The following is a 72,089-nucleotide window of genomic DNA, read 5'->3' as shown; positions in this document are numbered from 1 at the left end:
GCTGCCCCAAGCCACTTTTAGGTTTGCTATAGCCACAAATGCAAAGACAGCAAATGAAGACTGCATTGATCTGCTCCTCTGTTTTATGAGAGAAGGCACCTTAATATTCACTGGGGACAAAGCACTGACAAAAAAGAAAAGAAAAAGAAAATAAAAACCTGCCATTTCTATACTTAATGCAATAGGAGAGAATATTTTCAGGAAATGCAGGGTTTTATTTCAAATCATCAGTGGAAACAGCCTGTCTTGCCTAGGAATATGTGTATTTGCATGAATAACAGCTGGCTGCTAGCTTTCATGTGGGGAAAAATTCCTAGGGGTGTTCAGAGAAATTGATGCAAAAGAGCTAAACCAGAAGCCAAGTAAGTTATGTGTAAATTACTTTTTAAATGCTGTAAATGCTTCGTTCTGAAATCAGCAGCAATACAACAGAAGTATTTGCTTTTATCGTGTTAATTTCCATGCATTTGGGATGTTCACCACACCTCACAGTTTAAAAGGCCTTTCAAGGAACTAAGGTAAAAGAACTTTCACAATATTTAAGTCTCACATCGTAAAGCCTTTGCTGTTACACAAACTTCCTTCTATATCCAAGAATCTTATAACCAGTTAAGGAGACACATACACTTCTTTCCTGGAGGGTAGCAACTGTTCAACTGCACGTAACCTCACAATGTTTTACTTCGGTAGCTGGTACCTTCTACAACTGATATAAAACATTGGCCCCATTTAGGACAATGCAGTGTCGAGTGTTGTAGTGCTGTGGCCTTTGGGGACTGGGATTTCATACTCTGAATCACTCCAAGTACACGACACACTTTCCATTTACAGAGCTTCTGTGGGTGCTCCACGGCAAGGCAGTCTGGGATCATGCTTCAGCCACTTCCTAAATTTTTATTAGAAGGGGACTAAGAAATATGCCACTTACTCTCCTCTTTCATTGTGCCCTTGTTTCTATGAAAGGAATTCCAGGGCCAGAGACTGCATAGATAAGCAGGAGACAGACGTCACAGGCTGCAAAGCCTTGCATAGAATGTCCTTGCACACAAGATAATTGCAGCCCTTAGTAATTTTAACATGCCTTGAATCAGATCCTTTCTTTGAGGATACCTTTGGGCATGAATCTTGTGTTTTTTCCTGTAACAGGTGTTTGAACATTTATGAAAATGCTGATAAATAATATTGGTCTTGAAGCCAAGACAAATGACAGATTTTGAAAGGTACCTCTCTTTGCAGTACAAAAGGGGGTTTTATACAAAATATTTTTGATTTTCAAAGATGTCAAGCAAGCAAAAAACTGCATTCAGTAAGAGCCATACGGATTCAGAATTTCAGGAAAGAGGCTTTATGTTATTTGAATGATAAGCCCTGAATTTTGAAGTGCTCTTCATGGATATCTTCAGGGATTTAGTATAATTATACACAGAATAGAATCTGTGGGACAGTATTCTCCATTTGTGACTCTCTTGTAACCTTTAAGCTGTCTTTTTTTGCTTTTGTTACACCCAAATGAATACAGTAATTATTTAATGTTACTTCTGTTTCTGTTGCATATTTTGTTTAACGGTATCTATTTATTTATTTAATCCAGGAAACAGTTTACCAACTTTTGGAAATACAGAGATAGCCATGGGGGTTCTTTCAGCTGTGCACAGCCCCGGCATCAAAAGGATATTATCACGGAATAAAGTTGCCAGGAGGCAAATACTGTTTACGGACCCTCTGGTCCTATAATGCTGTAATGGTAAGAAATGTCACTGTGGCATATTGTGCTGAATAATAAACATTCCTTACGTACCTAATTTAAAAGTGCAAGGAGCTGAGCTGGTTATCATTAGAAAGGAAAAAGATATTTTGCCCTTTCTTCTTGGAAATGTACTGAAAGCCTTCCTGTTAATAATATCTGTGGTGCAGTAAAGAGTGGAAAGTTCTGAGAATACCTACATTATGCACATGAAATATAGTTTGCCTGTTTTAATTAAATAAGTTCTAAATATAACCCACTTTAATTCCAGAAACTAATTGAAAATGTAATTAGTTAACATAGCTGCATGACATCATTAACTAAATTGTTCATGTAAAAATGCAAAAAGCCCTATAGAAAACTTGGTGTGTTTACTGGGATCCTTCTATAATGTTAATGATGAACCCTACAATGGTGTTCTGCATGCAAATAAGTATACTCACTGGAAAATGTTTTGGCATTTTCAGGATGGTATTGCCTGTATAAACAGTTACAACTATATAAGGTAGGGGGTAGTAGAGCCCTTGGGTCATCTTGATAAAACTCTCGCTTCTTCTAGTATGTCTTTTTTTTCCAGTTTAGCATGTGTTACTTTGGGAGCACCCTAAGCTAAACTAAACTAAAGTGCCTACACATAGCTATGAATGACTTACTGATACTACAGTGGAGTCACGATTCTGAGCACATAAAATATGAAATTACACCAAAGTTAATACTTGCTGATATCATCACGCCAGTCACCACATCACACATGTAAGACTTGTAGTTGTAATCGAAGTCTTGTACTATGGTCTCGTAAATCTTTTATGAGTTTGCTAGTTCCTGCCTTTCTTCATTGGTTTGGATTGTAACTGCACATCTCGCCCTTCCCTCTGTTTCTGTCCCAAGCTATCATCTGCCTAACACTTCTACTTTAGCAGTGCTTCTCTCCCTGCATAGAAAACAGCTGGTGGATTTGAAGAGGTAACGGGTTGATGAAGGACCTAATCTGGAGGACAGAGAAGGAGACATTCCAAAGACACCTTGCATTAGGGTTGGATCGAGGTCCCCACATGCAGTTGAGTCCAGCAGATAAAAACCAGACAAGGTATTGTTTAATTTCCTATCTGCAATTCTGCCAGTTTAACATCTCATAAATACAAATCCTGGCTTCAGTTGCTGTCAGTATCCATTTTTTCCTATTGTTTTTTTTTCTCGTTTGCCTTTTTACTTTTGTCCAAAGACAGCACCATAAAACAAGAATTCCTTATTAACATTACTCATACAAATTCATTTTTCTACCAACATCATATGAAAGTAACAAAACACGGACAAACAGGAATTCAATAAGGTGTATATATACACCCATTCACATTAAAACAAAGATATGTTCATTGCTCTTTGTAATATGTTGGCTTTTTCTGCTCAGAGATTATACAAGCATTTGTACAAGCAGTACTCCCACAGTCAATGCAATCTTCTGCTTCTGTACATTGTCATATACACAACTTGGAAATTAACATTACTTCAGTTCAATTACACAAATGTATGTGGAAGTGAGCTCCGAAGGAGAAGGCACATGAATATATGAATCCATTTGAAAATACGAATGAAAATTTGTGGGAAATTTATATGCATTATTGGCTCAGCTCTGTTTCAGCACAGAAGTAATTATTGAATACTTCTAATCACTGGTTTGTGAAGAGAATTAATTTTTTAACTAAAATAATACCCTGCTTGATATCGTGCCCTATTTTATGCTTTTGCATTTATTTAGGTAATAAATATGAGGCAAACTAGAGAGAATTCTAAGAACAATTGTGATTAGGGGGACAGGAAAGGTGATTTTTCTGAAGAAATTTTTTTACAAGAACAAGGCCAAATTCTGAGCCCTAGTGCTGCTTGATTTTAGTCATCCTCATTAAATAGAGAGAATATTATCTGAAGTGGTCAGTTGAAAGTATTTCTAAATGAAGTGGTATGAAGTTCTTCAGCTGGATGTTATGCTGAATGTCTTCCTGGATACATTGGGATGCTGGGAATGACACGTCAAAAGCATCTGAGAGAGGGGAATATAAAGTCAACCTGTTCCCCCCCCGCCAAAATATTGCAATTCATGGGATGAAATTGAGGAATGGGGATAGTATTGAGAAAATCATCATAACTGTGTGAGGAAGTATAAAGAAAAGTCTCCCAGAGGAAGTATAGGTGGTTCATAATTTTGGTCATGAAAATAGATTAAAAAAACATTAGAATTCTCTTAAAGGGATGGGGAATAGAATAAAGCTAAGAATAGAAATAAAAGTAGAGAAAACTAAGAACCTTGCACAGCCAAAAAATAACCAAGAAACAAGTATTTTTAAGGGAAAACATCATTGCTTAGAGAGTTATGCTGTCTGGAAACAAATTTGTTCCCTGAGTATTTGATTCCTGAATGGACATGAGCAGATGATCTCAAGAGGTCCCTTCCAACCTAAATGATTCTGTGATTCTATGACTTTAATCCTTCTCTCTGGATCTGCATTTCACTTCAGAGATTCATTAGGACACACCACTGTATCTGGAGAATAACTTGTATTATGATCATGCAACCACATGGAGAATTAAACATTGACATATATCTCTATCTAACTGCTCATGCATGAAAGAAAACTGTAAATAGCCACCACTGAATTAAAATGGAAACTTAGGCGAATCTTAAGCAATACTTAAATTTATTACAGAAGATAAAGTCACACTAGCTCATTTTATTTTCCCTCATTTCTAGGGATACGGATGAAGCATGGGAAGGTGCTGATTTAGGGTTATTGCCCATCAAACTACGTTTTGGCATGACATTTGAGATGGTCTTTGTCAAAGCCCTGAGTGCATCAACAGGGTTTAATTGTCCTGACCAGGCTGTAGCCACCTTCTTCTTCAGTCTTCCTGTGCAACTTCTCCCCTCTCCCATCACAGGCCTTGAGGTCTGCCCTGCTACAGTGCACCTTGAACCAGGCTTCTGTGAAAAGAGCTCAGCTGTAAGAAAAAAACAGAGAAGCCCCACCCTGAGCCTCCATCTGTACACTCTACACCCTGTGGCTTCAGAACAGCACCTGAGCTCATGCCCTGGACCCCGGTCCTTGCCTGAGCTACACTGTAGTTATGCCGTGACCAGCCATATACCTTGCCAAACCTGGCCTTGCCTTGTTGGGCCTGACTCCCTGGCTTGACTCTGGACCCCCATGGGTCGGTGTCCTTGTCAGAGAGATCCCTGTGCTGCCTTGCTGTCAGCTCACCTTCCCCCGTGGGGCAGCACCCTTCCTGCTCCCCTGGTAGTTTTGTGTTGAGAGAAGAAAAGGCAAAAGAAATCTAAGATCTAGACACCTGTCTGTTAAATAGGGGCGTTGCCGTAACAGTTAAATTTCCTTACAGTTGATGTTGCCCAAAATCAGGTGCTTCAATTCCAAAATTTTTGGCCAACAATTTCAAATGAAGGGAGATTACTTTCTCCATTCCTGTTCTAGACTATAATCTGTGCTTTTACTAGCTAAACAAAAGGTATTTCATGTTTTCACAAGTTCTAGTCAGGGGCTAAAATAACTTGTTCATGGAAACTAAGTACAGACCTTTACTGTCCATAGAACCACAAAGGACTCATGTAAGTGGACTGTGTGTCATCATCACAGCTATTAAAACACTACGTAGAAGGTTCACAGATTCATCTACTTTTACAGGAAACCCAAAGCCATTCCTACTTAATTTGATTGACTATTTTAACTATGTATTACTCTGAGAGGTTTTATTGGTCTTGATGTATTTTAACTGCATGGTTGGGCGTTAATTAGAAGGTTTTGTTGAACAGCACCATAAAAATTAAATGCATTCTTATTAAACTGTTACCTCTAGTGCTATCTACTGAAAGCTTGATGGGATATTTTCATGAATTTCCCTGCAGGTTTCCAATTGACAATGAATCATGGTGCCGTTTCCTCAGTTAAAAGATACCTGCAAACTTCCACTGTTTGGCAGTAGACAGTATTGTATCACATTCATCTGAACAGACCCCGAGCTTTAGAAAAATAACAATACTTTGTTGTATCATATCTTTCATGCCATATATTAAGAATACCACTCATGGCGTTTCTTTCTCACTAGTCAATTCTCAAGTTTCATTATCACCAGGGTTTTTTTTACTGTCACAAACAGCATATAGGCATACTGTAGGCAGAATCAGGAACTGAGTTAAATGATCATTATCCCTATATAGTTCAAAAGAGCTAAGAAAAAAACCAACCACCTTTACAGGTATATGATTTTTGCTGACACTTCTCTAAGTAAAAGTTTAATCTATGAAAGACACAGTTTCAAATATTTCAGTATTTAGAAATACTTCCCAACTATGAGGAACTCCTATTTTATCTTCTGAGATACGGAAGGGGGGCTTTGATTAAGAACAGTAAATAATTTTTCCTCTGAGATAGACTATCTCCCAGGAACAAAATCTTCACATAATTTCTCTGTTGGTGTTTCTTCCCGCCAGCAAGGCAAAGTTTCCTTTCTCCCAAGGAAATAGCTATGAGATCGATCCACCACACATCTTCCAGCTCCTTACAGGTAGATCCTGTCAATATGTGTACAAGTCTCTTGCCTTTCCATGTTGCCTGTTTCCGCAGCTGCTTGTGTTTGCTGCCTTCGAAGCCTTTGTTCAGTTCTCTGTCTTTTTTCACATTGATTCTTCCTACATTGCAAATGACCGCAAGAGCTGAGTGAATTGCAGAACATTTGCTGGTCCGTTTTGTTTCAAATCAGCATATGAAAGAAAAGTTCTTCTGTAATGTCTTGCCTGCATATCATTTTATTGCAGACAACATAGCACTGCTACAGATTCTTGGCACCTGTGGGCTAAATAAATGGTATTCATATGCTGCTCATAAGCAGAGTTACACACTTACTAAAGAGCAAAGTATATTTTGTGTTTTTCATTACCCACAATTAAGATAGCAAATGTGAATGCACAGACTTTTTTGATACTAGGAAAAGACAAATTAAGAAATTGTCTGTTCTGTTTATGGACAGAGTTTTAATCATACTGGTTCCATAGAGAAAGTATATCCTTATATGCGTATGCATACTATCTGCTTTCCTACGGTCACCTGCAGAGGAAGAGTCAGATTTGTCCTCTGAAGCTCTCTTGGAGCAAAGGTAGAAAGCATTTGGACCTCATGTGCCTCCTAAATGGTACGCAATATACCATGTGGATAAATAAATCCCAAACACATTGTAACCCATTTGACTAATAAAAATAAAATCAGCTAATGGCAAGGGAAATAGATCTACTGGAAATGTAGTTGATCCAGGTTTTCTGGGTGTAACACTAACTAGATAACAAGGTCCCTCAGGCCTGGTAAATCATAGCATAGCCTGGAATGCTTATTGCTGGCCACAGGGTAACTGTACGATACATTAAATTGTAATGTTTTCAGATCTAATAATTCCTCCTAATCTGTTGTCCTCTCCCCTCTGCTGTGCGTAAAGATCCTGTTACTATGTCTCTTCTGGAAGAGTGAGTCTCTAGATATTAGCATATGAAAGCACACTCTGATTGATTCTACCTGTTGCAGGGAAATGAAATTGCTTTATTAAGGGGATTTATGGATTTGGCCAAGTTTAGCTTCTTTGCTGCACATATCTGACACAGAGGTGATCACCGTCATCCTCCCCTTCCTTCCTTTGCTTCAGTGCAAGACGGATGGAAATGATATAGAAAAGGATGTGATAATCCCTCAGATGAAAGGAAAAAGATTTCAGGGGACCACTGAAAGATGAAATTTGTACCTACAAAGATTCACTCTGCTACTTATTCCTTGAAATAGTGCTAGGAGTCATTCAATGAGATTTCTTTTTTATAGTAAGAAACCTTGCCATGCAGCAAATAATCAGTTATGCTCACTAGAATATACAGACATTTTCATACCTTTTATAGAAGCTGTATGGCCTCTGAATCCTCTGCACTTTTTCGTTTGAACCTTTCTGATAGACTTTAAGCAAACATTATGCTTAACCTAAGCAGGGGTTTTTGTTTGTTTCTTTCCTTAGAGGACCAAAACACTGAAAATTATCTGTATGAAGGAAATCTGATCCCCATGTTGTCAGACTAAATCTGAACCTGAATTCATCCTCAAATATTCACAAATGTAGTGCAATGGGCTTACTCATGATGTTGTACAAGCAGTATTTAGTTCAGGTCTAGGAAATCAGATTGAAAAAGTTTAAATAAAAGCAGGATTACTATAAATACAGTTTTAGAAATAAAGAAACATAAACAAAGAGAGCTGTGATCACCTGTCCATGTGGTGAAAGTAGAACTCAGGTTTCCTGAGCAGAGATAGTTGGATGGTTGTCTGCCCTGCAAGAAAACTCTACCTTCTAGTGTTAATCACCTGAAATTTATTGTATCATAGATATCCCTAGACATTAACCCAATAGGATTTCTTGACCTTCCATATTTCTGTAGGAACTTATGGAATGTCCTTGGTACATAAACTGGTACACAACTATCAGTCAAAGTTTGGTTCTGTTTACTTCAGTAACACTTGAGGATTGATAAGAGTCAGCTTTTATACTTTACAAAAAAAAAAAAAGGTGCAATTTTTTACTTTTGTGTCAGCAATCAACTCTAACTCCTTATTACCAGAAGGCTCTCAGTGAGGTAATATCTGTGGCACCAAGAGCTACACTTCAGTGCGAGATGAAAAGAATTATCAAAAACTATTCTGATTTTGAGTACTGAGATAATGACTACATAGATCTTGCCCTCCATCTTTACCAAGGAGTTGTGCTGTTTTCAGACATATTTGACATAGACAGACTAAAGTTTGAGAAAACATGTTGCAAAATTGCATTCAAACTACATGAAGTGAGGATGGTATCAGCTAAAGAGAAGGAGTCACATGATTTATAACTGGAGTTAAGCCTGCCCCCAAAATAAGTGAGAGAGTGGAGGATGGAAGTAAATACGATCAGGTCCTTTGTGATCTTGGACATTCTAATGGCATATTTGCCATTTGATACTTAATCAACTTGCCAGTTGATACTTAACTCAGCATTTTGTATAGCATCTTGCTATCATTTTTTTGTCCTGCTTTGATTGTAATTTCATTTTAGGAGGATTTTTTGCTTTTGTTCATTAGTTTTCTATGTATTCTGAAAGAGAACTGTGCTCATGCCCAGCCCCAAACACACAAAACTCAAGGGAAGTTCAAATCCACAGCTAAACTCTGAGACTTCTCTCTCTCTCCCCTCACGTACCTCCTTTTCTTCCTTCACCTAACACTGTTTTGGGATCTTATTAAGTGTGGCAGAAAAATGGTCTGGGGTAGAGGACAGCATTGGCAAGGCCTTGGCCATCTTAAAGGGTAGTACAAGCAGCACACTACGTAACTCTCCTAAAATTGAAGGAGCACTGTATAGAGACAAAGGGGTACACAGAGACACAGGAGACCTCCAGGAGCAGAGGCTTTCTTTGTAAAAATTACTCAAGATGGAGTATCAACACATGATTAAAATGGTCAAGTATTTTCAGAAATCCTGGGATAGGCTTAAAATTTAGAGCTAAAACTTTTTTTTGGCTTGTGTCTTGATTTCGAATGTTTAGAAGTCAACCATGCCATGCCATCCACCCATGCACTCAAACTATTCTTTAAAATCAAGAGAGTAAGTAAGTAAGATCTTTTTGCTTTAAGCAAATACTGCTTTCTTTTTAAATGATTAAATTATCATATATTCAGTGGACTGAACATTCAAGAGCCGAAACATTAATATCATAATAAACAACAAAGATCATAATAAAATGGCAAGACTTGAAAGTATAGAGATTATTTTGACTCAGAAGTCTCTGTTCTGATTTGGATTGGAAGATTATGGAGTTAGGAAAGAAGTCCTTGAATTTAATTTATTTTTTCTTTTCCCTAGTGATAGAATCTCACTGAAAAAAAAAATAATAAAAAATATCCTGTCACTGATAGTTTTCCAGAGGGGAAATATAACGGTTCATACTTAATTTTTATTCACAGTACAAAGGAATGGTGCCTAATGTTTATATGCAGCAAATGACATAATCAAAAATATCTTTCTCTTCATCTGCATCTTTTTCAACATTAATGGTAATAGTGTAGTAGCATTTGACTATTCTTATTTTGGGGGGTTTGTTTTGTTTTGTTTTGTTTTGTGTTGCTAAGCAGAAGCCTTTTCATACTATAGTGGTTAGGGAACTGATGCAGAATGCACATATCCAGATTCAAGTCCATTCTGCACCTGGCCCACAGTGGCCTTAGATGAAAATCTTTGCACCAGCTGTAAAGGAATAGGAACCGTGGCTTCCTGCTGTATATGCCAATGCCTTAGCTAGTAAATGACATATGCATCTTTTTGACAAACTTTAGTTCTGAATAGATATGTTAGCATAATCCTGCTCTTTGCAAACATTCTCAAAAGCTTTCTTTTCAGTTCTGCTGCGGAACAAAGAAAATAAAAATTGAAGACATTGTCACAAAATGGATTGTCAGCTTTGGTTAGCAGATGCACATTTCATCTCCTTGTGCCCTTCGTTAGTAGTTCTTTGTAGGAGGAGATAATGAGCCACTATTCATATGGCACTTTGGAAAGTGTATAAATGTTATCTTTTATGGGAATAAAAAAAGTTTCTGAGTCCAGTTCAAAATGAACATGCTATTGTAATGAAAAAAGATTTCAGTAGCGAGGACATAATGACTGTAAGTCTGGAGCAAATTTATCATTATGAAAAAATGCACCCACTTTTCCCAATAATTCTCTTTCATTAAGGCAATCTTTGGCATAATGCTGTTTTACCTTGGCAAATCTACCTAGGTTTCCCACCTTCACAAATCTTGTTCCCCTGAGACAGCTCTGTAATGAGAGTGAAGTGTTTTTATTATTGCTTTTGTTAATCATGCTTCCTGCATCTTGCAAAGTGCTTCTTATTCTAAACTGTGCCAGAATTATTAGGGAATTAATCAATACTTGTTACCAATCATGATCACAGCTGTTAATCACAGTTGTAATTACCAATTGATTAATTAGTGCAGCCCTGTTCAAAAGTCAGGAGTCATTAAATTTCCAGTACACGTAACTTTAAATTTAGCCCAATACCCACAACGCTCTACAATTACATTTCAACCTACCATAATTTATTACACGTTGCTTTTTATTAATAACTTTTATTTATTATAGTATTTTACAGTAACCCAAACTGGATTCCTAGTCTATATACAGTTTCTCATTGTATACCTACTCTAAATATAATAATTCATTACAATTCCTAATAATAAATGATGATAAGATCAATGAAAACCCAGACTATACATGTTTAGGGAACTTGCTTTGAATTATTCTTCCAGAGTGATAAATGCCTTAGCTGAAGAACAACATTTGGGTGTATTCCAGAGTCTGATACACTGAAGTTACTTACTTTCTTCTGCTAGTGAATGCAATTTATATTAGCAAAGCAGCATTTCATTCTATTAACTTAGGTACTGGCTTATTTTTACAGGACAGTGCATACCATCTAACTACTAATCCATTGACCTTTTTTGTCTATAGTTCCAAGTAGAAGAATCTGAGTCCATTGCTTGACATTTTAACAAAGTGAAAGGAGCTAAGTTACCAGTTACAAGATAAACATATTTTCTTTATGCCTTATTACTTGTAAAATTTATAAAACTTCCTTGTAAAATTACCAGTCTGCCTTCTGCTCTCACAACTCTGTTAAAATCACTCATATTAAAATTCAATGGTCAATCATAAGGTCTTGTTCCTTGTTCCTGCTGCTACACCTTACTTTTTTTCCCCTTTTGAGCTAATTTTGGCTGTGTCACATTGCCTTTGGTAAGAGGAAGGACATAATGACACAGCTTCTGTCAGACGATCTTTTCATTATTCCATCTTTCTCCTGTGACTTGAGTAACTGGTCTATGCAAGCAGCTGATTACTACGCCACTTGCATGAGCTTAGTCACTGTGGGAAGCAAAGTTAAGACTTCACTAATCCCTCCACCAGCCACTCTCAGTCTGGGTTTCCTTTATACAGAGGGTTCACGTGGGATCTGCTGTGTCCATATATAACCATACAGTCTCTCCATAAACTGGGATTTGGTTTTCATGGCACCACCTGAATTAGATCACGTTTCTTCAGTCTGTCACTGACTTAGTGTTTGACTAAGACCTTTAAAGTTTAGTATTTTAAGTCCTTATTCAAATGACTAGTCCTTTAACTCTGTGCAGCTACTCATAATAGAAATGATCTGCACTTGAATGCCTCAGAATAATTTGTTGAAACAATTTAAAACCTCTAACAGGCTGCTGCAGCCCATGTGTAGCTCCTGAGACAGAATGGTCAGTAGGCCTCTGTGTTTGATTCTCTTACCTGGGAAAGTCTGATCCCAGTCGTTGCCAATCTCCAGTTCACATATCCCCACAATACCTCTTTGGCACAGAGGGTTCGTATGATGTCCTGTCAGGAAGTCAAATCCTGCTGCCTTGTGCTGCTGTTTGTGCTAACGCAGGTGATCCCCCAAAAGCTTCTATACTGCAAACATGCCTCTTCCTGAAGCAACATCCGTGAGGAATTTGGGTTGGTGTTAACACTTCAGAGACTTAAGAGTGTCAGGGCCCTGGATAAATCCCTCTTCTCCTCGGGGTTTAGCTGCGAGGCCTCAGGGCCAACACAGAGTTTGGGCAGCTGGTGGCCTTGAAAGAAAGAGCTAGAAGATGCCTCAGGCACGACTGACTCCCATTCCCCATGGAGCTGCTTCAGCTGAGGCTCCCACCTTGGCCTCTGCACAGCGGGGCCTCTGCTTGGCCTGTACCCTCAGCCTGGGGGCAAGACTAGCCGGCCTGTGCTCAAACCTGCCTCGTCACTGCAGACTGGCCAGCTGACCAGGGCTCCAGCTGGCCCTGGCTACTATCAGCAGTTGCTCTGCTCTTGGTGCTCTGGCAGGGAGGGAGGGTGCCCTGTGCCACCACGTTGCCGCTCTGTTCACCCTGCGCCTTCTCACAGGGGCCACTGCCATTACTGCTGCCTGACAGGGTTTTCAAATGAAAACACTCATTGGTTTAAAACACACACTGTTCTTCATTTGAGACAGTACAAACCACAGGCGGCTACAAGAATACTAAACAGAGTCTCACTCATTTTAAAATGTATTAAATAGAGCCAGAAAAAACATATTTAACATTTTATTTCATAAGCTATATATTTTCCATATGCTAAATACTATTTTGCCATCTAATGAACACCCATATGAAATAAATTTACTTTATATATATTAGTAATACTTAAGTATTTTAGCTAATGCAAAATGCTTCCGTGTTTTAGTTTGATTTGAAGATATTTAGCCGTAGCTAGTCTTTATCTTTCTATATGCATCTGCTTATATAAAGATATAACTACTAACTGAGACATTGTACCACTATTCCAGAGCTTTTTTTGTTCCAGATGTAGTTACATTATCACACAGCACATTTTTCTCTTACCTTTAACTGGATAAAGCACAGTAGTGAAAATATTGAAAGTATTGAAAATGTAATGGCTGGATCACTTGGATTTCTGGATAGTGTTAGATATGACATCCACATTAAAAGCAAATAGCTTTAGCATGGATAATGGTGTCTTAGAAAGAACACCCAAGGAATTACGGGCTGTTAACCTGGTGCTGAAAAGCTCTGCAATATCTCTGTGAGTTCTGACACTGGGCTATTTTTGCTGTTCTCACTGGATCTCTGTTGCTACCACTGATGTCCATCCTAAGTGCTGTCATTACAGCTTGCAACTTGCTAAGCCATACAAATTTCAATGCTCCTGGGAGAAGAATAATAAAGGTTATGCATTGTTAAACACGTCGCTGATTCAACTCCCATTTCCCTCAGTACAATTTTATAGTGTATGTCCATTCAGCCTCACAGGGACAAATAAAAGGGGGTGTTTTCAAACAATATCCATCTAAAGGATGAGGTGTCACGGTCTCTTGGCAAGTGACTACTTCAATGGCAGAGCAGTTTGATTTGCAACAGTTATAAAACAGCTATTTCTGACCCTAGAGCATAGCAGAGTTAATTACGGTAGTAAGCAGTTTGGAGCAACTAATTTATATTGTGATGTTTTTGTTGGTGTAAGAAAGAGGAGATTTGTCAAAATATACTAAGACAGCTCCCCCAAACCCTACCTTATTTTCTAACCCAACAGTGAAAGTCTTCTTGCTTTGTAACGACAGAGACAAAATATAATCAAGGGAAGGTGCGTCCTACTTGATCTATATATACTTCTCCTTAGGCCATATTTTAGTTCCAAAGAGTGTTAGCTGACAGGCCAAACATGTTGTGCAGAGTCTTTCAGGAAAACAACAAAAAAATATTGTTATTTTTCACAAGAACTGCAAGGTATAGAATGATGGCCTTTTGGCAAGGCTGGAGAAGACTTTCAAGGCTAACTGTGTATTAAATGAAGCACCCTGTCTTTTACCTGCTGCTTACTTTAGCTCTTGTCATCAGTAGGTAGAAGTACTAGTGACTTAAGACAGATTTTCATCATTCTCAAGTTGGTAACCCCTTTGAATTGTTAAGTAAGAATGAAATGTCATTGACAAGAGTGCACAATTAATGTGTCCATGCTTCACAATGGGTTATCAGCGAACATCTAATCCTGAAGGGCAGAGCAGAACAACAGATACTAGGTTCTAGCAAAATTTTCAGCAACTAACATTCACCAGCCCTGATTGCATCTCATGGTTCCCAAGGTAGTTGCTACCCGAAAGTTGAGAAAATTAACCTAAGCTGTAATAAGACATCATCAAGCTGAATCTGTGTTTAGTGTTTAATAGGACTTTATTTGTCTGGAAGTTTCCACTTTGCACCTTCAGCTAAGCTCCTGTTTTGTGTTACATTTCATCAAATTCTGCATATGTAACTGAAATATCTAAGCCTCTCTATTTAAAATGCTCAGTGTGACACTGAGTTTGAATGTGGATGGATCATTATCTATTGTCTGTATCTTCATTTAGTACCCATTTGACAAATGAGGAAAGAAAAATATTCAGGACAGTGAAATGAACATTTGTTTCTATCAGGTCACACCCATGAGACTAGATACCTGAAAATGTGACATGGGAAAAATGCGTCAGTTCCTATTCACTTTGTTACCATTTCAATTCTGGTTTTGTCCTCTATATGCTAACTATCCCACTCTCCTCCCTGTTTTGCCACAAGTCTGGAAGCACTGTTCTTCTGGACCTCACCTATTCCTCATAGTACTACGTTGCATATGATATTGGTTCTAAGAAGCAGAGTGGCACTTAACTGCACATACATCATCAAGAGATCTCAAGGCACCATGCAATTTTTGCCAGTGAATAAAACATCATAAACTTCAGTTTATGAACCAAGCCTCTCTATTGGTCTTGGTTGATGTCTGCCTAGTGGAGTAAGAGTTATGGGAGGGAAAAACAACCTTTCTCATTTTCCTGCTTAATAGCTATTCTGTTTCAGAGCAGTGGAATACCAATAAAAAGCTAAGCTATTTTACCACTGTCGTTTACCAGACCATGGCACTTTATGCTTTGCTAATCTGTATGACTCAGTTTTGACGGAGCTTATCAGCTCTATTTTATAAACAAGATGCACAATATCGCACATTTAATACAAGAGAACAGAGAATCCAGATTCCAAATTCTTGAGTACAGTTGGTGGAACAAAAATTCCATCATTATTAGACAAAGACTAGCAGACAGAATGTCTCCATTTGAGAACACAGCCTAAGGAATGTATGTTCAGATTTAACATAGGTCTGAGCATATTCCTTTCACATCAATTCCAAAGAATTAGTAGAATCTGTGAAAATGAGGCAAAAGGTCACCTCTCTAGCAGCTGAGCTCTCAAAGTCACTAATTTGATAAATGTGGGCACTGAGGACTTTCTGAGGCTGTCTTAATCCATAAGGTATTCTTATGAATATGTAAAAATTCACATATTTTCAAATATTATGTTTGTAGTATTGTCCATTACTACAAACAGGAGGATGTAAACAGAATGAGAAAAAAAGGTCTTAGAACTAAAGCTTCATAAATTGATATCAGAGGAGATTTTTCATGTGAGATTTTTAAATCGGAGGGGCTGAGGAAGATTTGTATGCAAGAATCTACAATTTTAAAACATGCGATTTGCTGCCCAAAGGTGAGAAGATGAAGTTTTTCTTGTATGTTGCAGTATCACAGAGTAAATGTAACAGTCCTATAAAAGTAAAAGACATATAGTGGTTAGACTTGGAATAAATGCTGGAATACATAGTTAATAAAATTATGCTCTGATAACTGCTGCAATATCTGTACTGACAGGGCTCTGGGTCTGTGAGCATGTGCTTGGTATTCACACTATTGTAATTTATCTCACAGGAATAAAAATTGCACTGCTTGATTCCTGGAAGGTGACTTCCAGTAGAACAGTGATCTTTAGAAGCAGAATAATCAGACAAATGCGGTCAGTGTACCATAAGCATAACTTCTTAGAGTCTGATTAAAGAAATAGACCAAACCACTCCTATAAAACCCTCATGAGAATTAAATCACGACCAGGTAAGGCAACCAAGCCATAATTCTGTTATCATTGTCCCTTAGTAGGGTCTGATAATATGATCAGACCTCCTTAGGAGCCTTCCCAACACAGGCTCTCTAAGGCATTGCGAGAGGGCTCAGTGAATGCCCTTAATCTAATGGTAAAAACTAACAGTTTCCAGGCCACAGGTATGGAAAACAGCATTATGTGTGCCTTGGTATGGTGCCATACTATCCTCCAGAAGGATTCCCTATCACATGGCTGTGTACAATTGCTTTCTGACAGAAGACACTTGAGTAGAGAGGACAGATATTCTGTATGGCTTTTAACTTACAGAAAGCAAAAAACCTTGTAGTGCAATGTCTATAACCATCTTCCCAGGCTACTCCAAGACTCTATGTAATTTCTGTGTACAAAAACTCCCTTTTCTCTTTCCTTCATGGCATGCGAAGGAATAAAGGTTGGAATTATTTCTACAAGGTGTGCTTCCTTCTCAGCAGCTTCTGCACTCTTCTCTGCGCACGTGCTGTCATGCCAAAGCATGGCCAGTTACTGCTTTTGGGAGAGGGGGAGGGGACTTTTCCAACTTACTGAAATGGAGTCTTTTCCATAAAAAATTGGCAAGTACAGCTGTCCTAAGGGAGATCCAGCTGGCACCTAAAGGCTTGTAATAGCTATCAAAGCAGACTGTTGCAAATGTGTAAGGGACATGGCATTATTAAATGAGACTGAAGAAGCCAATGACCTATGTGCTTCTATGCATGACATAGCTGTCAAGACCTTACATTTCTTAGAAATTTTCCTAGATATTCTGTGAAACTCCCTGTGGGAGAACCAAGTACTGTGTCTGCCACAGAGATTTGACTTGCTGCAATAAAAAAGGAGGCAAAGTAGAATTTGAGAAGCAAGTAAGTTTTCTTTTAAAATCTCAAAGCATAGTTTCTGCAACAGATGCAATCAAAACTTACTAGGATCAAGTTAAATCTGAACTCTATAAAGTAATAACAAACTTCTGTGAGTACTTAATACCTCCCAGTGAAAATGAAGTACTGGCAATATATCTCTGTATCAGCGCAGAAAATGTGTTATCATTCCAATATTTATTTCCTGCCTCTATGTAGCTATACTGTCAAGAAGAATATGACCTCACTATATTAATTTACACAGTTTTGATCCAGGTAACAAATTATATTCCCTGTTGTCTTCGTTGTGCCTTCTATAAGTGCTGGCCACTGGAACTGAGGAAACCTGAGCAGGTGAATATGTCATACCTGATAAAATAAATTTCAGTAAGGTAAGAAACTGGTGTCTCTCATACTTCACTGTCTTCCTGCGGTACAGTTAACTTGCAGACAGTGGAGAAAACTAAGGGAACTGCAACCTCCCTCACCTGTATTTTCCAGGGTTAGCCGGTGTTAACAAAGTAATTTGTGACCTTTGTGGTTTGTAGCCCCTCTTGTGACAAGTCTATGAAATTTCCTGTGTAATTCTGAGTAATGCTATCTCTATAGGCCAGCACTGTACAGTTCCTAAAAGAGCCTATGTCGCTCAGTTGAACTGCATTTTGCTATTCTTTGGGTACTCCAGGGAAACGTATTAGGATGACAGTCTACTAACGTTCCAGTGAACAATGACACCTGCAAGAAAGGAGTGACTAAAGAAAGTAACAGAATTTATTGAAAAAGGGAAAAAGAAAGAATAGACAGTATATTACAAGATTTTATCAGGACATGGACACCAGAAAAGGAAAAAAACCACGTTTAATCTTCTTCAAAGTTGAAGTATAAAAAGGGTCATAAGAAATATTCCTCCTCAGCATGCTGCCCAGCAAAGTGCTACAAACTGACCCACTAGAAAAGCCTTGCAGCTTGCTTATCGTGTGAACATGTTTTGTGGAACTTTGCTGTTAAGTGCTGCCCAGGTCATTTTCTGAGAAATTGCCATTCTGTGCAAAGAAAACAACAATCCCCGATAACAAGCAGCAAACAATTAATGCTTCTTTTGTTATTTACCGTCACACCATTAATCAGAAGGAAAATTCCTTTGACATTGTTCATGTGCAGTAACCAATATTTACTCCTATGGGCAAGAGCTTGGTGACACTTATTATTAATAACACAATGTGGATTTTTTCAGGGTCCTCCCCAAAAGCACCTCAGATGTAGTCTGCTTATTTTAGCAGAGAGGAAGAGATGCTAGTACAGAAAATCTTAAGGCAGGTGTTGATCCCATTTTCAAAAGTAGTTTCTCATTCTTGCTTGTCCGTCTTAAGAAAACTTGAGTCAAATGAACACAAGTGCTCAACACTCAGAGATGCTAAACATTTTTCTCTAACGTCATCCTGATATCTCCGTTTGCTCACCTGTAGAACAGACACAATGAGCTGCCAGCTGTGCTGTGGTCAGTGGGATTGACGAGCTATCTACCTGAATGATAGTGGGTTTGCTATTCCACGGCACTGTTTAATGACTTCTAGCTTACCTGAAAGAAATGACAAGCCAATAAGGCTAAGCAAGTCACCTAGGGCATATTCTATGTCTTTACATAATTCTTTGTATCTGCATGCACATATACTTAGCAGTTAGATCCTCTGCTGCTTAAAGAAGATGTTTTATTAAGTTTTAATGCAGCTTTAAATATAGCTCTTTCCTAAGAAAGTATAAGAAGATTAGAAAGAAATTTACACTAAGGCCCTCAATATGTTCTCATTTACTCTCCTACAATGTGACTGTAAATATATTCAAGAAATACTATTGTTCTGATTTGGTGGCATTATGCTGTCCCTTTGCATTGGCGTGAAGTAGCACAGAATTAGACAATATTGGATCCAGGTTATCAAAGACAACATCCTGACAGATACGGTGAGTGGAAACATTATTTTTAAGGGAGATGATAACTTTCTAGTGCCTAACACCCAGAAAACAGAATGAATCTGTATCAGGATTCCCTGATTCCCTGTTGTTTCCCTGATTCCCTTGTTTCCCTGTCATTTTCCAAAGATAACTTAAACTCAAGCTGCAGCAAAAGAGCTTGTAAGCAACATTTTTTTTATAAAAAAAATTCCAAAATTCAGGAAAGAACCACTGGCAATTAAGCACCACTACTCAAGTGTCTCTCTCCATAGGCAGGTCAGAGAAGCATGCAGGCTGCCACAGCTGGCAGAGAGCCCTCTGTCATGTTTTTTTCTCTTTTTTGTGAGAGAGCTTCTGGCATCGCCTTGGTACTGATGGAATCATTATCATAATTCCATGTGTTCAGTTTCTCCAATGATTCTTTTTCTTTGGACAAAAGACAAGAGGGAATCAATCTCTGAAGCATCTAGAGCATCACCTCATCAATAAAACTATTTCAATAACATGCCATAACTAGTCTTCAGATTCACAACTCTTGAATTTTGAAAATCTGGATCTAGCTTTAAGTCCAGCTGGCTGCTCAGGCCATCATCTTTTGAAAAAAAATATGCCTGGAGACAGAAGCTTGGCTGTCAGAGCGGCTTGCTTTGTTATGTGTTTAGCAACACTGTGAAAAATTTGCAGTTTCAGTCAACTTCTCAGTCCCAAATAGACTCTCAGGGTACCCCCAGGGAAGCTGTTGAGTTTGTTAATATTGTAGCATTGACAAAGACAGATAAACCTCTTTCATTCATTTCTATTTTTGGCAACTAACTTAGATCTCCATCTTCCAACCCTATGAATCATGCCTTCAAATATACTGGTGACTATTTTTTGTAAAAGTCACTGATGTCAAAGAATTTTATTTCTGAGAGTCAAATGAAACGGTGCAGAGGATGTCACAAACCCACCGTTTTCAGAAATTTGGCTAAAGATGCATGTTCTCTGTTCACAAGAAATCTGACACTGTTTAATGCCACTGTTTAAATAACCTGACCTAAATAGAACAGTAAAGCAGAAAAGCCAGCAAACTTATCGTTGCACAAGGCTCAGTCAGGCAAATGCCTAGAGCACATCTTTTATTAAACAAGGAAAGGTAGAACAATTTTACCGTGTTCTGACTGTTCAGACACATGCTACAAGTGTTACAAGGCCCATTGCAAATTACTATTTCAACATTCATATCATCTCCTATTATCTCTGCTCAGTCACTGTGAGGCAGCCTCATCTATTCCTCACCATACAAACCCTTTTATTCTAACTACTAAATAGCATTTCCCATTTGGATTCTGATATCCAGCAATAGGGTCATTCGTTTAAAGGCAGTTTCTGCATACCTGAGGATTTAAACACTTTTCCACCCTGGAAGATTAACCCATTGGGTCTGTGTGTGTATGTACTTATATATACATACAATTGTTATTTAAGGCAATGGCATAAGCGACAATCACCAAGTATTGCAGAGAATGTATGATTAGTTGTCATGATAATGACTTTAAGACTCTGTTTACTGCTGAATTACTAATAAAAATCCATTTATGAGCCCGAAGTTGCACAGCACTTAGCTGCTTACATAAAGCAGTTATGTATTCAGTGGGACTGATCTAGAACTAACCTAGTTTTACATCAGTATTAGATATTGGCTAGTTAGTGATGACTACCACATTTTTCCCTCTTATGAGGCTATAAAGAATAATGTGAGGACACCTGGAAAATTGTCTGTGAAAAAAAAAGCCCAAATATCATTTGTAGTAATGAAGTGAATGAATACAGACTGTCTTATTTCTTATTACCACACCTATTAGGCACAGAGGCTTATTGAAAACTTCTTTTGAACTTGCAGTTGTTATTTAATTTGTACTTGTTCATCATCTTTCATTGACATCCAACTTTGCACCTCATTTTCAAACAAGTCTGCAGCCTATTTCAGTACTCCTAAATCAGCACATAGCAGACTACCTGAATATTCACCTGTAGGCTTATGAACAAACTAGTAAGGTGATCATATATAAATGATGACTTTGTCAGGTCAGAACTGATATTTGTTATAAGTAATGGACAGTTTTCCATAACAATGATGATTTCATGGAAAATGTAGGCCTCCACAAGATAACATTTCCAGCAAAATGTGCAAACTGATCACTTCTCTATCAGGAAAAACAAACGATAATGTTTGTTTTGGGGTCAGTCTACCTTCAGACTCTTCATTGACCTAAGTAGTCACAGTTCCTCTGGGGAATGTCTCCATTTCTGATCCCATGTCTGTGCACCACTGAAGGAAGACTTCCAGTTAGATTAGCACAGCAACTCAGATGGCTTAATATTATGGGAAACGGAGATATATCAACTTTATCAATTCAAAATATGTATAAACCCTTTTGTTTCACAAGAAATTCTGGGATTTCAGTATTTTGGCTTGATTTTTGATGAAAACAAATGTGGAAATATCAAAATTCCCCATGTGAGAGAGAAAGAATTTTTAATTTTATTTCTTAGCTGTCCTTAAAGACTTAAACATGAACTGAAGAGAACACTTGGAAACATGATTTAGGAATATGTTCTGTGCTAGCCAGAAAATGAGTACCCACTTTAATACTGGGCATGCTGAGCCTATAACTCATAGGTTATATGAGTTATGGGAGGTTATAGGAGGTCAACTAGGTCTACTTACCTGGCCCTCCATCCACTCTTGAATGCCATTTTGCTTGAGATGGCCTTCTGGCAGCAGACTTCAGGCTAGACAAATTATTCTGATGGTGACAACATGCTCCAGGCTGCCTTTTCCATCATTCTGAGCTGCATTTCTCATGTGCTACATACTTTCAAGTGCTCAGATTAGTCTCTGGGAAGAAATGGTGGCCAAGAACAGACCACTTGTCCCTGCCAGAACCGTGAAACCATGAATAGCTCGTTCTGCCTGTGCTACAAATTGCCTGTAGGTCAGAGAACTGGTTTGCTGGAAGTGCAAACCATCCCTGTTGGAGGAAGACACCCGTCATCTTTTTTCCTAGAGCAGTAACATGGCTATTTGTGCTCCAGCCTTAGGTACCAGCCATTCTTAAACGTAATATTTTGGTTAAACTGAGTCCTCAAGAGATTTAACTTGAAAAATTTACTGCACATATTGCAAGATAAGACTTTATGCAGCTAAAATGACTAACAGAATGTGGGAATGTTAAGGCTTCATTAATGGAGCTCTATCGTATTTTTCAGCAAATGAATCTATTTCCAGATAACTGAAGCCTAAAGGGAAGCTGTTTATGAGTTTCTAATTTTGTCCATTTGTACAAGAAATTAAAAGCATTACAAACACATTGTTGGTAAAATGCGTGTGTCGTGTAGGTGGCACCTTGCCATCAGATACACACCTGAATCCAGGAGCACAAAGCTTTTCAAGCAAGAAGTCAACAGATGTTGTAGCAAAATGTCATCTAGTATCAGATGTCACTTAGAGCTGGGGGCATGGGAATACTTCTCTCATATTCCATCAGTGGTTTTCCTGTCAAAAATCTTGAAAACAGGAACTGATGACATACATCTTTTCACTTTTTTACATGCAGTCTTGCTTAGATGTCATTAAAGGTATGGTAAGTTCACCACCAGAAGCTAAATGATTAATTTAAAGCTGTTATTTGGTCTTCACAGACAGATCTTACATACACAGAACTGCTTAGTTTGGGAGATAGGTCGCTAATGACTGGTATGGGCCTTCAATTACATTGGCCATAAACAATTCTATAATAGTAACAGAGCAAACAGAAGCTGCTTCTTGGTTTTATGATTAAAATTGCTTTCAAGTCTTTAATGGCAGATCACGTCCCCAAGGGTGCATTGTCTTTATTTTGATTTCTTTTTGATTAGTAGCGAGTGAAAGAACTGATGTAATCTCCCAAGAAGCGAGACTTTCTGAGAAAATGTTCTACTTGTGTAGGGAAGCTGATTTGCAGAAAGGAACGATCTACCTAAAGCTCCTTCAGTTTGAAATGAATCTTAAAATATTTATCACCAAAGGAAGTGTAGAATGTTTTGGTTTTAACTGTACTTCAATATTTCGTTAGTTTTCCAGCTTGACATGATTTTGTGTTAATAATATGTCCCAGATACTCTACTTTCTCTAAAAGGACTTTTCTTCTGACATTTTGGGCCTTGTTTGTAAACTCAAGAACAAAAGAGAAGCCATGTTGACAAAATGATAAAAACAAACAATGACGACACTCAAATGACTATCTTTAGGGCATCAGAGTTACCAGTTCTCAGGGATGAAGGGAATAAGTACATGCCATTGCACAGGTCAGACTGATGAGACTCAGGCATACTGCGTTGTCAGGCTTACTTTCTGAGGATTTAGCATGCAATCCAGAAGCACACTGGTCTTGACCTTCATTAACAAATGAAAGGAAGCGTATTATAGTAAAACATGAGACTGAATTATGTAAAAAAAGTAGTAATTTGCTGTTCCAAAAACAGGGAAAGGGAAGCCTGATGGGGTATAGGTAAAATTGTGCTTCAGTTTAGGGGTGAACTTCTGCAGAATTGGTTGTGTGAAGGAAGAAAAAGAGCTACTTTTTTTTTTTTTTCTTCCCACAAAGTGACCTTCCTGTAAGAAAAATGGAATTATTTTTGAAAGCCACAAGGGGACAGAGCCACTTTTTGCAGTGCTACAGTGATAAGTTCATTAGAACACATGTTCTCCTGAGCACGGGACAGGGACAGAGCTGGCTTGCTTTATTTCAGAGCAGTGCAATGTCACAAGATGCTAATGCAGCACCATGACAAGCGTCTCATTTTTATTTGTCATGTGCTGGAACATGAATCACAGGATTCATCTTGGATTCCTCAGAGCTGAACATGAGAATTTCAGACACTGATTCATGCTCTTACCTGAAAGCATTGAAACTGAAATTTCATGTCAGCTTGAGTCCCAAGAGGGACGGAGGTTCAGCAAAAGCACATAAGATCCAGTCAAAACACGGCGGAAAGAAATAGCAAAGGAAAAGGAAAGCAGCACTCATGCCTCCCAGGGCTTAGAAAAGGTAGTTTCAAGGACTTTTATGCTTCTTAAAACACTTGTCTTTCATTCAAGTGAAGAAAATCTAAGCAACCAGAGGAAAAGTTATTAGTGTAAAAATCACTCTGTGACACATTTTTAAAAAAATGTAAAAAAGAAAATGTTGCATTTCCTTTGGTAAATGCAATGTTTAAAAATAGTTTGAAACAGCTGGTTCAAGTGGAAATGAATAATTTTGTCTAGGTCACAAAGTGACAGTGAATGTTTGTTGCATGCATACATAAAGGAAAGATCAGAGACATAAACATAGCAGAACAATTTATCTGTCTCATAGACTCATGAATATTTGAATTGAGCATTTTTGACTGAGAAAGCAGTCTGAAATCTCAATTTCCTGTTATTTCCTCCAGTAATTTTGGAGTATTGATGCTTACCTCCACAAGGAAGTAAATCTGTTAAGAAATTTATCCTTATACAAAAAATGTATCCACTTACTGGGCAGAAGAGTTGAAGGAGAGTTTGGATTTTATCCTGAACAGTTTGAGGTAAGAACTTTTGGTAATGCAGGAGACAGAACTGTGAGACAAGATCTACAAATGTGGAGTGCTCTTGTATTTGAAGTGCCATTGGGTTGTTCTCATATACCATGAATGCTTTAAACTGCTTACCTGTTGCCGTGACAAAAGTGAATGGAAGAGAGACAGAGAGCGAGCAAGAAAGAAAGGCGGGAAGACGTGAAGGAAACAGATGTTATATATACTAATGGCAACGGAAAGTAATCTAATGTATGGGGTGCTTCTCTGAATGAACTATGAGTGCTCTGAATTAAATAGTTTATTAATTTCCATGACATATTGAGAGTTGCAGGCTTCACCACAGTGATTTATAATATATTCTGGATAAGAAATGAATTGTATCATATGCACAATGCAACCCATGAAATTATAAATATATCTGCATAAATATTGGATAAATGAATGGGGTTTTTTCTCTATTGCTAGTAGCGTTTCTGCATAGAGCAATCTGATTCTGAGTTAGAAGTTCATTTTGAAGATATGTGAGGTGCTAGGTTGTATTTTCTTAAATGAAAATGAGAAGAGATGGACTACAGAAATACATAAACAAATGGTCTTATAGAGTTCATTATCTTATAACAGCTATTTATAAAATTTAAAAGGAAATAAGACTGGTCTGATGGGTTTTGTTATCACTGAACTTACGAGGATTAAATTATTCCTTTAGTTGAGCATAAGATCCTTCTGCATTTTAACCTCATCCTCTTACTTTTAGTCTGCATTTCTCAAAGTTCTAACATGGAAGTAATTGCCTGTCACTGCTGAGTAGAGCAAAATGCAGAAACAAAAAATAGGTCCCACAAGCTTCAGCAATTTCAGCTCTTCACTCTTCAGGCACTGTGAGGAGCTACCACTGATAAACTACACTAACATTCCTAATGCAGTGATCCTTTTTAAACAAAACCTACAAACAGAACCTTCGAAACTTACATTTGGGTACACTTCATCTCATTTACCTCCAGCCTTATTAACCATGGACTGCAATCTGTGTTAATTATCTTGGTTTCATCTATAGTCTCTAGTAAGGCAAGAACTACTCTTTTAGGTTATAGAGGGAGAGTGGATGACTAGGTAACTCCTAATAGCTAAATAAAAAAAACCAAACTATCCTTAACCCTTTGTCTCCCTTTCTCTCTTTATTACTGCAGTGTTCACACTTTCATTCACGCTTTTACTGCAGTATTTCCTAGGATCAAGAGTCACTGCATATAAGACAGCCGCGTAAATGTCCTTGCCCAAGACACTTTGCAAGCCAAATATCAGATAAAAGACAGAAAATGGTACATGGAGTGTGCAAGGATGATTTTGGCAGGGAAAGTAACAGTGCTGTGATTGAACAATTCAATAATTATTTGTTAGGCTTCAAAGTTAGCACCCTGCTGAGGCATTTATATTTCTCTGGGCACCTGCACAGAGAGAAAGACGTTGCTACAGCAGGTTATAACTGGCTGACAAAAAGAAATTTTTCTTTTGCAGTCTGTGGCCTTGAGATTTCATTGTTGCAATCAAACAACGAAAAGCCACCCTGAATATTAAATTCTGCACCATAAGACAGCCTTTAAAACCAACCGGTTTATCAGACTGTCTTTCACCAGCCTTTTTTGATGAACACAGACAGATTTTAAAAAAAGAAAAAAAAAAGAAGGTGCTTTGATTTTTCAGAACGTAAGGCAGTGGAGAAATAAAAGCATACTCAACACAAATATTTACTGCAGCTGAGATTTTGCTAGAATTGGACAACTTTATGAGAGGTAACAGTATTGATATGACAGTAATATGAGTTGCCAGATCTCATTATTCAGATCACAAATTAATACATTATAATTTATTTTCCCTTTGCTGAAACACCCAGTATTGTTCAGTGTCACAGCCTTAATACCTGACGGGAAAACATCTTACGGTAACCACATTATGAATACAATCTGAAATGCATACCATAGAAGACTTCAGCAAAACCTTTGGAAATACTGAAAATTTCTGCACAGGGTGTTCTCCGGACCTGCAGCTCGTTAATTAGCACCATGTTAATTAGTAATGCTCTGAGCAGGACAAATCTATGCCACAGATGAACATTGCTGCTGAAATCTTTGACTGCAGAAGTCCTCATATTTCTCCTATTCCAAAAGATAATTTTATTACCACATTCTCCAGAAGGCACAGTCACGCACTGTTGTGCTTGAAAAGCCATTAATGAGGTTCTTCAAAAATCTTGCAAAGCTATAAATATGACTGTAGAGTTAGAAAGTGCTAACACCAATGAAGAAGTACTCAGATGATTAGAAGGCCATTTTTCTTCACATTCACATGTTTTAATAAGGAATTCGAAGAAACAGATGAGTTTCTCCTAATTTATCTTTTTTTGACTTACACATTTTGATCCTGTTTCAAAATCATGCTAAAATGTAGCAATAATCAAGAAGGTAAAAATAATAATCTCTTTTTCTGTCCACAAAACCTGCAATTTTGGGTTCTAATCACACAACTGAAAATACAGACATCTACCTTCTCGATCTTGATCATGAGTTCATGATCCCATTATTAAAGGGATAGAGTGGCTCAATAAAGCATGTAGCAGAATCCAACAAAACATCTACTGAATACAATAAAAATAATTAACCCACTTTTTTTCCAACTGGTCAGCAAATGGAAACAGATTTTCTGAAGAAACTGAATACCTTCTGGTGTACCAGAGTTGATAAGGGGGCAGAGAGGGAAGTTAAAATCTAAATGAAGTCTACATGCCTCCAATGGATCAACAATATCTAAAAAAAAATGCAATATGAATTGTCTTCATGTAAATGACATTGAACAAATACAGTCTCTTAGTACAAAAACTTTTTGACAGTATACTGTAAAAATAATTAGTTGAAATGCCAGTTGCCATGGAATACATAATGGCTTCCAGTCTTCCTTCTGCTGTTTGCACTGGTTATACTCTCTGGCTATTTTACCAACTTTGATATTTTACAAACTGCAGAACTACACTTCCTGGGGTTCTAGTTTAGTTTTGTTCCACATGACTAATTTTAGAATGGGTGTTCTGGTAAAAGACTGAGCAATGCATTAAATACAAGATTTGTACTGTTTCCAAGCAAGATTTTCAGATGAGTTACTCCCATTTTCTTTAATTTCAAGTTGAGATTTGGAAATCTACATTTATAAGTATTTTTCTCTGTCTTCCTGTCCCTGCCCCACTTGGATGCATTTGGATCATACTTGAATTTTTCAGGCTGCAAGGATTACAAATTTTTAATATTTGTATACATCATTGAAGATTTTAGGGAAGTGCTAAACATACTCCTTTGCAATGAACTAAAATTTCATATGGCAGAGCTAAATGCATTTTAGCACAGAAACCCTGATTAAATCCTAATTTTTAACATTAACCTTTGGTAAGGGTGTCTGAATGGGCTGACAATAGCTACCTACGTCATGCAGATGTTGTTTTCACCAGAAGAACAGATTCTTCTAGGGACGCATTAGAAATGGAAAGGGAGGAATTTGTCCTAAGCAGACCCTTTCTGTTCTAGCGTGTATTCAGCCCATAGAAAGACAGTCAGTTCTCTCTATCCTCTTCATCTCCATCAGGCTTCCCTTTCATTGCTTTTGGACCAGCAACTTTGTGTTTATGGATTTATAACAGCCCAATAACACAAGGAAGCACAGTAACTGCTTTTTAGTGGAAAGAGAACTTCAGCACAACCTATTAACGGGCCTATCTGCACCGGCAATCTATGAAAAACAGAGGATCTGAACCCTACCTGAATATCCCAAACCACCACCTGGACCACTGTCAGCCACTTTCACAGTGCTCCTTTCATTGCAAAGCAAGATCTCCTAAAAAAATTATACTAGTAGGCGGTACCAATGCTGAAGCAATGCATAAAAACTGCCAGTGCAAAATATTTTACATGGTATTTGTTGTATAATTATAATTGAATAACACTCACTGATTAGCAAAGCAGACTCATATTAGGCACCATTCAGTTTGAATACAGCAGGTTAGCTTTAGTTTACTTGTATTGACAGCAGTCAGGTTTTGCTAATAAAGCCTACTTGTTTTCTCCCCATTCAAAATACATCTCAGAAGTTTTAGTCTGCTTTTCTTTGTCTTTTTACAAAGCTCCTAACAGTGAAGACATTTAGTGGAAACCTGCAGCTTCCTCTCAAGAGGGCTGGTCAGTCTTCTTCTATTTGTACATTTCATTTACATCCATTCTGGCATATTTTAAAACTACAGACAGAAAAAAACCCAGAATTTTGTTTTAAAGTGGAGCTACAAGAAGAAATTATTGCACATTATTTTACCTATAATCATTCTAGTTGAGATTTTCCTTTTCTTTTTTTTTAATGAGAGAAAATAAACAAAAGATATTGCAACGTATTTCAAACTGCAAGCTTTTAAAAAGCATCATTATCTTTTTTTTCTCTCCAGTCATAGGACCAGAACAGCCCACAGGTGCTGTGTAGGGTATTTTGCAGCCTCATTTATTTAGAAATTAATCTCACCTGGCAAAGTAAAAACTATTTGCTATTCCCAACAGTGATGACCTAAAAAGTCAGCATTAAACAGTATTTGTTAGACATTTTATAATGTAATCAGGCTTCTTTATTGATGGTTGCTGCTGACAAGGGCAGAAAGGTTCTCCCAAAGAAAGTAGCGGAAACTCAGTTTCAGCAAATAACTTAAGCAGGTGCTTATTTAAATGTGTGATTCAATTTAAGCAGGTGCTTATATTCCATCAGAGTAAACTGGTCTCAAAAATGTACCTCAGTGCTGTGCTAAAGCTGGGATAGCACCCCGATTAAAGCCTGAATTTAGAAACACAGACTTCTGGCATTTCTGTCAAGATCTTCAAGATTTTCAGAGCCCCTACTTATGTGTTAACACATCTGCAATGAATGAGAACATTTGCTTCCATCACATGAAATTTCATTGGCTGACGAAGAAAATATAGTTCAACATTTAAAAAGATAAATCAGAAGTAAAGTCTTATCTCTTCCATATTAAAAAATTCTAAGTCAAAATGAGCTTTCATTCCCCTAGCAAGGTGAATAACCATGCTTGTAATGAAGACCAGTTGTGCAGAAATGCAACATTCACACCGGCACTCGCATTCTTACCACTGAGTCACAGCTGAGCCTGAAAATAGACGCTCTCCCTTCCTGGGACTAGTAAAGGCCCCTCGGCCTTTTCATAAGAGCGTGTGTCTGAGTCACAGCACCCTGCCCAGATGTCACTATTAGTAACCACGTTCGGCCTGACAAAATAGCCTATTTCTCGTCAGTTGTTTCAATCTATAAAAATAGCTTATTTATATATATGTTCCTAACCTCTGTGCTGGCTCAGAGTTGTCAAATGAAATTCTGTTTACCGAAGTCCCAGTTCTAAACATCTCAGATAAATTGATGGGAGTTATCCCTGAGTGGTAATGATACAATTAATACTGGAAAGAAGTGTAACAAATATGTATAGGAAGCCATGCCTCTGCTACAAGGAGTTTTGTATATTTACATGTGATAACTGGGTAAAGGAAACCAACATTTATGAGAGAAATGCAAAGATGGAGGAAGGAAAAAGAAATACTGTTACAAAGTACAATGTTTTGAACATTTTTTGTCAATTAATAAATACTCGGGGTTTTGGAGATGTGGCTTGCACGCTTGGTTTTATTCCTGATGTCCAAATGATTTTTTTCTGTTTGAGTAACCTCCAGAAATTGATGTGGGCTTCTACATAAAGATTTAATTTGGCAGGGATAAAGTTAATTTTCATCATAGTAGCTGGTATGTGCTACGGTTTGGATTTGTGCTGGAAGCAGTGTTGATAACAGAGGGATGGTTTAGTTACTGCTGAGCAGTGCTTACACAGAGTCAAGGCCTTTTCTCCTTCTCACCCCACCCCACCCTGAGTCCCACGAGAAGCTGGGAGGGGATACAGACAGGACAGCTGACCCCAGCTGACCAAAGGGATATCCCATACCATATGATGTCATGCTCCGCATATGAAGCTGGGGGAAGCAGGAAAGTGGGGGGATGACACATTCAGGGTTATGGCGTTTGTATTCCCAAGTGACCATTATGCGTGATGGAGCCCTGCTTTCCTGGACATGGCTGAACACCTGCACGCTGATGGGAAGTAGTGAAGGAATTCCTTGTTTTGCTTTGCTTGTGTGTGCGGCTTTCGCTTTACCTGTTAAACTGTCTGTCTCAACCCACGAGTTTTCTCACTTTTCCAATTCTCTCCCCCATCCCGCTGTGAGAGGAGTGAGCCAGCAGCTGTGTGGTGCTTAGGTGCCAGCTGGGGTTAAACCATGACAAGACTACATTATCATCAGACATAGAGATGATAAAAAAGCTATAGTCCTTCTGTCTCCAACCTCCTTCATCAAGGATTTACATATACCCGGAAAGATCAGATTTCTCGTTTGTAGAGTATTTGGGGATTTTTGGAGATGAAAGGCACCATTCAAATGTTAGCTATTACCATTGCAGAAGGCAATCTTTACTATCACAGTATGGATAAGTGCTATAATTAGTGTCAGATAGTGTTGCTACTGTTATTCATTTATATTACTGACAGTTCTGAAATTATCTTGCGGGGAAAAGCAGAAATTACTTGAGAACCTATTCCTGATTCTGATCCCTAATTAATTGAGTGTATAATCCCTTAGAGACTTACACTCTTTTACCTGAAATATTACAGTAGTTACTGTTAGCATGGATGCCAGTATATTGTTCATTATGTGCAGTGGGACACTGAATATGACATTGTAGAATTTTATACTTTTACTTTCCTTTAAACATCCAGGTTCAAGCTGCTACTACCTGATCCAAAAATGTGTTTCTGATCTACCAAGCAAGGTTCATTTATGTTGCAGTCATAATTGATGCAACATAATTGAGAGGCTTGAACACGTTCAAGAACATTTCACAAACAGTTTACTTTTTCATCTCTTTTTTGGAAATGCTGGTGTATATGGCTTTTGTACTTGAATATTAATCTTGTCATTATAATATTTATTCACCTGCAAGCAATTTCAACTTACAATATGCAATTTATTTTAATACCAGAAATGCTCACCCTGCCCAAGGAAAATGTGACTTGTCCAGTACTAAAGAACTGAAAAAACTTCAGTACGACATAGGCAACCAGTAGCAGAACTGCATCAAAGTCAACATAAGTGGCAACTTACGGCTTTAACATCTTTGTAGAGAACATTCAACACATTTTGCCTAACTGGTGATTCAAGAGAAGGCTGTCTAATTCAATAAATAATTTACTGTGAAAAGGGCTTTTACAGTTTATTATTTGTGATAACAGGTAATAATAAAATACAGTGGATGCTTTCCTTTCTCTTGGCCCTATAGCATTAACAGCAGTTAAACTATTTCGTTAGCAGCTCAGTAACAGGTATTTATGACTTGTAAGAAATGGCTGGTTTTGAATGCTCACCTTTATAATTTCTGTACTTGAAGATTTAACTAGCTTCTCAAACTGATATGGGTTGGGCTGACATATTCATAGAATCATAGAATTGTTTTGGTTGGAAGAGACCTTTAAGATCAAGTCCAGCCATTAACCTAGTATTGCCAAGTTACCACTAAACCATGTCTCTCAGCACTATATCTGCATGCCTTCTAAATATCTCCAGGGATGGTGCCTCAACCACTTCCCTGGGCAGCCTGTTCCAATGCTTGACAAACCTTTCGGTGAAGAAATTTTTCCTAATACTCCTGGTAATCCTGAACCTCCCCTGGTGCAACTTGAGGCCACTTCCTCTTGTTCCATCTCCTATTACCTGGGAAAAGAGATCAACACCCAACCGTCTACAACCTTCTTTCAGGTAGTTGCAGCGAGAGCGATAAGGTCTCCCCTCAGCCTCTTTTTCTCCAGGCTAAACAAGCCCAGTTCCCTTGGCTGCTCCTCATAAGACATGTTCTCTAGACCCCTCATCAGCTTCGTTGTCCTTCTCTGAACATACTCTAGTACCTAAATGTTCCTCATGTAGTAAGGGGCCCAAAACTGAACACAGTATTCAAGGTGTGCCTTCACCAGTGCCAAGTACAGTAGGAAAATCACTTCCCTAGTCCTGCTGGCCACACCATTTCTCATACACGCCAGGATGCTGTTGGCCTTCTTGGCCACCTGGGCACACTGCTGGCTCATTTTCAGCCATCAGTCTACTAATATCCTTTCCCGTCAGGCGGTTTTCCAGCCACTCTTTCCCAAGCCTGTAGCTTTGCATGGGGTTGCTGTGACCCAAGTGCAGGACCCAGCGTTTGGCCTTGCTGAACCTCATGCCATTGGCCTTGGCCCATCGATCCAGCCTGTCCAGATCCCTCTGTAGACCCTTCCTACCCTCAAGCAGATCAACACTCCCGCCCAACTTGGTGTCATCTGCAAACTTACTGAGGGTGCACTCGATCCCCTTGTCCAGATCATTGATAAAGATATTAAACAGAACCAGCCCCAATAGTGAGCCCTGGGGAACACCACTTGTAACTGGCTACCAGCTGGATTTAACTCCATTCACCACAGCTCTCTGGGCCTGGCCATCCAGCCAGTTTTTCACACAGCAAAGCATACGCCAGCAAACCCATGAGCACCCAGTTTCCCCAGGAGAATGCTATGGGAAATGATGTCAAAAGTTTTACTAAAGTCTAGGTAGACAACATCCACAGCCTTTCCTTCATCCACCAAGTGGGTCACCTTGTCATAGCAGAAGGAGTCCTCATAGGGAGGTCAGGACCTGCCTTTCATAAACCCATGCTGACTGTGTCTGATCACTTCGTTGTCCTGTATGTGCCACATGATGACACTCAAGACAATCTGCTCCATAACCTTCCCTGGCACCAAGGTCAGACTGACAGGCCTGTAGCTCCCCACATTCTCCTTCCAGCTCTTCTTACAGATGGGCATCACATTTGCTAACGTCAACTGGGACCTCCATGGTTAGGCGGAACTTCTGATAAATGATGGAAAGTGGCTCCGTGAGCAGTTCTGCCAGCTCCCTCAGTACCCTTGGGTGGATCCCATCTGGCCCCATAGACTTGTGTATGTCTAAGTGATGTAGCAGGTCACTAACCATTTCCTCTTGGATTATGGGGGGTTCATTCTGTTCTCCATCCCTGTTGTCCAGCTCAGTGGACTGGGTACCCAGAGAACAACTGCTTTTACTATTAAAGACTGAGGAAGGAAGGCATTAAGTACTTCAGCCTTTTCCTCCTCCTTGGTCACTATGTTTCCCTCCGCATCCAATAAAGGATGGAGATACTTCTTAGTCCTCCTTTTGTTGTTAATGTATTTATAGAAACATTTGAAACATTTTTTATTGTCTTTTACAGCAATAGCCAGATTAAGTTCTAGTTAGGCTTTGTCCCTTCTAATTTTCTCCCTGCACAGCCTCATGAAATCTTTGTAGCCTTCCTGAGTGGTCTACCCCTTCTTCCATAGGCCATAAACTTTCCTTTTTTTCCCGAGTTCCAGCCAAAGCTCTTGATTTAGCCAGGATGGTCTTCTTCCCCGCCAGCTTGCCTTTATGGCATGTGGGGACGGTCAGCTCCTATGCCTTTAAGACTTCCTTCTTGAAGAATGTCCAGCCTTCCTGGACTCCTTCGCCCTTCAGGACTGCCTCCCAAGGGACTCTGTCAACCAGGCTCCTAAAGAGGTCGAAGTCTGCCCTCCGGGAGTCCAAGGTGACAGTTCTACTAACCCCCCTCCTTACTTCTCCAATAATCAAAAACTCTATCCATGCTCACTATGCCCAAGACAGCCTCCAACCTGTCCATCACCCATAAGTCCTCTGTTCATGAAAAAAAGGTCTAGCAGGATACCTTCCCTAGTTGGCTTACTCACCAGCTGTGTCGGGAAGTTATATTCCACACACTCCGGGAACCTCCTACACTGTTTCCTCTCTACTGTATTGTATTTCCAGCAGACATCTGGTAAGTTCAAGTCCCCCATGAAAACAAATGTTAGTGATTGTGAGACTTCTTCCAGCTGCTTGTAGAATATTTCCTCTGCCACTTGGTCCTGGTTGAGGAGTCTATAACAGACTCCCATCATGTTATCTGCCTTGTTGTCCTTTCCCCTGATTCTTATCCATAAACACTCAACCCTATCATCACCATCATTAAGATCAAGACAATCAAAACATTTCTTAACATACAAGGCCACCCCACCTCTCCTTCCTGGCCTATCCCTTCTGAATTTATAGCCATTCAATGCAGCACTCCAGTTAACGTTTATCACCCCACCATGCTTCTGTGATGGTGATGTGATGGTGACTATATCATAGTTTTCCTGCTGCACAATGGCTTCCAGCTCCTCCTGTTTGTTGCCCATACTGCATGCATTGGTGTAGATGCACTTCAGTTGGCTATTGACTGGGGGGAGAAGCACTCATTCCTACCTGACCATTCCCAGGTGCTTCCATGATTTCTAGCCCACCAATATCCTTTGCATCTTTGCTGTCACATGGCACTCCATCCCCTACCCTCACTGGGATGGCAGGCGGACCTCACTAACACACCATCCCACAAACATTGATGTGCTGCCCCCAGGCTTGTCTCTATCGAGCCTGATTTTACCCCTTTTCCCCTTTAAATCTAGTTGAAAGCCCCCTTAATGAGCCCTGCTGACTCCTGTGTGATAATCTTTTTTCTCCTTTGAGACAGGTGTACCCCGTCTGTTGCCTGCTGCCCTGGTGTCATGTAAACTGGCCCATGATCAAAAAACCCGGAGTCCTGCTGGGGACACCAGGCTCGGAGTCAGGTATTGATCTGTTGGGTCCTCCTGTTTCTTCCTTCGTCATTCCTATTCCCTGCAACTGGAAGGACAGAAAAGAACACTGTTTGTGCTCCTGATCCCTTAACCGGTCATCTTCACTAGAAGTCTTGAAGTCTCTCTTGATTGCCCTCAGACTTCTTGTTCAGCTTCATTGCTCCCTACCTGAAAAATCAATAATGGATAGTAATCTGAGGGCTGTACCAGGGTAGAAAGCTTTCTCCTCCCATCTTTAACCAAGGCCCCAGGGAGGCAGCAGACTTCCCTAAGAAGAGGGTCTGGTCTGCGTATCCAGCCTTCTGTTCCCTTCAAAAGGGAGTCTCCTATGACAATGACCCGCCTCTTTTTCTTTATGGAAGCAGTTTTGATGTAGGGTGTAGGCTGACTTAACCTCAGTGTGACTTCCAAGTTAGATGAACCATCGTCCTCATTACTCTTGGGTTCCACTTGCAAAGCCTCATACCTGTTATGCAAGCGGACCTGGGAAGGTGGGGTTGTTGCTGAGGAGACATGCCTACTGCACTGGGCAGAAACCTGTTGCCATTGCTCCGTTCTTCAGGTTACTGTGTTCAGACAGGTGGAGAGAGGGTAGGGGATCCAGGTAGGGAATCTTCTGTTTTATGCATCTTGTCTTCCTGTTGGGCCTGTCTCAGGGAAGTTAGGAGGAGATCCCAGTGGTTGATCTCTCTCTCCCACTCCCTGATGCTTCTCAACCTACTCACCTCCTACCAGAGCTCTGCCACTAAGTGGAGGAGTTCCTCTACCTGGGCACATCTCCCACAGGTGTGCTCACTGCTGCCATCCTGTGCTGGTGTAAATGCAGGGCACACTCTGCAGCCTGACATCTGGGTGGCAGTATGTTCCCAACGGAGCACTGTCTGGGAAGCCGTGTCAGTTGTGGTGGGTGCAGAGCTTAGAGAGGCCATGGCTTTCTGCTGGGTGGACATCGTCGCTCCCTGGTTGAGCTGGCAGAGCTTTCAGTGCTCTTCCTGCACATCCTTCCATGCACACTGCCTTGCCACCTCCTGTTCACAGCCCTCTTGGTCACTCGTGCTCTCTAGGGACACTTAAATCCCCTGCGGTTGCTCCCAGCAATGCCCAGGCCACGTCAGCCTCACTCGTGAGAGCTCCCAGCTCCTGGTGGGGCTCTCTGCTCTTCCTCGGGTTTCTCTGGCTGTGGGAACCCCCCTGTCCACCTCAATCTAGTGCTCATCCGCAGGACTTACCATTGCTGCCGCCGCACTCCTCGCCCACATTGGAATTCATAGCATTGGATTCATAGCATGGGAAGGGATGTAGGTATATCCTTTCTCTTAAAATGAACCAGAGTACTTGTGAAGACATTGCTCATATTTCCTGAGGGTTTCCATACTGACTTTTCTGTGCAACACGTGAATCAGTATTCTGCATAGCATGCATTGGCAGCACAGATCTAAGCCAAAGGAAAATATTAGTTGAATTTTTCCTATGAAATATGTGACTATTTCCTCTTGACAAATCATTTAAACTGCTTTGATACTTGTCATACAGTATTTTAAGATATCATCATTCATTTCAGTCTAATGAAAACTGAAAATACGAATGGCTTGTTTTAGTGAAGTTTTAAAAAAACACACGTTATCATTAATATGTTTATCATACCAGATAGATACTTTTTATTGATGTATATAAATATTGATAATATTTATAGAAGCTGGGGAAGTTGTGTAAATCCATCTTAATCTACTGAGCTATCTTTACAATTTGAGGGACTGTTGCTTTCAAACTCTTTATTATTTTGACAGGTTTTATTTTTACTATGCCAGATGATATGACTTTGCTGTTTTCTAATGAGACACATCTTCCCAGGTAAATAAATCTCTATTGGCAAGGCCTTAGACCATAGACCCATATAGAACACCCAAGTTAACCATCACTCTTAACATTTATGTGACTGAAACAGAGGCTTGCCCTTTGCCATTTAAAAGTGCTACAGAAATTTACCTATAATTTTTAGATTTCTGTCATAGATAAGACTCTGTGAACTTTTTGCCTGCTTGCTTGTTTTTGTGCTTCTGCAAATTCCCCAGAACAATTTACTTAACTTATAACTCTGTATTCAGGTTGTGACAATTTCCAAGAATCATATCCTTTTTTCCAAATAATTTACTTCAATGTGACTCTGATGAATACACATATTGAAGGTATGAAGCTCTTCTGGCACCTCAACAGATACATATCTGCCATGTTAGAAGGTACGTATGTATGTGCAGCCCAAAATACATTGGAGATCTATCTGTATTGCATTGTAAAATAATTTTCAACAGCCTTTTCTATCACTCTCTAGAGTTTAAGGTTCCTGCTTCTCAGGCTGTTCTCTCCAATTGAAGCCACATTTTTGGATACTTTTCACATACATGTTTGTATTTATGTATGTCTCAGGAATTCCTAAACCTCAGTTAATTATGCAGGGAAGACAGGAAAACTATAGCACGTACATTTTCCCAGATTGATTCTAAATTAAATGTCTGTTCCTATTCCTAGTCTTTTCAGGTGCCTTAATATTCTTTGAGAGTGTTTGCAATTTCACAAAGTCATCATTATCAGCAAATTTCATTAATAAAAATGTTACCCCTTTGGTTCAGATTATTAATGAGGACATTTAATAAGAACAGGCACAAGTTCCTGCACTAAGTTATTATTAATAACGTAAATATATTTATTTAATACTTGGAAACTACTCTGCTTTTTTATGACATACTATATCTTCTCTATTAGACTGCTGTTCTTCTGTTGTGCAGCAAGCAATCCAATTTGGTACTGCATATTTTGATTTGTGCTAACGCTCCTATATACCAATCTTACTAATATCCCTTACACTTATTTATGTCATAAATCAAGCTGCCCGGCATTCTTGTGTTCGTACTTTTCTGCAACATTTGTTCATGTTGCATTGTTTCTGTATCATGAGTGGAGATTAATTTTGGCTTGACTTTACTGCTGGTTTGGAAAAATTATATTTTTTCAATTTACTGTAAACATTTCCTTTCATGACATATCCATTATGACAAATGTTAAAAACACTTTGCTATGAAGTGTATCTCATTTTTTTAACTACACTTTATTTCAATTTTATTACATGTAGTAACACTCTATAACACTGTACCACTTTAAAGTATCCAGTACGTTCTGTAACAGCCAGTTGAATATCCATATAGACAGCCAAAGATGCTTTTCTTTGCATTTAATGTTGCACCTTCAGTTTATGTCAGAGCTGTGTGTGATTATTGGAACACTTAAATATGCTTGATTTTCATCATTAGCATGGGAATAAACTGAAGCTCAAAGATATTAGCTGATGTGCCAAGAATCCTGTACTGAGCTAGTAGTAAATTAGTTAAAATAACTCAGAAATCTTCCCAGATACGTGCTGTATCTTCTGATCATGAAATCTCTTAGATTCTTAGTCTGTTACAATGTTATTCCAGCTATTACCATTCATCCAACAAAACCTCTTGTCTGTATATGACACATTTAAGCATATTATACTATCATATTCTAATTATTCATTATGATTAGATGTTTTTCATTTTACAAGTATTTCTTTTATGCAGTTAGTCGACCCAGTTGCTCAGTAACAAAACGTCCTTAGCATTTACCTATGGAGGCTATGATTTACCCGAAGGTATAGCAATGGTTAATGTGCTCTGTCTAGCCACGTGTTTATACTGTAGCATTGATGCGAGCAAAAAGAATGTAAGAAAAACAAAGGAATACATTTACTTTTGTCATTCTGCATAGCTGACTTGAGCCACTGTTTGAAAGAAGTTTATTGTCTCTCTGTATTAGTAATACTGAGCACTCTGTGTGTGGCAGTGCTTATGCGATGCAGCTACTGTCACAGGATTGCTTCTGCTCCTGAGATGCTGGGCTCATCAGCTCATCCCAGAAGGCTCAGAGTCAGGTGTAGCAGAGATGTTAAGGACATGTTTCCGAAAGTGGCTAGTAAGGCACGACTATGAGCATGCTGTGCAATGACCTCTTCCTACTGCTCTACCAAGAGCTGGGCCTGCCACGGTCTCGTGGTTTGGCCTCAGACAGCAACAAAGGACCACGCAACTGCTCTCTCAACTCCCCCTGCCATGCGGGAGAATCGGAAGAAAAAGGCAAAACTCGTGGGTTGAGACACAGGCAATTTAAGAGAACAGCAAAGGGAACATGAAAACAACAACAATAACAGGGATAGAGGAATATACAAACACGGTTACGGAACCGCTGCTCACCGAGCGGACCTGGGAAGCCCAAACCCGCTCCAGCCCCCTCCCCCGGCAGCTCAGGGCAGGAATGGCTCCCATGGCATGGAATACCTGTGTCCCTGTCGCAGCCTGGGGAGAATTAACCCTACCACTGCCGGAACCAGGACACCCGGGAAGCTCTGCCAGCTCACCCAATGGGTGGCTCAGGATCAATTCTGATCTGGTCTGCAATTCTCTGCATTTTTAGGTATTGGCAACAGATTTCTGTCTCACCAGAACTGAAGAGGCCGATCAGCTACTCACTTGAAAGATGACATGCTGCTAGCTATTTACTTGCAGAGTGTTGAAACATTTGGAGCTGACTGCAAGGATATATCACTCCTTTAAAGTGCCGAAGAGTTTAGCTGTCACATACTGCAAAATCTGAATAGCCCGTGTAGGCTAGAGACCACCTTGGCATTAGTACAGGACAGGTTTACTTGTCCATGCTAAAGAACAGAGTTAAGTATTTTGTTGCAACTTTGTATGTGAAAAACTGTAATGGCAACCAAATGAAAATGTGTTTAAGTACCACCATTAGACTTTTACCTACTACATCTGGCTTGACATCTATCAATACCGATCTACATTTCAAATTATAAGGCTTTATGCAATTCTCAGTGTTAAACGTTTATGGAGGTCAGTATTAGTTTTACTGAGCAACTAGATGGCATTTTTCTTAATGAGTCTGAAATATCTGAAATATCTCTGCTTGTCAGAGATTTGAAAAATAATAGCCCTCTATATCAGTCTCTCAAAAAGTCAATACCCTACATTTAAGAAAACTTAAGCTCACATGCAACAAAACCCACGTGGAAATGTTATGCATAACATTGATTAAATATTTCCTTGCCTCATTATGGCATATTAATGTTAAAAGTGATCAGTTTAACTTCCACATACTGAATATTCATTAAGTGGTTCTAATCCATGTGGAAAATCTAGAAATCAGTATGACCACTGAGTGATCCAACAGAAATTTCATCTTCTAACATGTATAAAATCAGAATAACTAATAAGAGTTGTATTCTAGAATAAGACACTGCATTTGCAGAAAAAAGAGGCCTTAGACATTTCTAAGATGATACCTTCCAATAGCAGAGAGTACTCCTCTGCAACCAATACCAAACTCAGTTAATTCCCCAGCATTTCCCCATCACAAAAATAGAAATTAATCAGTATCTTGTCTTCATAATGTTGAATCTTGACCTTTTAAACATAAAAACAAGACGCAACTTTCCAAAACCAAAATCTGGCTGATTACTAAACATCCTAAGCCTGTTTCTGAAGCAACTCAAAACAGAGAAAAGAATCAAAAAATGCCATGTAACAATTTAAAGGTTGGTTGAAAGGGCAATCACTCCTCCCTCTGCATGGGAACCACTAATATTGACAAAGTTTTTGTTCCTTTCAAGATCAAGGCTTTGCTTTCTCTGAGATTTTCAAATATTTTGTGAAGTGGTTACAGAGCGAAGCACTCTCCCAGTTTCTTTTTCTAGTGTTGCTTTGTTGATGTAATGTTGAGGTTCAGTTTCACGGCTGAGTGGGATCGGTGAACACCAGCCTTCTGAGAGGCGCTTTAGGAACATCCTGCAAACTGAGTGGCAGATGGGAAAACAGGTTTTGGCAGCACTGGCTTTCTAATTACTGCAAGAAGAACCCAGCATTATGCCTCTACCCCAAGCAGATGTACTTTAATTTACAATGGAAAGAATCCAATCAGATCTGTCTTTTCCCTCTCTTCACTTAATCCTTCCTTATTTTTTTTTATAATGTGATCTTATTATTTATTTGGTTTAATACTTTAAAATAAGTTTGTCCTTTTTTTTTTCTAAGGACTGACTGCCAAGAATTCCACTGTGATGGGATTACTTAGAGATAAGCCACTGCCAAGAACTTTCCTTAAATATGATGGGATTATTTAGGGAATAAACTGTTGTCACATTCCATCATCAAGATTTGGGATTCCAGGGGCAGGCCAAACTGTTCAAGCTGCAAAGTCACAAGTGTTCCAGCGAAGGCTCAAAATGAGGGAAACAAGCAAGAAACTGATGTTTCAGGGTAGTCACAATGTAAAAGTATCTACTCTCTAGGCAGAAAGCATCAAGCTTCCCAATTCCTCATTTCGGATGTAGATCAATGTGCATATAAAAGGAACCAGAAGACTTAGGTCTAGGGCAGATAGACATGCTCATGATTCGTTTCCCCAGTTCTAACAACCACCAGGGTTCCCCTTACCTTAATTTGATTTCTTTTAGACATACCATGCAGTCAGATAAGGCAGTTACGCTCACACTGTCACCATGCATCCTAGAACATTTCTTGCAAAAGAAATGGTCCTTAGCATTTTCATATGTTAATGGTGTGTATTACTACCTTCCTCAGGATGGAAGATTGCTTAACTGTGTTTTATGGGCTCCCCGTGGCTATCAGCTAATAATATATACATTAGTGCTTTTGGAAAAGAACCATGAGAGTTTCCTTTAGTTACTGCAGCAAAGTATTGAGGTGTTATGTGTAAAGTGACAATCAGAACAGCATATTAAGCACCAATTTTTTTTAGTTTATTACATTGCAGAAGTAGGATTTGTTTTGTAGACTCAATGTCTTTATCAGTTACTACATTCTACATGGATTCACAAAAGGCCAGATTCTAAGTGCACACTGCCTGCATAAACAAGCCCAGCAGACTTGATGTAAATGCTCATGTAAATCTCAACCTAAAACTCATTTTGTCTTAGAAAAAGTGTCAATTTACATCTCAACAGTCTCAAGGAGCTTTACTAGTTCACAAGGGGGCAGCTCGCAACACACCCGCTTTGTCCTCACAAAATCTATTTTCTACTTGAAAAATGGGCTCAAAGTGAAAAAGAAGTATCATGGCAAATCAATTTTCTGCCTTTGCCCTACAGAACAGCCTGCAGTTTAACTTTTAATTAGCTAGGTGGAATTTGTATACATTTGCTATTGCCTTTTCTTTTTAAAAAAATGGTGGAACTACAGCACTTTTAAGACAGTAGAGAAAGCAGCCAGAGGACCCCCATTACCAGAATAAATTCTACTTTCCTAGCCCTTGCATCAAACTGATTTCTATTAAAATGCAATATTTCATAAACAAGTTTATCTACACCATTTTTGGATTTAGGACAGCAGCAATCTCAGTGTTTAAGATCCTAACTTATCTAGGGCTTGACTGTCTTCTGTTATTCCAATACCTAGGTATTTTGGAAACGAAGGTTCACCCATTCTGATGTGTACATATTAAGTAGACCTATAAAGGCACTGATTGGAAGATAGTAAGTATTTCACATATTAATTTTTTAATAAGCAGTTTATATTAACAGAACAAAAAGCTTTTTTAGGGCTTATATCTTAAAATAAAAGTGAGACTTTTTATTTTAAACTGGAGATAGAGATTTTATTTAAACTTGTCACTAATTTTGGACCACTTCATCCACTATTATTGTCCTGTTTTACAAAACTGAAACTGACTTAATGAAAGAGAAAGCCAGGGTAAAATTAAAATCTACAGCAGACCTGAAATTTGGAGTCCTGAAATGTAGACTGAAGAGTAGGCTAAAAACAGACTTAAGCGTCCAAACAAATCCAAGCCAAGTCAGAGCTCATGGGCTAATTCAACTCAGTACAAACGATAAGAGAGCTGAATTCTCATCACCATTCCTAAATCCTTATCTGTTCTTCTCTACCTCAGACAAATTGCTAACTGGAAAGGCCAAGAGACAGATCTATATTTTTTCCCCAGAGAAATGTGTTTCCTAACGGGGAGCATCGTAAGAACCACAAGTTAACATGTTCTGAGTAACTGGGAGTTAAGACAATTCATATTCGGTCATAAACAGAATTTTGCTGTATCAGAACCCATTAGGAAATTATATTATCTAATTAATTCCTTTTCAAAAAACAATGGCTGATGTCAATAACATCGCTTTTGTTGTTAAAACATAACTAAAAGTAATGTATTTGAAAGCATATTCTGACAAGACAGTACAAAAAAAAAAGTTATTTATTGTACCATAACACCCTTCCAGCTATAAGAAAGAAGATTAACACTACATTATCATTTTTTTCAACCTCTTTGCTTGATGAACTTTCAACCAAGGCCCTCCTGTCCTGTCATGGGAATGATGAACCCTGATAGAATAGATGGGGAGTAAGGATTTATTTTTTTCTAAGTGGGTGTGCAGGAAAAAGGAAAAGTTACAAGGAATATGGGAAATTTCTTAACCCGACATAAAAATATCACGTAAGAAGCCTTTCATGAGGGATGCTTGCAAAAGAATGAAAATATTATTTTTTTTGGCAGTGGTTTCCTGGTGCTTTTAATATTTCCATTGGACTCTTAACGGGCCATATTAAGTCTTAGATGGCAAAAGCTACTGGAATGGAGTCCTTCCTTAAACTCTCTTACATAATTAAGCTACCCGAGAATTTACATAAGTAACTAGTAGTTCACAGCCTGGGAAGAAAAATACATGATTTTTCTCTAGGCATTTTTCCTTCTTTTGTTACCCTGTTCCTTTTTCATTTTATGTCGGATATTCACTTGTGAATAAATGCTTTGGAATCTATTTCTGATTCAAATCTCTGCTTTGTAATATTACTCTAGTTAGGAAGCATTTGTGGGAAGGAAAGGGAAAGAGTGGCTGAGAATAACCTTAGATTAAATATCAGACAATGATATAAAAATAAATTATACTCAAGATAAACCGTGGTAAATCTCTAGGAAATTTAATAACTACTTTGAAGTTGTTACCTGTTAGAAGCAGAAAGTATGTAAGGCAGTAAATGTATACTTAAAAATGTCTATCATTCTAAAGACTTGGAAGCACATGCTATATATTCAAAGTCAAAACAAGAAAAAAGAAAAACAAAACTCTAAAGTCAGACTTAAGTATTACTTACTAAGCACAGCACCCAGAACCTCAGAAATAACGCAGCTAAGGTTTCCTATATAATCTTAAATTCGGTATTTGTAAATATATGCATATATTATTAGTATTAATATATTAATTATCAAATCTCAAACTCTTTCATGGGAATTTGATCCATACCCTGAGCCATCCTCAATCAAGAAGACCCATGGTGAGTTCTCCTTTCTATCTTTTTTATCAGTGTAGGGAGCCACTGTTTTTATTAGAAACTGGGCAGTAATTAAGGTCTGCTTATAAATCCAAACCAATATCAATGCCATCTTTACAAAATGATCCCTGCAAACAAATACTGTGGAATTCATAATTTGTAGATCCTTTACCTACATGTTAGTGCGAAGTCTATCTTTAAAATATATTATAGGTATCAATATGCATAATATCCCATGTATGAAACTTTTATCTTATTCGTCAACTTTTAAAAATAAGACTAATCTTTAAAACAGTAATATGACTACCTCTGGCTTCAAGACCATTGACAAATCATCTTTATTTCAGCTGGTACCCAGAAAATATAGAGGCTTTAGTGTGCAAGGAGTTACTGTTGAAGCAGACTGTCATACCTTGTCGTGATTAGGCTAAAAACCCCCTGATTTACCTGAAGATCTTCCACTATCTAATATTAGCAGAACATACCACTGAGATATGTTTTGTTTTCCTGCTCAATCCCCATGAATATCATTACTCAGCATTTTCATGATGCTATAACTCTGTAAATTTGCTGAGGGAAAGGATGAGTATTCCTGGCAAGAAATGATTGACCAACGTTTGCTGAAGCAATTCAGTTTTGTTTTGCACAGTCATGCCAAGGTCACTGGTGAATATTACTTATAGACAAAGAGAAATAGAAAATTTCTTGGAAAAGGAATCCTTTATTATTTCCCAAAATTTGTAAATGATACCTTATTATAGTGACATCCTCCTGGGTGCTCTGATGGAGTTTCCCTTCAGGCTGATGTAGTGTAAGATTGCTTAACAAATGTAAAACTTTTCCTTTCTGTCAAGTGGGAAAATCACTTCGATTCATCCATCTGTAAATTGCAGCACATCTGTGATGCAGCTGTCTATTTCATCACAATATATGTTGAAATTTAGTGTCAAATATGATGACAGAAGTAGTTCCAAGTGAAATTAGGGGGGAAGAGGAAATACAACTTAGAATTAACTCCTGTTTTGCCAAGACACAGATCTGGGCTCTGCTGTTCATGAAAATGCAGCCAAAACATTTTTACAATCAGAGGGGCTGGGCCTCTGGTTGTTCATTAGGTGACATTGTTACTGACCACATGTTGTTTATCTCGTTTAATGCTCTCTGAGAAAGACAATCACTGTATTTACCAGAATAACCTTCTCTGGATTTTTCTATTAGCTGTTGACTACGCTCCATTCTTCAGGTCTATAACTACTTTTTCTACTTTGAATACAGCTAAATAGTCCCATGTAAAATGCTAAACTGACTATTTGAAGATCGATAAAAACCTTACACTCTTTACAATCATCTCTCTTAGAATGAAGCATCCTGTGTAATTTAAAATGCAAGAATTTCTAAATGTAGTTATGCTTCTTTTTGAGTAGGTAATAGAAACTCTGTCATGATGTCTATTGTGCTATCCTCTTGCTCTTTTCTTTGTCTCTGCTGAATTCTTACAGTAATATTCGCTGACTCCTACAGCGTTTATTTTTAGGTATAATTAAAAACCCTGTCCAAAGTCAAAACAGATCTGTTTAGAGTTAAACAATATTAGAGGATAGGAAAGAAAGGTTGGAGGTGTACTATTCATAACTCTACAGTGCTTTAAAGCTTACCTAACGCAGCACGAATGGTTCAATAGGTGAAACCCTTCTTTTTTATTGTCTTTAAACACAAAATGTGATCAATATCATCACTGATTGCCTGACCTGACATCTATTTCACTGGCATTTGCCTGTAGGGGTGGCAGCAGGGGAAAGGAGTTTAACATTAGGCTAACGTTGTTTCTGCTTCCTCTTTGTTGATGCTATATCACTGCAAATAAGAATCATTAAACCTGCTCTGTTTTATTAGAGGAACAAATTGCTAAGCAGTCAGAAGCCTTTTGTTATTTAGCTTTTCAAAGTATTTTGTAAATACATCAAACTTAAGAGGAAAAAATAATCCAGATTTTTGGCATTTCTTAGGACACAAAGGCTGGCTATCAAAGCCAACGCATTGCAATATTTCTTTCTGGTGTGTGAGCGCTGATGAATAGCACTGCTAGGAGAGGATATAATTCACATCACAATATTAATAGCTAGTTGACATCATTCTACAGTTAGGTCTTCATTTGCAAAGGTCAAGATTTATCTCCAAAACCTGACCCAAATGCTCCAGACAAAACTGTTTGAACTCTGCCTCTACAGTTGTTACCAAGCAAGCTGTGGAGGACTGCACAAGAAGTGAGAACAGTGAGAGGCATTGCTTCTGCTAATGTCTGATAATAAAATTGCAAAGCAGAAAACAACCTTCACAGGTCCTCTAATTCATTCACTGCTGGAATAATCAACGTGCATGTATTATTCTTCTGAAGTGCTTTTCTAACCTATTCTTGATAGCATCTGATGAGGAAGACTCCATGATCTCTCCAGCACATTTATTGCAGGTATTACTTTCCTCAGAGTTAGAAAAAAAAATCATCTACCTTGAAATACTTGCTATAGTTTAAGCTCATTACTTGCTGCGGAAAGCAGATTGTTCTTTTATTCTGTAGCAATGCCGGACAGTAATATCTTCACTCTTTCTTTTTTCTTCTAGACTGTCTCAGGACTTGCACTTTACATGAGGTCTCATTTTCTGGATCTTTGATCATTCTTATTGCTGCCTCCTTGACAGAAATACAAGTGTACCTGCCTATATTTATTAACTTTTTCTTTCTGACAGTCCCTAATTTATGTGAATCATTTTCACTGTACTCCTCTTCTGCAGTTCTTGCCTGTAGTATTTGCCTGTAGTTCTTCCCAGGACTCAGTGTCACTTAGAAGTTCATAACTACTGTCTTAATATGGTATATAAGAAATGAAAATATGTTTCTTTCAGAGCAAGTCAACATTTAGAGGCTCTAATTAGACTACAAATACTACTAAAAGATAACTGTTCTGGAAAATGAAGACTAGGAGATAAGAAAGGTGAACAAGGTAGTAGAAAAAAAGGTAGACTAACACAGGATATACACAGGAAAATAGAATTGTGTGATAATAAACTTGGAACTTGTTCCTTAACAGTGTTTGACAAATGCCCTCCCCTTCCTTTAAATCTTTCTAAAAATCAACTTGAGCAAAACCTCAAATTTGATACATCAATGTTACCTAATTACACCTAGATGATAAAGCTTTCAGATTCCATTTTACTTTGATGTTAATTTTTGCGTGGTCCCTAGTAGGCACGGCACAGAGATAAATCATTATATGAAGAAAAATTTTCTATTTTTCCTAAGAAACAGTTTCTGATTTCACATAATACTCTGCATGATTATATTTTATATATACAGATGTGTGTGTATATATATATAAACTCCTTGAAATAGTCGTTTTTCTTTGCTGTCTGTAAAACATTTGGCACTCCTCTGGTGCTATATACAATGAGGAGGGAAGGAAGGTATTCCCAGATGACAGAACAAGTTCATGAAGAAATTCAGCACCTTCAATTGCTAAATAATGTTAAGGACAGAAATAACACTTAGGTCTTTTATCTGGATTCCCCACAATTAGGCTCATTCCTCACTTGGATTGTTCTGTTTAGGATTCTAATTACTCATTAGGTAATGAAGGAGCTTAAATCTTGTGGAGACTGGTAAATTTAGATATTTATCTTCTTTTGAAATAGACACACACTTCTGCCTGTATCCTAATGCAAACATAGTCAAGAATACAAAAATCCAAACAGAAGGACTTTGCTTGAATAATGGGTAAAAGGGTGAAAACTGACTGTGACAAAGATTATCTCTGGATGAGAAGGGGAAGAAGAACATAGAAACAAAGAATATATAACCTTGTAGGGAAGATAAAAAAACCCCAGCCAACAAAACAAACAAGCAAACAAAAAAAAAAACCCACAATAAAAAAACATTAAAACATAAAGAAAACCCCTGTGAATGGATTTTGGGTCAGGATGCTGATTGACATTTTGGTCCTGTAAGGCAAGGGAACTGCTCACAACTTTTTGATTCCTCTTCTGCTAAATAGCACTTAAATACAAGATATTCATCCCTGAATTATTCTCTAAAGTGGAAAGATCAAGAACATCCCATGATAATTACTTCAGTCTAAGATTAGTTAAAGACTAATTCATAACTGAAATTCACTGGACCTCGTTATAAACATCCGTTAAAGAATGCAGAGTACTTCTGTTATGCAAACTATAAGGAGAAGAAAGTTTAAGAGGAAAAACACACGTGGGCAAGGTTCATTGCTGGGGACTACAAGCATATGAGAAACAAAAGTGGAGGAAAGGCTCTATATCAGGAATACTATGACAGTCAGATAGCAGGCAATCTGCTGAGTTCAGACAAATATGTCAGCTTAAACTGACAGCAGGGACAAGGATGGCCAGAGCCTGGACTAACAGATGAAGATGAGCTAATGCGGTTTAAGAAATTTTATCTATCCAAGCTTGAGCTTCTCAAGTGCATCTCTTTTTGAATCTTCTAGAGTGCATGTTTTCATTTACTCAAGTGAGCCAGCAGTGACAGGGGCATTACTGGATACAATTTAACACAGCTGTACAGCTCTCCTTTGATCTTAACAAATGGAAGGAAATTCAAGTTATAGGATCTCTTTATATCAAAAGTAATATATATAATCAAAGACTGATTTTTAATTTACTTGATTACATTTAATTTCAGATATACATCTGCCCTGCAAAATTATCTCAGAAGTTGTTCAATTTACTTGCTACAACACATATGTCAAATACTGAACGTTCATGAGCAACAATTACAAATAAATTGCCCCTGGCAAAGTTTTTTGAGTACGCTAATGGCTGCAATTAATTGGCAAATTGGTTTCTACTGAAAAGACAAAAGTTTATGTTTGAAAGGTGAGCTTGGTATTTTATTCTGCTGAATTTATTCTGCTGAAAAACAGGTATTTAACATTACATAAATAGAAAGTCAGCTGAGTAGTATCTGCTAGACCACACTGGTTCTATAGTCAACACAATATGAAATGAGTTGGTGGGTTGCAGTGTACGTTGGCAGCAATGGTGGCATACAAACCCCATTGTTGCTGTCTCTGTGAAATGTCCTTTCAGTATGTTTTCATCAGAGAGACAGTGAATGTAAACCACAGTCCAGGAATTGATAGGAAAAATCTACAAACCACGTTCTCAGTGCTCACAAGTGTTGTGATGCTGATAGCTGTTTTCCCTTCTGTTCCTTTCCAATACAAACAAACTGGTATGTCACAGAAGCTTGAAATTAGATGAAGGAATTTCTAAATATAGAAGAGGAAAATCAAAATAATACACATAATAATAATTACAATAGAAATTACTACAATAATAATAATTGTATAACTTAACAGCTGAACTCCCAGGTGACAGAAGAAAGTGTTACCCAAAATCTCATTATAGAATAATCCAAATCTCAGCACAGTTCCTACATGATACCGCTGTGGTATCACTAATGTCCATGGTGTGTGTGAAGTAATGCCACTGATGTTTTTATACTTCGCTTTGTTTTTTCAGAAGTGCTTTAAGAATGAACATTTTCAATGACAATACTTATGAAAAGCAGAGGTTTCTCTAGAGGTATTAAAATATACACTTAAAGAAACAGCTAACAAAATGCTAACAAATAGCAACAGATTAAGTGACGCAGGACACGTGTAACCTATTGAAAACAAATCACACAATGTCTTAAAAATACATTTTAAGTGGAATACAAACCACTGGAGCAGATATCTGATAGAATCTTGTGCTTACAATGGATCTTGGAGAATGTAAAATACTGATTTGTGTACTGTCTTCTTTCATATTACCAAATCATCTCAGTATTTCTGTTAAAATGACAGACTGTGAGTAGTAAAACATTTTTGCTTACATTCTCATTAGGCTTCAGAGTTAACATCTCAGTTATATAACAGCAGCCATTCACAAGGTCACAAAGTCCTTCAGCTATTTCCACAAGCTCAAGAGCGAATGAAATTAAATAAAGGATAAATTTTTGCAATGCTAGGTCTTTGCTTTTTAAAATCCCATATAGCTAGCAAAGTGTCTATAAATAAATAAATCTATAAATAAATCTCTAATTGTTAACCAGTGTAAATATTATCAGAAATATGCTTCAGATGCAGAAGAAAATAGGTCAGACTAAATACAGGGTGTAGAAAGGCTTTTTCACATAGATATTCTTCTGACCAGAATGGGATTTAAAAATACCCATTTACAATATGTCTGTATTTAAAATTAACCAAGCATCATCATCTTGAAAAGTTAGTATGCGTACTGGCTTTCTTTAACACATTCTTTTTGACATGACACTTAAGCTAGGATGGTATCATATAGGGTTTCTGGCTTCACCATAATAAAATCCTTAATGAATTCAGAGGGTATCTCAGTTGGTTTAACTGTCATTTTAGTGCCTTTTTTTCTGTCATAATCGCATCTTCTGTAACTTATTTCTCCCAAATGTATCCATATTCTTGCAGTTGCATTGCAATACTTCCACTTGTATTGTGTAGAAGCAGAAATGTTCCATGTCAGCTTGTTAACAGCCTTCATATCTGGAGGCTATTGTCATATACATGTTCCTAAAATACTTGCGAATTTGTTGCTTAGCTAAGGATAGAAAAATAACTGGTATGTTTTTCTTTTCTTCAAAGAAAACTGACTTAATTAGCCAAGTGAACAGCAGGGTTGAAGCCAAAATATTATTTAAATGCCCTGATTCCATCCTTTCCTCATTTTGTGTTAAGACCATAAAACACAGTTCCCTGGGGCAAGAGCCATCTCTCTGTTTATTCTGTAAAATGCTTAGTACAGGAGCAACTTAAAATTTTTATTTTTCCAAGCTACAATTCTTCTCAAGCATTTCCTTCTTCGTGTTTATGCAGACATTTTAAGACTACTTAATTCTATCGCTCTTGGAGATTTCCAGTAATTCACATAGCAAAGAAACAGATGCACGCAAATGCAGTGAGAGCCTGGGATAGAGAGGCGCTTGAACCTATGCAGAAAAAAGTGCCTTGAATTTTCAGAGGCCTGACTATTCCCTGTATAGTTAGAGAGCCATACAACACTACTGCAGAAACAGCTTTAGGCATTAAGCAACTGAAAACACATGCTTAGGATGGCAAATAACAAGACTGTAAAATCAGTTCCAGGTCCTACGGGAAGCTGACAGGGGGCACGGCTGTGTGGCAGGAGCCTGCCTTAGGCAGTTGTGACTGAAAACCACGCTCAGCTGATCCTGGGTCAGGTCTGCAAAACTCCTTCTCTGTCTGAGTCCTTAGAGCAGCAAAAGCTACTTCTGCATATACTGCTGGGATGTGTTGTCCTCCATTTACATAGGAAACAAATGATATTATAGACCTGAATATTCACAGTTTCCCTTGACAGCAATCTTGCATAAACATGTGGAACTCATACAGTGTGGAACAGGGTGAATTTCTTAAGAATCACTTGTCTTCTGGAACTGGAATTATTAGTCTCCTAACTGACATAACCTTCTTTAACAACCTTGGTTGCCTTTTTCTGTATCAATTTTATTCACGCAAACAGCTGTTATTTCTGCTCATCCACAAAAAAAAAAAAAAAAGGGGACTCGACAATCTTGAGAAAACCTTTTCATGTGTAACTTGTACAGTCCAAGACTACAAAGACAAAAAGAATTGGAAAAACATCCAAAACTTTTTGGTGCTTATCTTGCATGAATCCCTCAATTTCTGTATCAGTGAATTCAAATTGCTTTTGTTACTTTTTTGCACTGCACTGGGATGTCTACAGACACAGATGATAAAGCATCAAGCAGGGAATGACAGGTCATGGAGATACTACAGCTGTAGGCATTGGAAATATTAACTACCCAATTTAGTTCTTACAGGAGGGACTAGAACTTTTTTCTTTTATAGTGACCACAAGTGTAAAACAGGTATCACAAAGCTATAATAGCTACATTATAGCTATTAATTGCTATCCTTCAGTAAGAGAAAAACAGCTGGAAAGTGCTGACATGTTAACAGAGACCCTGGTGACTTGCAAATTGTTAACACAAGTCACCTTTCTAAAAATATGATAGTAAACTTCAGACAATATGCAACAGGAAAGAACAAGGGAAACTCCTTTGACAAGTGAGTGACCGTGCCAGCTGACTTTTATTCTCCTAGCAGCACGTGCGAACCGGAAAACCCTCCCTATTCTCTACAGGTAGGATGTACAATGTCTTACATTTCCTAATTGACCACACAGTTCTCAGAGTTTCAGTGAACAGTTTGACTTAAAGGCATATATTAAACAGGGCAAGGCCATTTAGAGTGAAGCAGAAGAATCTTTCATTGATCTTTTGCAAAACATGGTGTCAGTTTTGGAAGTCCAGCAGAGGAAGAAGCTTTTTGTGTGCATGTGTCTGTCTTTCTGCTCTTTTTATCTGCTTTCAAAGGTAAAAAGACTCAATTACAGGAATTTGTAAGAATGTTTAAAAATAACTGCCAAATATGTGAGTTCCTTCTATATTTGGTTACAATGCTCGAGGGCAAGTTTTACAAGTTTCATAGACTTGACCTATACTGTCAACACCTCTTGTAGCCTATTGTTTCAGAGCTATATAAGCATGGTATGGAAACTGCTGCATCCACTTCCTTAAACCTTGTGGTGGCACACAGAGATTCTATCATTCAGGCAGAAGAAATGAAGAATCCAGTCACATTTGATTTTTTTATACAGTTTTGAAGCAAATGGAAGGAAAAAGAGATCAAAAAATGTCAATTACACACTTTGTGAAAAAAAAAAAACAAACAAAAAAAACCCAAACAAAACCCTAAGCAATAATATTAATTTGAAGGCCTTCTTTTAATGCTTGTGTTGTTCACATCCGAAGTGGCAAAATTTTACACATATAGGATCCTTCCCTGTAGTAACCAATTTTTTCAATTTTTTACTTGAAATTTTTCTTATAAAAAGAATATAGATAGCAACAAAATTTGGGAGGTATTAGACGGAAAAAGGTTGAATTATATACAGGTACATACCAGTCCCTATCCATAGTCCCTAGGAAAATAAGTCATTTTCTCTTTTAGCCCCTGTGCCATTGTTGTAAAAGCAGCTTGCTTCTTCTTAGTTGGTATACGGGCATCTCCTGCTTCCTAGTTCTATAAATAGGTTTAAAAGCAGAGAAGTACTTTTACCTTCAATTCAGTAAGAACTGAGGTATAAGACCTTTTTCAAGATTGTATTGGGTTTATGTGACAAGGTTTTGGTAGCAGGGGTGTAGGGGGGGCTGCAGGAGTTGCTTTTGTGTTGCCCCATGTCGGACAGAGCGAATTCCCGCATTTGGGTCTCCAAAGCTAAGCCCATCAGCGATGTTGGTGGCACCTCTATGATAACATATTTAAGAAAGGATAAAAAATGATGCAGAGCAGCTGTGAGAGAGAGCAGTGAGAAAAATGGGAAAGAAACAGCCCTGCGGACACCGAGGTCAGTGAAGAAGGAGTAGGAGGAGGTGCTCCAGATGCCTTAGCAGAGATTCCCCTGCAGCCTGTGGAGAAGACCACGGTGACACAGGCTGTCCCCCTGCAGCTCACGGAGGTCCACTGTGGAACAGATATCCACACTGCAGACCATGGAGGATGCCACACTGCAGACCATGGAGGATGCCACACTGCAGCAGGTGGACATGGTCTGAATTTCCTGCAGCCTGTGGAAAGCCCATGCTGGAGCAGGCTTCTAGCATGAACTGCAACCCATGAAGGGGACCTGACACAGGAGGAGGTTTGCTAGCAGTACCTGTGGCCCACGGGGGACCCACACTGGAGCATTCCATTCCTGATGGACTGTACCCCATGGAAAGACCCATGTTGGAACAGCTCTTGCAGAAGGATCCACATTGAGCAGTTTGTGATGGACTGCATCCTATGGGAGGAACCCCACGCTGGAGCAGGGGAAGAGCTGGAAGAAGAAGGAAAGAGAGGCATAGGCAAAGTGTTATGAACTGACTGCAGCTCCCATTCCCCATCCCGCTGCACCACTTGGGGCAGGAGAAGGTAGAAGAGTCAGGAATGAAGGAGTGAAGTTGAGCCTAGGAAGAAAACGGCAGTAAATAAAATTAATTTTCCCCAAATTGAGTCTGCTTTGCCTGTGATGGCAATTGGCAATTGATCCCCATGTTTTTATCGTGACCCATGAGCTTTTTCATCTTATTTTCTCCCCCTGTCCTGTTGAGACAGAGTGAGAGAGTGGCTTGCTGGGTGTCTGGCATCCAGCCAAGCTTAATCCACCACAAATAAAATCTAACTTAGTTTTCCCAAATTAGAGTTTGGGGCTGTAAAAACTGTTCCTAGTTCCTTTTTTGTTTAGGCTAATTCATCCCTCCTGCCTCCCATTTATTACCACTGCTTACATTTATTTAGTCTAAATAGACTATGCCTAGACCATGGACTTAATTCTATCCATCCCATGCCTTTTCTGCTGTAGCCTCAGAGGAGACAGAGAATGACTATTAAAGCAGCACATTACACTGACAGCCAAATAAATACTTGTCATTGCAACAGTGCATAGCTAGCAACAGCCTTTGCACTGCTCTTCCCTTTGACTCAATCCCCATTTTATCCACACTGCTCATGAAAAAGATCTAAAAAACGGCGTCCAGACTGAGCCATGAGAATGATTTAGCAGCATGCCTGAGAGGAAGAGTTTCTGCTTAACAAGAGTCTTCTCTGTCAATGACTTGTCATTCTCAGTAGGGTGGTGCAAAAAATCAAGGAAGGAATTATCAAACCTGTGCATTTGGTTATCACCTTTACTTTTGAGCTCAGGAATGTTTGGAAGATGATAACATTAAAAATATCCCAAGATGAGCAGCAACAATGATAAGCTGCCGCAAAGACCAACACAAGTGTTGACAAATCTCGCCTTCCTATCAGAAGTCTTGCAACAGTCTTTAAGAAAGACTCCGCAATAAAGTGATCACATGAGTATCCTAGTTTTCTTTTTAAGATCCAGAGTAATTGTCTAGTTCAAAAAAGAAAGGGAAAAATGCTATTTTGTTTTTCAAAATCAATATAATTTTAAATTTATATTGCAATTTTTGAATATCGTTATAGACAGTACAGGATATTGCATGACGAAATGGTGATAAAGTGAGTTATATATCATTGGACAAGACATTGAAGGAAGTTCAAAGTAGCATATAACTTGAATCCCATTGTTTATAAGAAAAGAGTAGCTAGTGAGCTGGATGCAGTCAGTGACACCTAGTCCAAATATCTTAAGGGAAAAACCCAACAACAGTGGTATCTGTGAGGTTCTAACACAAGTGGAAAGCTGCTTTCCTGGCACATATTTAACTTGATAGGGCTTTTTCCCTCCTGTGCTTCATACCCCATATGGTCACTGGCTAACCATCCAGTTTCTCATTTCTGTATTGCTGTGTTTTGTACAAAGTATCCTTAAAATCAGCTACTCTTCAATGAGCTCTTAGTTTTTGCCTCAATACAGTAATTGCCTTTGTCCGACCTCCTTAATTTATGTTTCAATTAATCTCTTCTGAGTACTTGCAGTCCTTCCTGTCCCATGTATTTACCATTCTGGGTTTTGGCAGATAACCATAACTGCAATCATGTTTATCATTACTGACTGTAAGAAAAAGTGATTGACAATCGTGGAATCAAGCCAGCAAGGGAAAGGAGTCCCAAACTGGTAACTGGGACACAGCATGTGAGAAAGCTGATGATCTCTCACATTGACGGTATGCAACACTGAAAAATGTCTTTTCTACAGTTATACTTTCCTCTGATAGGAAGAAGGCTAAATATAAGTAGGGAGCGATGAAGATAGCTCATCACAGGAGGGCCTGATGCCTCCTATCATTTGTATATATAGGAGATACCTATCATTTCAGCTCTTAATTTAGCAACTTGAAAACTCAATGCCTTTATGTAAAATTGTTTTTAAAGTACAGCCTTACGAGTTCCATATTTCTTCAAATTGTACAGTGCTTCTGTACAGATATGTTCTTTTTATATTCCCACCACTTTTGTACAAAAACCACAACCAAAGTACAGTTTGAAGAAATTAGTTAATTCCAAAAGCTGAAGATTTTTTTGAAAGCCAAATAAACCCTTTAGAGATGGATCAACCACAAGGATTTAGAAAATAAACCTTGACTAGTTATCGTAAGGAGAACAATTTAATGTTTTTTTTCTTAGCATATACATTACCAAGGTCCTCACTAAAGGGCAAATAGGTAATGTTCTTTTTGCAGCTGCCAATGCTATTCTGAAAACAGAAGTGTATGACACATTCTACAGCATATTTCAATTACTGCTATAGCAGAGTAACTAGGTGAGCAGCAATTCTGTATAAAACAATGTAAGGATTACACTGGTTCAGAAGTGGGATATGGGCCAATGATATCATGCTGCTGCAAAGACCAATAATCATACTAGGAAGTACATACAGAGATATTATCTCGCATGTATATGAAGTAATGATTTGAACCCTCTCTACCCTTTTAAAGCTGCTCTTTCCAAGAGTCCTGCCTAGTTTTGCGCGACAGATTTTAAGAAGGAAGCAGACATGTGGAGAAAACAAAGGTCAGTGAAAATAACCAGAGATACAGTAACTGAATTCTGTGATGAGAGAAATGGAATATGAGCCTACCACAGATTGTAAAGAGACCGTATATAAACTAACAGCAAAACAACAAGGGAAATTATGTCAGTGCTAGATGTTCCAGTGGTAAGAATAACGAGCACTAGTTTAGTCTGCTTGGAGACTATGAGAGATTTTAAAGAACAAGTCAAAGAATGTCCGTCAAGAGTGATATAGGCCCTGCATTCTATCAGTGAGGAGAGACAATGACTTCCAAGGTGCTTGCCATCTCTTTTCTATGATTTCTCTCATTTTCGTAGAATGAGTTGTTAGTTTATTAACGCATTCAGTTATTAACCTGTTTACTACGCTGTTTTCCTCCATATTCTAAAGAACGTATTGGGTCTCTGCAGCAATACCTAGTTTGTTCCCCATGCCAGACAAGTGTTGGTATATTAGTACTCTTCTTCTGACAGATGTTAAGCCACACTCTGCTGAACTTCCTAAATGATTTGGTGAAGCAACTGAAAGGCAGCATTTGAAAAAAAAATGTAGTCAGCTTCTAAGAATGCCCAGGAGAGGATAAATCTATTATCAATAGACTGTCTGCAATTAAAATTCTTTTATATATCTATCTGTACTTTTAACCAAATAATTCAGGGTTTCAGGAGAATATCAGTAGTACTAAAAAGGTTTGACCACCTCAAGCCAGTCTGCATCCTTGGGCCACTGATCCTTTCAATATCGGCACGCCTGTATATGAGTGTGAGATATTAATGTTCTGTCAGCTATCACACTGATGAACAAAACTGCTGGAATAATGAGGAAAGAAAACCAAATAAGGAAAGAAATCCAAACCTGGATTTTCTATGAAGCCGGATAGCTCAATATTTTAGTACTTCATAGAGATTTTACAGGTCAAGATTAGCAGGCAGACTGACATGGGTGCAGTTGTAGTGGGTATCTGCTACAGATGTCCTAATCAGGAAAAATGAACAAAGAAAAAGATAAATGCCTGTTAAAAAGTTCTCCAGCTGAGTATTTGTTTGTGACTCATCAAAATATGGACTGTTTCTCCGGGCAGTTCCCACTGGAAATGTGGTCAGTAGACCAGCTGGATCAAAAATTAAGTTTAGCCAATTCAATTTTTAAGCAGTCAGCATGAGTATATCATAGAATCATAGAATGTGTTGGGTTGGAAGGGACCTTTAAAGGTCATCTAGTCCAACCCCCCTGCACAAAGCAGGGACATCTTCAACTAGATCAGGTTGCTCAGAGCCTCATCAAGCCTGGCCTTGAATGTCTCCAGGGATGGGGCCTCCACCACCTCTCTGGGCCACCTGTTCCAGTGTCTCACGACCCTCATTATAAAGAACTTCTTCCTAATGTCTAATCTAAACCTACCCTGCTCTAGTTTAAAGCCATTGCCCCTCATCCTATTGCTACATGCCCTTGCAAACAGCCCCTCCCCATCCTTCCTGTAGGCCCTCTTCAAGTGCTGGAAGGATATGAAGGGGTATTCATGCTTAACCAACATGGTAGCCTTCTACAAACAGGTGAGTAGGTTGGGGGATGAGGGGAGAGTAGTGGATGTCGTTTACCTTGACAGATCTTTTGCACACGAAGCACCAAATTTCAAGGAATTTTCTCTGTTCAATAAGCATCTTATTGTGCCTTAGAAGAAAATAAGATTTCCCACTCATGCGTATTGCTCTCTGCAAGCTCCAACCATGAGAGTATTTTTCAGGAAAAATGCTAAAAAAGTTAGATGGAACTAATATGATAACACTCTTTGATATGAAGGTAGAACAAAATCTGACAAAGATGGTATGGGAAAGGAAATTTTTGCTTTGTGTTTACTCCAGACATGAGAGAGGCAAATACTGTGAGTAAAATAAAAATATTGAGTCCCAAACAGGTAAAACACAATCAGTGAATGGGGGCAAGAAGTCTTCTGCATCAGATTACTTTCTAAATACACAAAATCTCTTCAGTTTGATCAAGCCAATAATCTGTGTGTTAAAGTCATAGTGTTTCTAATTCATATCAGCAAGCCTTTGCCAGTGCCTACAACAGTGTAAAAAGTTAATGTTCCATAGACTGTTGGAGTATCTCAAACACGTCCATTGAGCTTTTACTTTTAAAAAGAAAATCTGCATTATATCTTCTCAAAACTTTAGCCGCAGAAAAAGCATAAATTATCTCTTCTGTGTTACACTCAATTGCTCTTTTGGATCTCAGCTGGAGCACTCAAGTTTTGTATCATTTTAATTGGAAAACCTGTGGCAAATGTGCAAAGCAACAATTTTAGGTAGAGCAGAAGCTGCAGTTTCAGTTTTCTTGATTTAAAAAATACTGATTTCATCAATACAAGATCAGATGCGTTAAAAAAAGTGATGATAAAAATATTTCTTGAAACAAAAATAATTTTTAAAAGCTGATTCATATTTTATTGTTTATATCATGCCAGGATGAGTAAAGCAGATGTTCCGTCAGATGAAACTGGCCAAATACACTGTCTAGACTCTGTTTCATTTTTGGACAAGTTTGTAAGACTACTGAAATTCAATTCAAAGTGAAGCAGGAAATTTAAACACATTAAAAATCTCCCTACTTTAAATTTATTCCTGGTTCAAGTAAAATGGGAAACATTTCAATTTATAATGGATCTTGTGAGCAATGGCCCACATCTTCATTTATTTTTTAACATTAGTCAGAATTTTGGTGGTTACATTTCTTGACAGAGTTCTTTTAAAGATTCATGTGTTTTAGTGCACTGAGAATTCTGTAGCTAAATCAGTGTCCTGCCTTGAATACTCAAAAATTAGTAAATGGGTTATATATTACAAGAATGTATTGGTAATTTTTAGCGTGGAGCCGGTACAGTAACGTCCTTCTAGGTAACTTGATTCTGCCTTTGCTAATATATTCAAATCCATACAAGTAGCCAATGCCGCTGCTGTCAGAGATCTTTTCAGCAGTTTACATGAAATAAACTAGCTCCACAGGCAGTCTCATAAACATTGCTACCAAAAGTGACATTCTTGTGAACTTGCACCACTACTACTTAGAGCAGTTTCCTGGAGGCTGAAAGTTGAGACAAGTGGTGATGCAGTTCAAATGAAGCCTTCAGTCATCCTGCCTGTTCTGTGCTGTTCAGCAAAGGACTGCTTAGAGCTCAGAGTCTTTAAGGTTAGTTTGGCACCTTTAAGGCAGAAGCGAAAAGAGTCATCCCATATACATAAGAAGTGACAATTGTAATGTCCTGTAGGTATGGTAAATGTTCTCAGTACCCTTGAGTGTTTTAAAATCTTTATAAAATATATATTAAAATTTTCTTGCATTATTTCAAGTAAGGAGGAGATGAATATCACCTGACATGTACACAAAGTTATTTGATAGCATCTTAGTGTCTTTGAGGTCTATAGGGTGCCCAAGAACATATACATACGCGATCTACTACCCTCACCTGATGCATTTTAATATCCTCTTACTGAAAGTGTCATCTTATTTAGAATGTGATAGCTGTAGAATTAATTATGCTTGGTTCCTAACTGGCAGAGACTTTGTTTCTTTGCTAAGAGCTTTTGCACTAATAAAAAATGTTAGGCATTACAGACTGTGCTTTGAAAGCAGATAATTATTTGATCTCATTTGCAGTTTTTTTTGCAAGAGTGATAAAAATTTAACACAAGTGCCACATGATGTTATTGACTTGCCTTCCAAGAGATAATGACCATTTTTATTTTATTTTATTTTATTTTATTTTATTTTATTTTATTTTATTTTATTTTATTTTATTTTATTTTATTGGACTTGAAATTATGGCTTCAGGCAGGCATTGTGTAGGCAAGAGTTAGGCACATTTTTCTCTCAGGCACATTTGCAATGAACGTGGTCCATTAGAACCCCCTGCCTGTAAACATGTTGCAAAAGTCATCTTATTGCATCTCAACTACAACCTGCCACCTTATCTGTTATTTCTGGTTCTGAATTCCCTCCACAGCTTGACTACTGCTCTTTGGACTTAACTGTCATCATGCCTTGATATATCACAGACATTTCAAAGAGTTGGCTGGTCATTCCCTTGATCAGTAGTGGTAACTGATAACAGGGGAGTGACAGGGTAGATCAAGGATAATTTTCAGTAAAAGAAAGGGAAAGACCACCAGCATTTCACTGACTAGTTGTGGAGGTGGTGGTTTTAAGACCTTCAGGATTGGTCTTAGAAAATATCATACCATACAAGTATCTATGACACAATGAACAAAAATTATTTAAGCTTTCTTTTGTCACACTAAAGTATAAAAGGAAGACTGTGTGTGCATGCACCTGAGGGAGTAAACTCGTAGGACTTACAGTTGTGGAGCAAAAAGGAAAGCAAACTTATAAAGCAAAAGAAGAGTAGTATCGTTTGCTTCCAAGCAAATCTGTTGAAGGCATGAGCGAAGAAGGCTCTGTCACTTAGAGTGATATTTGTGTACTCCTTATTTGAGTACTAAATTAATTCTTATGTAGTTGATGCTGTACTGGCTGGGATGCAAGCTTACAGTGAAAAAAAGAATCACTGACCTACCTAGCCACTCCTGCTTAGTAAAGACCATGTGTCCTTTTCTTTACTACATGTATATTTACTAATGTAGGGCAAGTAGAAAAAACAGGAGTAAAACTACAGTAAATTTTCTCTGCAGTTTGAATTTTACAAGTTAATTTCTTTCCTTGTCCAAAATTATGATGCAACATTGCTGTGCTATTTAAGCACTAAATAACAGTCATATTACATACTAGAAATGGCTAAATTTTCACAAGAACTAGTATCAGTTATTCACACCATGTGGTTTCCTAACATTGCCTTCTGGACTTTTAGCAGACACTATACGTACAAAGATTAGTAGCAGTCTAATCTAGTAACAATGTTATGAGGAAAGTCTCATGCCTGTTTACCAACAGTTTCTTTCAAAACCTTTTTTAATCCTTGATTAACACTTATTCATATAAACACTGCAGCAATATTACTCATGTAAAAAAACTATCGTAAAAGGTGTGTAGTATGTGTCTAGAATTGCAATTCAGGCTGCTGGATGTCAGATCATCAGTTTAAAAAAGCTTCATATAAAATGTTTCTTTTTCTTTATAGTGGCAGGTTAAATTAGACTGAAGTTATAATCTCTCTAATTTATTTCCCCAACTGGAAATCTTACAGTGTCCCATGATCTTAAAAAAAAAAAAGAAAAGAAAAAAAAAAGAAAAAAAAGATTAAAACATCACCAAAAAATAATGCACCTCTAAGTCTACTGCCAAGCATCTGTCTGCTCTGTAATTGCCCTCTGCTATTTTTGCAGTTGCTGCAGACCAAATTAAAAGCAGCTGGCCACAAAGGGCAAATCACAGGGAGACCTGGTGCCATTAGTAATCAGAGGTGATGATTAGTGAAAATGGCAGAGGAGACATTAAACTGTGCTAAGTGATTAAGGAGAGGCACACAGACACTGAAATGTGGGTAATGTGGGAAAGAAAAACCTAGCAAAGCCCAAATGATAATAAAAATATCTTCAGCTATAACATCTGTATGTGAAGACCATCTAGTGAGTAACAACCTAGCAGGTAAGTAGTACATTGGAATTCTTCTCATCATTTCAAGTGCTTTCTTCTCCCATTCCCATTATTTTCCAAAATGTTTTCTTTTTAACTGCTTCATTTACTTACTTCCTTTCTTTTGACTTGTGAACTGTCGGGAAGTGTGACTGACAGATACAGGGACTGAAGTCCATATTAGTCTTTCCAATAGGCACAGCAGGGGCAGTAACTGAAGAAAACTTCTCCTTGCTACTGCCTGCCACCCTCTTCTATCTGTGTTGCAGACAAATCAAATTTCTTAGAAAGTAAGAAAGTTTCCCTCCATTGGTCTAGCTAATCCTTCCATAGCTGAGGAAGGCAGAGTATTTGCCGTAAATACGGCAATAGCTAGCACTTTCTGGATTCAGTTAGAATAAAAACTACATATGAAGAGATATCAAGGTGACAGAGGCAGTCAGTGAAGAATGAGACTAAATGTATGCAAGCAACTGTCATCCTTCTAAATTAAAAAGTGATCTTCAGCCTTGTCATGAATGTAGTGCAAAACCTGATGTGTGCCTTTGGACCATGGCAAGATATTCTATGATGAGAGCATTCCTCATTAATATTGGTAGACTGTTCATCCTGCAACGTTTTGGTGCAGGATGGTGAATGTAAACTATATACAAATTAAGATCCTTTTGTATTTTGATTCATTCTTTTTTAATCGTATAGAAAATCCCATATTAGTGACTATTACCTGAACACATTAAAAGACAGTACAAGAATAGCAGTTTATGTGTTTATATGCAACTCTAGATGTCATCTGTGATAAACTATAATAGCATGAACACTTACAGAGAATCTCTTTGAGCTCTTCTGGGAAAAGAGTTGCTTCTCTAAAGCAGAATACCCAGATTTATAACTTCTATCAGTAAACAATAACACTGTAAAATCATTCACAGTATAAATATGGTGCTCATCTAAATTACAGATAGCTGGAAGGACTTTGTGAGTCACAAAATCAACACATGCCCAACACATAGAATAGATCTCTTCTTGCCACCTTCTTGGACCTTAAAGACTATGAAATACACAATATTTTTAAGAAGATATCCACAGCTGATAGTTCTTAAGTCATGAAGATAAAGATCAAGAAATAAAATATACTGCAATATTTAGAAAAATATATTTTTACATGGCTAGGCCTTTAGAAGATACACAAACAAGAAAGGAATCTAGATTTATGAACCTCAGGTATGAACTCTGTATTGGGAGTTTTCTAGGAGAAACTGCCTCATCCTCCAGAATCTTGACTTCAAAAACTTGCCATAATCAGTGGGTGGACAGAGATATTCTGTTCTAGCTTGTTTTATACGTTATCTGCTTCGCTTTGCTTCATTTAGCTTCTCTTCTCCATTTGCTTTGGTTCTTTTCATCCCCCTAACAAAAAGTCAATTTTTTTCCCTTCGATCTGATATTGATCTCCCTCTCCCACACACCAGCCTTTGCAATAAGCACCGTAGACACACTGAAATATGTCCAAACAAGCCTCCTCCCAAGTGACATAGAAAGCTCAAAACACCACCTGCCATTCTAGGTAAGATTATTAGATGCAAGCAATATGCATCATTTAAAATCATTAGCATAAAATCAATAGCTCTAGGAAATAATTACAGTTTTCACCATGACCTTGTCCCTCAACGTACTTCATCCTCAAGGGTTATTTAATTAAGGCATAAGAAGGATAGTTTTGCTTAGTGATTCTGCATTAAATTTAACTGACACATAGATATTGAAGGACTCCCTCTCCATTCCGGAAAGCCCTTTACTTCCTTAACTTTGATTTCAGCTAAAGGCCCGTAGAAACCTGACAGGGTGACTGTGATTACAAATAGCTTCAACTTGTGGTAAGTGATATTTAGGAAACCTTTCTAATTATAACGTAGTGAAGCACTAGAATAAAAAGCTTACCAGAAGGATTAGAAAGGATATGAGATTTCCTTTGCTAGCTACCTTTAATGAAATATTTGACTGTTGTTTATATTCCACTTTGAGATAGTGCAGGATTATCTACTCTGCATTGTTCAAGATCGGTGAACTGAATGACATCCTGAAGTGTCTTCCAGCCCTATCTATCTTTGAAGAATTTCTCTTTAATAAATAAGTAACTTTCTGTAATCACCTAATACAACTCTACTTTAGTTCATTCCCAGTGTCCATCCAAAATGTGTGAAAATCAAAAGCTGTTCTTTTTTTGACTGCCAAATTTATAAGCTTCCCTTATGATAGAAAATGCAGGCATTTTCCTTTTTTCCTGGACACCAACACTGGCAAAAAAAATCTCAGAATTAAGATCTTAGCTGAGACTTGATGACCATTTATTTACTGTTTGAATTCAAAAAGTCTCACTGATATGGCTTTCTAAGGCCCTCTACTCAGAACAGATGGGTTATAACTAAGGTTTGATACATAAGGCTAAGATCTGCATGTCTATTTCTAGTCCTAAAACTAGGACAGACTCATTCTGTGTCCTTGAGAAAGCCACTTAAGCTTTCTCAGTTCCTCAGTTTCCCCAGAAAATATAATTGACTGTTTCTATTGCATGGACATATTAGAGCAGACTGCGGACAGAAAGAACAGAACTTTTTCAGGAGTATCTGAGCTCTCACAGAGGATTTGTTCTTACCAGATTTCTAGCATAAGTTTGTGAATTTTGGACACTTGAAAAATTTAAGGAACTCAAGAGCTTTCCAAAGTGTATGTACTATGAGATGTCTAGAACTTTAGAACAAAATTGCTGGGATTGATACAAATTTCAGGAGGACGTGTTTGAATGCCACTGGAAATTCAAAATTATAAAAATTTAATGAAATTTTGAACAGGAAATTGTAGGCAATACTAGACTCAAAAGAAGAAACCTTTAAAGACCATGGCTGACCCTCTACATCTGCAATTGTAAATCAATTGAGGTGGGATGAAGCAGCTTGAGCTGGGAGAATTTAAGGACACAGTAACTATTCCACTACTGATACATCATAGCATTTTTACAGGAGCATCATCTAAGAGCCACTGATGGATAAAACTGACCAAGACTTGCTCAAAGGAGTAATCTTTGAAAGGAGGAAGAGAAGAAACCTTCAGCATTGGTGTACAGAGCCAAAAAAAAAAAAAAAAATCGCATAGATTGGTTTTGGTTCTTATGGCTCTCCTGAGATGAAAGCTGTGGAGGCAGAGCACTGCTGTGTTCCCCAGAGCACTAAGTCTGTGACTGCAGTAGACAATGACTGCAGAAGTGTTTTTCAGAAAAATTTCTCATTCTTCTCTTAACTGACCTTCGGGTCTTTCTATCAAAGTAGTCTGATTCCATAATCTCTCTCAGAGGGAAGAGGTAGAAGTTGGGCTGGAAAATGTGAGGTTCAAATTCAGGCAACATAATAAAAAAGATGCAATTGTGTACCAGATTTCAATTTCCAGCAACTATGATGCCATTGTTCTAGAGATCACCCAAAATTGTTCAGCAGCATTTAAATTAAGACCTAGTCCTAAATGACAAATACAGTATAAGGCTGGCTACTAGCTCTTTTTATTAATGCAGACTGTCACCAGTGAGGCTGATTTCCCTGCCTTGCTCTGTCTTTACAATGAGGCTTCATAAATACTGACAGTGATTACACAGAAATAAGATTTTAAAAAGGCCCAATTCAATCCTCAGAATGGATAAGATGCTTAATAAATATTCTACGACCCTTACAGAGAAGGCTGACTCTGAAATACGGCCCGTCTCAGGTGAAAGCTGTGACACTCTGCATACTTTCAATACTGTGACATAAGAGATTCTTGTCTGAAATTCTCTTCCTTGCCTGAACCCAAATTGTAGCCTTAAATTCTGGTTCTTGAGAGCTGATATGTCCTCTGCTGGGAGCTGCAGTCTCTTTATGCTCCCTGTGGATTCCTCCATTTCCAGGAAATTCACAGTCGGCCAATTACCTTTCTAGACACTTTTTACCACCAGAGACACTGATCTCATACAAGATGTAGGGAAATCTTCACAGGAAAGAGGGAAGGTACTTCAGTTCTCTTTACTGTGATTTTTTTACCACTTGAATGTTATACTTATTTTGTTACTAGTCTTTTAAATCATATGCTTTGTCATGGTGAGGATACTTATAATAGTAATGAAAAAATATTTCTATCATTCACCAGAAGCACTGTTTTTAGGATTTTTTTATATAATTGCATATGTAAATAGTGTTGCACACCTTTTTTGAAAAACAGCTGCAGTTGTACACGTAAATGAAATCACTGTGCATGTATAATAGAGAATTACGTATATGATGGGCAATTTTCGCATACACTTCTATCCAATTCCTCGTATCTACATCTTAGAGCATTTAAATTAGGTACAAAAGTGTGCACTCATTCTCTGAATTATCATATCTTTCTTATACATAAAAAATACTATCAGTAATATAGGAACAGGCTTTAATTGCTAATCCTTAAGTACATTTGATGGCTAGCAGGAAACCTACAAACTGAGGAAAGCAGGATATACTGAAGCCTGGGAAACTGTTGGAGGCTAAGTTATCATTAAGCAATACACATTATAATACAAATATTAAGTAATAAACACAGCTGACCTTCAATTTACTGATAATTCAATCTGACAGGAATTTCCTGGTATGGCTGGCAAGGTGACAGTGATTTATTTTAGTGACGAAACCTGAACTCCTGATTTAGGGCTGTATTGAATTCAGGTTTTATATTATCAAACAGAGGGAGTAGGGAGGAGTAAGAACTCACTTTTATAGTTAACTGAGACACGTCTGAAATTGCTTAAACCCATGAATTATAGAAGTCATTAAAAAAAAAACAGTGGGAGGCTTATTACTTGAATGCTCAAGCAACTCAAATAACAAAAATTGATAGCAAAGATAAAATAACAACTAAACAAAGAAACTGAAAATAATGAGGAATGTCAGAAATAGGAGAAATTTTCCACTGGAAAGAGGCTGAAATCAAGAAATACTCATTTAGGAAAGCAGAAAAGCAAGAAATGCTAGCACTAAATCTGAACAAATACCCACAAAACTTTCTGAAGTCCTATGTCTGTCAGTGCATAAATTGCTTTCTCTGTAATTTCAATCTTTGAGTGACTAATTTTGCTGAGCTTTTAGCAAACGAATTAGACTTCCTAGCAGGTAGACAAATTTCACTGAAGAAAACAAGCTATTCCTCATGTAATGTACATCCAAGCAAGAAAGAAAATCCAGTCAAAATTGTTAAGTGGAAATATTTGCAAGGAGAAATGATCTGTTTGAAGGTAATGTTTAGAGTAAGTTTAATAAATTTTAATCTATATTTTCTGAAAATGATTTTAAAGTTTTGAAGTAGAATTCTTAGAATACCTTTCACTTGTAATGAAGTATTTATTATAACAGAATTTTTAAATATAATGAATAAGAAAGAGAAGTTTTGATGTATGACTGCATCTATTTTTGAGAGCCTACTTTTCATACTCTTGATTTCATTAAAACCCTCTCTAACTTCCGACTGCAGTGGTGTTTTTCCTTTCTTACATCAGTTACCTGGGAAGAAAGTAAAGCTCTGTATGGGACTGAAACTGTGTGTCAATGTACACAGGTTTCATAAAACTTAAGCAATATCCTCACAGATACACGTGTGTGTGTATGTAACCATCTCACACAGTTTTGCATTACTTCTATACACGTTTCCCCGTTCCATTCTGTCCCTTTACTGCATAAACAAGAGTTAGGCATATGCATACACCTGAATTTTACCGGTGTTATTTGCCCAGATCCCTGTCCAGAACTGAATGAAGCGCCTCAGCATCTGTACTTTTTTTATTGCACCAGTAGATGCCTCACCAACATGTATTTTGGGACAGTCCCTCCACACAGCCTGTCCTAATCATCTAAAAGCCTAAATTCAAGCAGCCAAGGGGATTTGTGTAGTATGTTAAACCTTTAATACAAGCTGAATGCTGTGTCAGCACCAATTCTAGTTACTCTCTTTGGTGCTATTAGATACACATGGTGAGACTTCATTCCCATCATGTTTATAGTTTCAGCATTGCCTAAGGGGGTTATAAAAACTAGTCGTGCCTGTGTAATTCTTGTGGCATGGCTAAAAGAATAGCCCTGAACTCTGAGAATGATCTCTGGATGTAAAGCAATAATGGGCTATCATTCATTCCTTTCTTTTCTGGCTACGTTAAATAACACTTTGATATTTAGACATAATTCAAAATACACAGATGCTGAGTGAGAGAGAAAGAGGGAAGTTCACTCAGTGTGACTGAAACTCAAAAACAAAGATAGGGATACAAAAAATACCATCCTACACCCTGCTCCTCCCTGATTTGGAATTTGTTGAAATTGCCAAACCTCAAAAACTGCATAGCTTCTCTCAGAGATGGTAGCCCCTGAGAGGTGGGCAGATAAATTTCTGAACATGAAGGTGTCATATATTTTTCACTGAGATAGAAAAAGAAGATCAAATGAGAGTTTAGGATGACTTGCAGGTGGCAAGATGGTACAAGACAGGATTTTATACTGCTTTTTCAGTTTTACAGTGTAGCTCTTCAATACCTGCCATTGACACAAGGTACTATTTAACGTGAATAACTGTTTATACTGTAACATAGAAACAACACCACTTAGTGGCATTTAAACAATCCAGCTGACCATTTAATTTTTTGTCATAAGAGATGGAGATGGAGAAGGAATGGTCTATTAAGTGGAGCAGATGTTTTCTGATTTTAAAGACATCTACTTCAGACTTTACCAAAGACTTTGTGGTTATATCTAGCAGTGGTTATATGTCATAGTTGGTACACTGTCCTAGTCACCAAATTACTCATGAAGTCCCTTGCACACTTGTGTTGTTCCAGTGGAAAGTTGCAGCTCCCATGACAACTGGCGGTCAGCAGGGTGAACGCTTAACTGCATCAGGAATTCTGAAACATTCACAGATACTCTAGTTTAGGTTTAGTTCAATGTTCCAACACCTCATTTCCCTCCCCCCAATTCTCTATCTCAAATGCAAGAATAACAATTCTGTTCTCCTTTATGCTGGAGCGCTAAGGATACATTAATTAAGATTGATAAAATAATAAGCAGGTGGTCCTTCTTTACCCAAACCAGAATAAATGAGTAACAGTATATTAGGTAAGTATAGCCTGAAGACAGTCTCTAAGACAAGTCTCTTCTTGTGTAATTAATACGGTCAGCTGCTTTCTTAGGGGTGACTTAGGGTTACCTATGACAAATGTCTCTTTCTTCTGTCCCAATTCAGGAAACACATAAGCACATGTCCGTATTTTAATTACATACTCAAACACACGCTTCACCTAAAGCATACGCTTAAGCCTATGAATGTTTTTAGAAATGCACTGAAATATTACCTTGTACCGCAAAGCTGATGAACAAAAAACAATTGTCTTTTGATGTTAGGGCATGGGGAGGGCCAGCTGCTCCCTGAGGAGCAGGGCAAGGGCCTCACCAGCCAGGGCCCAGCCCCACCGTGTCTGTGCAAGGTGACCAGGGCAGACGCAGAGATGGTGGCCAGGTTCAACCAGGCATCCAGATCATCAGGCAGGGTCACAGTGATGAGGACGGGCCAAAGCCAGGCCAGGATGTCAGGCCACAGGTAGGGCCAGGATCAGGCCTGGTGAGGGAAACGTGTGTCAGACATAGCCCCAGCATGGCCGGGCTGGGCCACGGGGGTGAGGATGTGCTCAGGCCAGGCTGGGGTGTCAGCCCGCAGGTTGGGCCCATCTCAGCAGGGCCCATGGCTAGGATGGGCAGGGCCGCGGTGGAGCTGGAGATCCACACTCCTACAGCATCGCTGGGGCAAGGAGTCATGGTCCTGTGCTGAGCTGACATGGGACTCCTGGTCCCGTGATGAGGGGCTGGGGGAGGCTGCAGGGGAGGCTGGTTGGGGCTGGTGGGGGCTGTTGTTGCCCTCAAGGCCCTGACACAAGTTGTGAAGTCCCTATCCTGTCATTGCGCTGTGAAAATTAGAGAAAACCCTAAAAGCTAGGCAGGATTTTTTAAAAATATAATGTAACAGCTTGTTTTCTTTTAATTGAAGTCCAGTAAATGTTTTGACATCTCTTTCTGAGTTTCTCTATTTGGAAAACAGTAATTACAGAGATATTTTTAAATTTTTGCAATATGACATGGAAAATTTGAGGGGACCTTCTTTTTGATTAAGGCTTCCGAGTAAGGGAAATCAGGAATTAGTTCCAATGATTTTGTTTTAGTATATCATTTTACTATATGGGCAAAATACATACTTACACAATACCTAGTGATTTACAACTTTAACCATTATAGTGATAGCTAAAGGTTGCCAAAAGAAAAACATTATGATGCATTTATTTCATCCCAGTATACAGTTAGAACTCAAGGACATGTAAGGACACACAGGACATGTAAGGTAATTTTTTACTTCAGTTTAACACTTGAGATTTTAAAAAAATATTTACATTGAAACATAACTAAAAGAGCTGATAGTGGATCTTAAAAATGACAGTATTCTCCTTGAAAAAAAATCCTGTCTTTTTTATTTTTTGACATTGTAGATGAAAGACTCATATCTAGATCTAATATCTTTTAAGGCAAAAAAGGACCATTCTCATTATGTGCCATATTAATGACTATTTTGCATTCTAAGAAATCTGTGGCTGCCTACGATTTCACAGCTGTCACTCTGCAGCACTTCATGGTCACCTGGATCTTCATTAACAGGAATGAGACCCTTGTGCTCTAAAATCACAAATAGTTGTCACTGAATATAAAGAAACAACATTACTGGTACAAGTAAAGGAGCAAGAAAACAATGACAAATCTGAGGAGTTCTGTGTGCATCTAATCATGGCTAGTGAGTATCTACACTAGCTAGATTCATTATTGAATGAAATAGAACTTTATATACTAAGAATAA

The sequence above is a fragment of the Chroicocephalus ridibundus genome, chromosome 4 (assembly GCF_963924245.1).
Source record: "Chroicocephalus ridibundus chromosome 4, bChrRid1.1, whole genome shotgun sequence".
Lineage (NCBI taxonomy): Eukaryota > Metazoa > Chordata > Aves > Charadriiformes > Laridae > Chroicocephalus > Chroicocephalus ridibundus.
Note: the sequence above shows the minus strand (reverse complement) of the source record.